Source organism: Urocitellus parryii, chromosome 5 (genome assembly GCF_045843805.1).
Source record: "Urocitellus parryii isolate mUroPar1 chromosome 5, mUroPar1.hap1, whole genome shotgun sequence".
Lineage (NCBI taxonomy): Eukaryota > Metazoa > Chordata > Mammalia > Rodentia > Sciuridae > Urocitellus > Urocitellus parryii.
Window position 1 is genome coordinate 127,287,468 of NC_135535.1, and position 71,331 is coordinate 127,358,798.

The 71,331-nt window shown below is 43.1% G+C and overlaps 3 protein-coding genes across 5 annotated transcripts; 2 read left to right on the top strand and 1 right to left on the bottom strand.

Moving 5' to 3' along the window:
• The first annotated feature begins 4,245 nt into the window (after window positions 1–4,245).
• Rassf4 (Ras association domain family member 4) lies at window positions 4,246–44,123 on the top strand. The gene is made up of 11 exons (XM_026399513.2): window positions 4,246–4,347; window positions 13,946–14,036; window positions 15,967–16,042; window positions 27,253–27,395; window positions 28,823–28,914; window positions 29,593–29,750; window positions 34,977–35,078; window positions 35,416–35,467; window positions 36,616–36,737; window positions 37,555–37,652; window positions 38,836–44,123. The coding sequence occupies exons 2-11, from the start codon at window positions 13,975–13,977 to the stop codon at window positions 38,894–38,896; spliced, it is 966 nt and encodes a 321-aa protein (XP_026255298.1). The 5' UTR covers window positions 4,246–4,347; window positions 13,946–13,974; the 3' UTR covers window positions 38,897–44,123.
• On the bottom strand, window positions 21,706–23,218 carry Depp1 (DEPP autophagy regulator 1). Its single transcript, XM_026399518.2, has 2 exons — window positions 23,010–23,218; window positions 21,706–22,401 (listed from the first exon to the last, which is right to left on the bottom strand). The coding sequence occupies exon 2, from the start codon at window positions 22,372–22,374 to the stop codon at window positions 21,736–21,738; it is 639 nt and encodes a 212-aa protein (XP_026255303.2). The 5' UTR covers window positions 22,375–22,401; window positions 23,010–23,218; the 3' UTR covers window positions 21,706–21,735.
• Window positions 44,124–45,934: 1,811 nt separating the features above from the next.
• Window positions 45,935–50,195, top strand: Znf22 (zinc finger protein 22). Of its 3 annotated transcripts, none has more exons than XM_026399514.2 (2): window positions 45,935–46,007; window positions 48,302–50,195. In XM_026399514.2, the coding sequence occupies exon 2, from the start codon at window positions 48,389–48,391 to the stop codon at window positions 49,103–49,105; it is 717 nt and encodes a 238-aa protein (XP_026255299.1). In that variant the 5' UTR covers window positions 45,935–46,007; window positions 48,302–48,388; the 3' UTR covers window positions 49,106–50,195. The 3 variants fall into 3 exon arrangements, with proteins under 3 accessions (XP_026255299.1, XP_026255300.1, XP_026255302.1); XM_026399515.2 differs by lacking the exon at window positions 45,935–46,007 and adding an exon at window positions 46,017–46,665; XM_026399517.2 differs by lacking the exon at window positions 45,935–46,007 and adding an exon at window positions 46,676–46,813.
• The last annotated feature ends 21,136 nt before the right edge of the window (window positions 50,196–71,331 follow it).

The following is a 71,331-nucleotide window of genomic DNA, read 5'->3' on the forward strand; positions in this document are numbered from 1 at the left end:
GATGAAAAGCTGACTAACACAGTTGGAGACAGTGAAGGGAAAGAATCATATAAAGTCATCCATAAAAGGCCTCCGGCAAGCAATCGTGCATTTTAATTCAAAACTCTACTTACTGTTTTCAGGGATTACACTTGAAAAATGACTCTCCTTATTAATTCTATTTACATTAAAGTATATGAGCTTATATTCAAAACCCACAAATCTAAAGTACAATCTTAACACTGTGTTAACCCAGGTGTTTTCATGACTTTTTCCTGGAAACACTAGAGGGAGGAAGTAATTTCTCAGTCACCCTGAGCAGCACCTTGCTGCCCAGACGCAAACCAGAGCAAAGAAGCCCGCCTCCAGGGTGGTCTCACATGGCAGTCCCTGTGGCTTCTTTAAGCTCTCCTACTTGCAAATCAAGCCTAAATTCATTCTTTGTGGCTCATTAGCAAAACATTGGATAGTGGGTGTTTCCATTTGGCTTTTTATGGATCTTACAAAGTCAGTCTGAACTGTTCACAAAGCAATGCCATTTTCTAAAGACTTCTGATGTCAGAATGCTATAAAGAATAAGACAGCCCGAGATCAACATGATACCCCTGTCCCTTAGTGGATTCCCAAAAGCCTCCTTTATTGGGGTAACACCGTAGAGTAAGGAGTCCTGCGGAAACTTCTGTGCCACCTCAGGGCTCCTGAGTATCCATGACAGGTAGATGGTGTCCTACTCTCATTCCTGGTGGCACAAATACAACCACACCACATAGGGTCACCAGGATGCAAACCCCGCTCTACCACGTTACTTGCTTGTCACTTTGGATGAAGTATGGAGCCTCCCTGAGTCTGTTTTCTTTCCTGACCCTGGCAACAAGGCGGGAAAAAAATCAATCACATAACAAATATTGATGAAATACTATGTAGTCTAGGCAGTCAGTGTTTAAGAAAACAGTGCCCTCCCTCCAAAGAGCTTTCAACTAAGAAGCATATAGAGAGGGGTATGTGTGGGTCAGGAAATGGGCATGTTAGGGAGGGGGCTAGGAATACCTCAAAGAGAAGGTGATTTGTGAGTCAAGACCAGAAGGAGCTGAGGAATTCAGTCTTGCAGACATCTGGGGCAATCGCCTTCCATGGTGAAGGAACAGCAAATGCAAAGTCCCTGCAGCAGGAGCAGTCCTGGTATGTGGGAGGAACAGCATGACTAGGGCAGAAAGGAGAGAAGTAAAAGGAGATGAGATCACAGAAGCCATAAAGAACACAAGATCATCTAGGCAAGAAGTTGACCAACTATGGCTCATGTGTCACATGTGTTATGCCATCTGTTTTTGTAAACATTTTTTCTTAAGGTGTGGTGCAGATGTTCTATAATGTTAATACAAACCCAAATCTTTTTATCTTTATAAGCCACCAACCTCAGGACGTGGACGACGTGTTGTCTCATGATCTCAAAATGATTGCCAATGTTCCAAACGTTACACATTGTATTTGTGTTTGAGACAGAAAAGCAGGGCAGGTAACATCTGTTCTTCTACCAGGAAAGCAAAAGATGTCTTCATCTACTGCCCCTGGCCAGCACAGGCAGCTAAACTAAAGGATATTCGAGTGAATTTCCTAAGGTATCAAATAAAACAAAGACACCCAATTTACCTTTAATTCAAGCCCTGGGTCAGCTCCTCTGCCCTCAGCCTCAAGCTCCCCAAACAGGAGGGCGAGAAAATGTCACGAGAGGCTGGAGAGAGCGAGCTAGCATGTTCAGGAGTGGTCTTCTATTGGGGGGACTCTGATTCTTAAAAATTTCCATCCAAAAAAGGTCAAGAAGGGCAGGGTTACAAGGTAAAGTAACTTAATCCCTGGGGATGTAGGAAGACACGCCCACGCATGAAGACACATTTGGCAACATTTTTAGGACTCTCAAGATCAGGGCCACCATCTTCAGCCACTTTGATGAGGCCAGACCACTGGAAGTGAAGACAGAGCCTCAACCAATCAGGAGAGGAAAATGCTGGTCACATGACATGGGGGCCTCCCACATTCATCCTCCATTAAATCCTCTCTCTCCCGCATAATCCCCCCCCCCACCCTTAGCCCAGAAGTAGATGTTGTGGCACTGCTAGCTTCAAAGGAAGCTGATTGACTGAGATGGATTTTTTCATTCTTTTGACTGTGATACACAGTGAGAAACACATTTTATGTCACAGCCTAATACACACAATTGAAACACAAGTAACACAAGCCAAGTTTTAGGAAACACAGCTTACAATGCGTGCTGCATACTGATATTTTCTCATCTACTCTTTTAAGTATGAGTCTCAACATCCACTTGATTAATCTCATGACCCATTATCGGGTTGTATGTATAGTATAAAAAACGCAAGCAATCTTGATCCCTTGCTAGGGCCTGGCATGTTGCTGCTCCCAACAAAGTGACTTCTCTCCTTTCTTTCTCTTTTTTTTCCTTCCCTTTTATTTTCCTTCCTTCCTTTTTTTTTTCATTTTTTCTTTTCCAAAGGAGAAGAGAATGATGAAGAGTACTCACAGTATCTATAGCATTCATCATAAGTGAGGGGAGTGGCAGAGAAGGTTCTATGGAATACTGAAAAGCAAGGTGACCCCTCCTTCTGAAAGAATAGAGGATCCTGCTATGGATCATGTGAAATGCAAGTAGAAACACCCACTGCCTGGCAGACTCACAGAATTGCAAGATCCCTGATATGAAGCACTAACACAGTGTCTGACATATAATGGGTGCACAGGACACATGGGTTTGCTTCCCAAGCTAAATCACCACTCCAGGCTAGAAGAGCATTCACTGTGACAATGAATAATGCTCAAGTGCTGGGAAACCTTAGGGAAACCAAATATCTCCTGGATGTTCTCTTTACTTTTCCTATTGGAAATTAATTAATTTGGGGGATCTAATGCTCAGAGGTTGAGAGGTTGAATTTTATGCATTGGTTTTAAAAACCTTTAAGAAGCATCTAAATATTGTTCCCAGCTTTAATGTGTCTGACTTCTGGGTTGTAGAAGGACAAATGTCAGCAACCACAGGGAACCCTGGACCTGGTAGAGGATGGGTCATTCTTCAAGAATACAAGCAAAGTAGAGATGGGGGAACTCCTCAATTGATCATCTTTAGTGCCTTCACATTTTTTATGTAAGAAAACAGGCCCAGAAGGGTTGCAACATGGGCAGGATCACGGAGGGAGGCAGTAGATGGCATAATCTCTTTGCTCCCAATCCAGCAATCCTAACAACCATTAACATAGTCCCACTGAACTGAGGTCCTGGAACCCATTGACCCAAATCCCAAGTTGAATGTGACACCTGCATTTTTTAGAAGATCTCTATCAGATTTTAAAATGGTCCTGTGACCCTGGAAAAATTAGGAAACACAGACTGAGCAAAACTAAAATGACTTATGTTGAGGCTGAGGCCAAAAAGTTCGGAGGTCAGGACTTGGAATGATGAGATAAAACAGAAACTGCTAAATGTTACCATAAGATCCGCTCCCAATCCTGCCAACTCTCACCACAGAAACAGTGAATTCTTCCACTTTCCCTGAATGGCCTGTGGTTTTTCTGTCCTTTCTGCTTCAATGCCCCTAAAGATTAACTTTTTCCTTTCTTTTCCTTTCCTTTCTTCTTTTCATAGAATGAAAGTTATTACATGATACAAAAGTTATTGAACAGGCCATACCCAGCAAATCGTCAGACGGCACACAGGTGTCCCTTGCACAATAAATAACAAAGGCTCGAGTGTTTATTGATAAGTCCCCCCTCCACTCCCCGCCCCACACTATCCCAAGAAGCAAAAGTAATAGCGGCGCCTGCGCGGCGGCCTTTGTTGTAAACCAAAGGGTCCACATCATCCAAGGGTCCTCGTTATGTAAGGGTCCCTAGACGCCGTCAGCAGACCCGGTTCTTTGGGGCCAGGTCGAGCTGCTTTTCTTCGCGCATCCTGGAACGCCCCCGGGGACCACAGATTCGGGTCTCGCGGCGCGCCAACCGGTAGTCTGAGGACACCCGGCAATCAGTACGCAGACGTCCCAAACCTTCCCCATTCACCCTCCGGCACCGCCCGGCGCCGGGTCTCCCGGGGTGCCCAGGGCGGAGCGGGGCGGTGCACAAGCACGGTCCCATCGTCCAGTGAGAGGTAAGGGGCTAGTCCAGGACGGGAGGGGAGGGAAGGATGGGGAGGTGCCATTGGCTGGATAGGGGTAAGGGCGGGGCGAGGGGCGGGCCGGGTCCCAGCGCAGCAGAGCCGGTGGACCGCAGGCGCTGCGGGCTCAGCTCCCATGCGGGCGCAGCTCTGGTTGGACGCTAGGACACAGCTCTGGCAGTGGCTTCTGGATGGAGCGATGACTGGACGGTGAGTGATGCCCGGGCAGGAGTGTTAGTGGGCGTCCATGGAGCACCACACCCCCGAGCCCCGGGCTGTCACCCGGCAGATGCGCTGGAGCCTGGGCACTTGTGCCCTTTGACCGCTGCGCGCGGAGTCTCCTCCCACTGCCAGCCTGGCGCATTGCGGGCTTCGGGCCCAAAGCTTTCAATGGGCACTGTGCCTGGCACCTCCTTCAAGAGGAAGTCACTTTAGGAGCTAAGATATTAGCGTGATAGGTGAGTGCGGTCTCAGGCTTCACCTGTGCCCACCTCAACCCTCACCTCAGCCAGTCTCCTAGAAGAATAGATCCTAGAGTTGGGAAGAGAGCTTCAGAGCACTTTTGCACAACTCTCTGATTTCACAGATGGAAAACCGAGACCAAAATATAGGCAGAGAGAGGGGCTTGTCTCACAATCGCTATTTGTGGAGGGTTCGCCTTCTACTAGACTCTGTGCTAAGGGTTTCAATACAATATACCACACACTCTGCCGCACTGTGAGATTGACACTTTCATTATCCCCATTTTCAGATGAAAAACTGAGGCTTAAAGAATTACAGAAGTGTCTACCCTTACTCAGAAGAGCCAGTGGTAGAGCAGGAATTTAAACCCGGGGCTGGCTGTGCCTTCAGGCCTCCTTCACCCCACCCTCTGGCTTTGAAGCTTATACAACCTGCTTCCCTGCTCTTCCTGTGCTGTGTGCTTACATTGCTGAAGGATACCTTAATGTTATCATGAGTCTGGCATAACCCTGACAAGGGAGGCCTCCTCTCATTCCAGGCCAGTGCCAGGCCAGCCAGCACTTTATTAAAACTCAGTAAGCAGAGATTTAGAAACCCCATTTCACATGGAAATTAAATGAGGTCATGCAGCAAATAAGGCCTGGGATTCTGGAATTCAAACCCAAACAGGTTAGACTCCAAAGTTTGCCACCACAGTGGCAGAAGGGACCCTCACTATCTTCACTATACTTAGCTGTGCCAATCAAAATCTGTTGTCAGAAATGATAAAAATAAAAACAAAACAAAAGCTGAAAGTGAATACTGTAACCAACAGGTAAATGCAAGTCTGCAGACCTCCTGATCCTTTGTGTGGTTCCTGGGCTACTGTCACTGGGACTGGAAGTTGTAGGGAAAAGAAAGGAGTATGCAGAGGAGAGAGGGAGAGAAGAGAAGATGAAATGCATTGCAATTCTGTAAAAAAGTTGCTGGCTAGAAGTTGTAATGGGGTGCATTTCACCACTTTGTCAGTGTATGATCAGTTTGTCTTTATTAGTTCTAGTCATAATTCTGTGTGTATTGTGGTGTTTCCAGACTTGTCATTGAAAGTAAGGTTGATGCACAGATTAAAGTGTCCATCTGAACCCCAGGAGCCTCTAGTGGTGGGGGGACCTGGAGGTAGAGAACAGAATTAAGGTTCAGCATCACCTTGGGTCAGGGCCACCTGGATCATGGCAGATAAAAAGCATGAACAGAACTTGGGTGTGTGTCATTCTATTAATGCAAAGCCTCAGGTGGCCTGTGTGAGGCCATCCAGGCTGCAGCCCTGGGGATCTGATTCTGGTTTCAGGAGTAAACTCAGTCTATTTCCTCACTCATAGTCACTTCTGCAGGAAGATAACTCTCATCCTCTTTGAATTTCACATTCCCATTTCCAGATCCTTACTGTTTCTCTGGAGCCTCTAGAACTCCTGACTCCCAATGTCAACAGTGATGTTAATGGTAGCTTCTATTTATTATAGATGAGTCCATATTATGCCCATCTGAAAGGTCTCATTTGCCTTCATAAAATTCATCTAGAATTATAATTATTTGATAAATGAGAAACCAGAGAGGTTCAGAGGGGGAAGGGAACTTGCCAGGGGTCATACAGCCAGAGAAACACAGAACAGAGCTTTGAGCTCAGCGTATTACAAAGGTTGAGAGGTTATCTTCTCACAGAGTACACTGAAGAAAATATTTTGAAATTGTTTTAAAGTAAATTAACATCAAGTAGGAAGTGGGTGCACTTCCCAAAATTTCTGTAGTTTTCTCATTTCTGCCAAAGGGGAACTTCGAGTTTCCTAGGTCTCCTTTTCTGTGTCCAGCCTCCTTTCCCAGTATGTACAACAGATGGAAATCTCTTAAACTCCCTCTCCTTGACTTGCCTGGCCTTGGAGAACACAGATGGGATGTCACAGAGCCCAGGAATGCACTGCTGGGAAGAGTCCTGAAGATGTTCTAGTCCAGCTACCCCTAAGATCCAGGCCCCAGAGATGCACTGCCTACTGAGGTCATATACCAAGTCAATGCCACTGCAAAACATACCCATCTCTCTGATGCTCCTCTGCCTCCTCTTTTTTTTTTTTTTTTTTTTTTTTTTTTGCTGTGACACATTTCAGTACAGATTCTCAGCCTGGGATCTAGGGATTCTAGGGATACATGAAAGCAGTCTCCCTGACCCTTCTTCAATAGTATGCAAGTTTAGTGTATATGTGTGCACACATACATACGTGCAGTTTTTTGAGGAGAGTGTGATAAGTTTTCAAGAGACTCATAAGGACTCCATGAGCCAAAAAATTCTGAGATCCACTGTGCCTCCCAGGGAACCATTCCCAGCAGCTTCCTGTGGTACACAGCCTGGGGCAGAGGTAGCAGGGGTAGGACAGCTATGGAGATTGCCCAGGGCAGCCAGGCTGCAAGCACTTGTTGGCAAGAGCTTAGAGGGTCTGCCCTTCTGCTCTGCACCCCTGGCCCCAGACAGTTGGGATGTTGTCTAGCTACCATACTAAGCAACTGGTTAACCCAAAAGCTATTTCTTGGGAGGATCTTTCTTTCCAACAAATCCCCTGTTCTACAGACAGGAGATAAACCTTATTTGTGGTGGGGGACACAGAGCCAGGGAGTTTGGGTATAAAGTATTAAGAAGGGACAGTAAGATTGGAAATGGCTTTCTTATTCCAGGTTGCTGTGACTTGCAAACAAGGGCAGAAAACAGAACCCAGCCCTGGGAGTCTGGGGGAGGGCCACCAGGAAGCACTAGGAGATGGCCAGTCTGCTGCATGCATGGGGGACAAAAATCAGGCTCTTCAGAGAAAGGGGAGGTCCAGGAATCTGAATGGGCTCAGGGAAACCCTTCAGGGGAAGCCCAGAACTGTGGAGGGTTAGGGATCCAGTAGAAAAGAGCTGGTTTGATCAGCCCAGAGTTAGGCAGGGAGTGGAGGGAGCAATGGCTGCATCTGCCTCTCCTGCACTTCCCAGGCTTCTGTCACTTCCATGGACTGTGTGCTGCATCCTCTAGTGCTTCCAAGCTGGCGCAACGGGAGCTGGGTCAGGAGGCTGAACCAGAGGTGGGTGATGGTAGGGGTGGAGAGGGAGGGAGGGGGGACATTGAAACTGAACAGCAGGAGAGAACAGCAGCTGCACAGTCACTGCCCGATGTCCACACTTGAACAGCTGACTTTTTTAGCAAAATCGTGTTGCTAAGGGGCAGCCTGCTGTCCAGCCAGACCCCCTTAGAGGCAGCTGGCTTCTTCCTGTGGCCAACCTCCCGCCATTTGCTGGCTAACAGGTGCAGGGAGGACCCTTTTAAAGATCCATTGTTTTCAGAGCCTCCCTGCTGCCCTGGATGATGTTTGGAAGTTGTGGCCAGGGCTGCAGAGGAGCAGAGGACTTAGGCTTCCCAGGAATGCAGGGTAGAACAGCCTGCACCCAGTTGTGCCCCACCATCTGGCCTCCTTTCCTGTGCTTCCCAGGTCACTTTCTTTATTACCTGTTTGATTTCAATCATGCTCAAGTGAGAAAATAAGAGCCGTGATGTCATAAAATGTTAGAACAGAGGTAACCAAGATTTAAACAGGTAATCAAGAGGCAATCCACTTAGATTTCACTGGTGCTAGCTTTGAATCTTTTAATTTGGATGTATTATCCATATTGCCAAGAGAGGACCCCAACACCTATGCAAAGAAGACAGTACCTAATCTTACTGCAAGAGGCTTTCAAGGGCACACAGTTTAGTTTCCTGAAAATCCTACTTCATTGGGCTCCTTTTTCTCCTTTTACAATTGACCTGTAGAAATTGGGCCCCAGTGTTTCCCTGAAGAATCACAGAGTCACCTTCTTCTGTAATAACTAGCCCCAAGACTGCAAAAAAAGAAAAGAGGGCCCAGGCTGGGTAGTTGTAAAGGCCTCCCTGGCCTTTGTCCCTCCATAGCAGGCTGTCTCTGCACGGCTGGCAGAGCAGCCGCTGAAGTGGAAAGTGAAAACAACTCACTGCTTGTTCACTGAGGACAGGTAGCCTGGCTGGCACACCCGTGCCCCTGGGGGCCTCTCCTCTGAGGAGCCTGGGAAGAAAGCTTGGAGGCCGGAGTTGTGTGCCCTGGGGCCTGGGGCCAGGGAGCAAGCCAGGACAAAGAAGGCTGCTGGGGGGAGGGGAGGCGCCCTCAGGCAGGCCAACTAGGCCTGTCCAGCTGCATCTGTCACTCTGTGTTTTGCAGACTGTGCCTGGGTGGCAGGCCAGCCTTAGCCTCATCCTTTCTGGGCTCAGGCTTCTGCTTGCACCTAAGCATCCTCTCTTGAATCAACTTGTGCTTTCATTGGGCTTCTGCCTTTTCAAGATTGTGCTGTTATAGAGATTGAAAAAACAGTTTTTCAGAGATATTCAGAGGCCTTGCCCAGGGAACAAGGAGATTCAATGCATGGAAAGCAGTCTAAGGAAAATGTTCCAAATGGAGATACATCCCCCTTCCTCTCCTACTGGGTGTTACCTTCTTTTCCACAGTTCTCATTCAATGTCATTTCTTGACATTTCTTGACTGTGTCTTAGATACTGTTTGAAACTCACCCAGACCCAGAGTGAGAGAATGAATGAAAATCAGCTCCACCCTCGATCTGGTAAAGCAGCAGACACAGTGTTTTCATTTGAGTAGAATTCTGCCAGCCATTCCAGAGAGAGAGACTCAGGAGCTCAGGGAGATAGGTTTGTGTTGCCTGCTTGGGATGGAGGCATGTGAGAGTCAGAGAGACCAAGTGACTCACGTAAAGGCCATGCAACTGATTAAAGTCAGAGGATACAAATGCATGTATGGTTCTCTTAAAAGAGAGACTCATTTTCTGTGGGACTAGAATTCCTGTCCCATAAGGTGCATGGCCCAGTCCAGCAAACAGAAAGAGCCCTCTTACTAAAGTGGGCCCCGTCACACCTCCCAGCCTTGTTCACTATCCTCTCTGCCCTCCCATGGGATGGTGTCCCATCCTCCATCCCTGCCAAGCTTGCCTGCTTATCCTATAAGCCCATCTTTCCCTTTCTCCCCTCACTTTGCTATCTGCAGTCTAGGGCCCTCTTTAACTTTCCTCCTGATTCTTTCTCTATGCAGTGGATGTCACCCCACCTCAGCTAGAGACTGAGCACACTGGCCATGTCCTTACATAAACAGGCCCTCAGAGGCAAAGTACTCCTAAATGCTAGCCAGGGAGGCCAGTGCTTTCCAAAAAGGAAATCTTGGTGCTCTATTGGATGGGGTTACATGACACACACCTTACTGTCAACCAAAGCAGCTCCTTTTAGTATGATTTGCATAAATTTTTCATTTGAACAAAAAAATCTACAATTAAGAATATGTCAAACATATTGGAGGTCAATATTCTTTATGGTACAGATGGGAAAATTAAGTCTCTGAAGAAAAAGCAGGCATATAGGTCCTAGCAGCTCCCAGCCCAAAGCTTTTTAGGAAATAACTTCTATTAATAAGAAACCACCATCTGACTTATAGGGAAATTTTACTTTTGGATGTTTCTACTACATACAACAAAATGCTGTGGGAAAATCAAAGTATTGTAGAGTTTTATCATGAGTTAGAAGACGAAAAACTAGAGCCTCACTAAATGCATCTGTCTCAAAAGTGTGTTAGGTCTGACTATATTCCTTTTGAAATATATTTAAATATAAAATATTAAGTTAAATGTATATACCATTTTAAATTTACTGCATTAGTAAGGCTAGGGTGGGTTATGGTGCAATAACAAATCTCTGAAATACCAGTGGCCTATCCCAGAGATTTATTTCTCTTTCCCATTGTATATCTGATGTGGATCAGCAGAAGGCTGTGATTCAGAGTCACTCAGGGACAAGGGCTTACTATTGAGTAACTGTGCCAATTAGAACAAGTGGCTTTCTCAGTAATCACGTTAGGAGACAGGTGTTGGTTCTTAAATGCATTGGCCTGGAAGTACCATAACACTTCTGTTTGTAGCCTGTGGGCCAGAGTTCATCACATGACCCAACTGAATTGCAGGGTCTGGGGAAGGTTAGCAATCACATGGTCCTTTCAAGAGCAGTAAATACCTATAATCACTTGACTTTAAACAGTGGAATATAATCCTAACAATCCAGATTTCTGGCTTCCTATCAAACCACATGATCTATACCTTTGAAGGAGTAATATGTCCCCAATTTTCCACAGATTCTGTGTTTCTCAACTAAGTCACCTCCTTAGTCCCCAGATACTGTTATATTTTGTTATCCTGCTATGTGTGCCCAACTCTGGAGGAGCTGACTTAAGGGGGAGTCTATGGATCTTCTTGTAGTAATTCAGTCATTCAACAACCATTCAGCCTCTGTTGATGTGCCAGGCTATGCTTGGGGCTGGAAACCAGTAGTAATGTAGAAAAGCATTGCTACCACCTCACTATGCTCCTGTGCTTCTGTGAGTTTTGGAACAAGAGGTATGGACCTTCAGGGCCCAGCAGGGTGGGAAGTCAAGAGGTGGTACCTGGGTAAAGAGGTGCTGCACCTATCCTGACAGAGGGCTGTTTGGGCAAGGGTTTCTTAGAGAGCTAGCATCAGAATATTGGAGGAGCAGCAGGCTATGTTCTGATTAGAAACTGTAAATGTACTAAAGGAGGAAAAAGCGTGGCACCCACTGTGAGCTGTGATCAACTCAGCAAACCTGAGGCTCAGAATAGGAAGTGGGATTGAGGCTGGATATAGAGGGAGACAAGACAAAAACCCACCTGCAGTTGTTTCTTTGTAAATCCAGCCCTTCCTACAATAAGCTTTCTTAAAAATATGGCTGGACCTTGTACCCACAGAAAGTGTCAACCCAGAAGCCCAGACTCAGGGCAGCTCCTGCCCCACAAGTGTTTGAGGAACTACCCAAACATGCAGCTGGCACATCACTTTTTCCACAGGCGAGCTGAGGAGCTGAGGAACTGAAACCCTATTTTGAAACCTCTGCTGCCTGACCAAGAAGAAGGCAGCAGGGTGTCCCCAGCTCCAGGTCTCAGTGGTGCCATAGCACTGTGTCCTTGTGTAGGTGGGGGGTCTTCTTACTTTAGAGCAAGGCAAAGGGAGTGTTAACTGGATGATGCCGAGGTCACTGGCAAGCTCACCTCCCTCAGATCATTTCCCTTCTCCATGCTAATTGTATTTTCTCTGCTTCTGCAATCAAATATTCATTCCCAACACAGAGGATGGGTTCATGATATTTGTGAGAGCAAGGAGGAAGAGAACTTGCTGGACGGTCAATATCAGTGTCAGAGGGGACAGAATATTCTGCAGTGACAGGCCCTGAAATCATTAATAAATATAACAGAAGTTGGGTCTGACCTTGAGCTCCCAGTGACATTTGCACACACACACAGCTCAGCTTGATAGGCTGTGATGGATTCATCTCAACAAATGTTGGGGGTTTGTGAATAAGCTGATCTCTGTGGTGGAAGGACATAGAATGCACTCTGGCTGTGTTACCTTCCAGTGTCACTCTACCCCTTTAACCCTAAATGCAACTGGGAAAGTATGAAGAGAGAAAAACTTTTTTTTTTTTTTAAGAGAGAGAGAGAGAATTCTTTAATATTCATTTTTTAGTTCTTGGCGGACACAACATCTTTGTTTGTATGTGGTGCTGAGGATTGAACCCAGGCCACACGCATGCCAGGCAAGCGCGCTACCGCTTGAGCCACATCCCCAGCCCAAGAGGGAACAACTTTAGCTCATTCCCCATCATGTAGGAAGCCTTGATAAGAGAGGATCCTCAGCCAGAATGTAATCCTCATCTGTAGTTTTGTTTTCTGTGATTTTTGTTACCCAGGGTCAATCTTAGTTGAAAATACTGTGGAAAAAAAATGCAAAAAGGAAGCAACACTATTCTGAGTAGCATGATTAAATCTCATCATCCCACTTCTTCCCACACAGACATGAGCCATCCCTTTGTCCAGTCTATCCACACTGTGTATACTACCTGACCATTAGTCACTTAGTAGTTGTCTCTGTTTTCAGATCAGCTGTCATGGAATCACAGTGATTGTGTTAAGTGACCTTCATTTTATTTTATTGCATGGTCCCCAAATGCAAGAGTAGTGATAATGGCAATTCAGATATGCTAAAGAAAATCCTTATAGTACTTTCTTTAAATGAAAAAAGTTCTTGACTTGATAAGGAATAAAAATAATACTATACAATGTTGCAAGGATCTATAGTAAGAATGTATCTTCTCTTCATGAAATTGTGGAGAAGGGAGAAGAAATTCATCTGGCTTTTTTTTTTCCTTTTTTTTTGTTATTACACCTAAAACCATATAAGTTAGGCCACAGCCTTGACTAAGTGCTTAGTCAAGCTGGAAAAGGGATTAGATTATAGTATTCAATACTATCACAGGTTTCAGGAATCCCCTGGGGATTTTGGAATGTATCCTGTATATGTAAAAGGGGTGTGTGTTATTATAAGGGGAGATAGAGAAGTAGGAATCTGGGCAACATACCAGCAAGATAGAGAAGACTCTCCTGATTTACCTTCCATGAGAGAAAACCACGCTGGGCTTGAGAAGCCCTTTAAACCTTTTACAGTATGGAGAGGCACACAGATAGCTTCACATGATAATCCACTACTCATCCTGAAGGCTAGATATGAGCCCACTGCACAAAGGAGAAAAGGAAGCTGATGGTGGTGGGGGAATGCTAAATCCCTGCCCAAAAGCAATATAGAGAAGAGGTTAAGAGACAAGAATCGGAGGTCCAAATGCTTGTGCTCAGTAGTGACTTTGCTTCTTGTTTGCCAGGTGATCTTAGGCAGCCTGCTTCACCTCGGTCCCTGCTTTCTTATCTATAAAATGGGAATATGTGATCCCTACTTCATAATGTTGTTGTAGGACCAGGTGATTCCTAGAAAATGCTCAACAGTGTCCAGCATGCTGTGAGCACTGTACTGAGTAACCCTGGACTTGGAGAACAGGCCCAGGGGAACTGACTCCCAAGGCAGTGCTAGGGCCACTCTCCAAGCTTAGTGGGAAGGGAAGAGAGATCCAGGGTGGCTTTGAGGACTTGGGGCTCCAGACAAGACAGATGCCATCATTCAGGGTGTTGCCGCCAAGGAAAGAGAGCCACATGGCCTGAAATGGTGAGAAAACTGTTCCAAATTCCTAAAGATCATGGAGTTTTTCAGAGTGGGGGACTCCATCCTCTGGGCCTGATTCTTTCAACTATAGTCACCCTACACTTGAACAGGTCTGAAGCCAAGGTTACAGGCCTCTGTGCTGGGGCCCCAGGTGCTAGAATATACTAGGTAGAACTCTTCCTGGCTCACTTGTCTGTGAACCCTCCCTCATCTTTCCACCAGGTAACTTCCAGGTCTGCAGACAAGAAAAGATGAAGGAAGAGTGTCCATCCAGCTCTCACGTGCCCATCAGTGACAGCAAGTCTATCCTTAAGTAAGCTTTGGTGTGTGGTAAAGGAGATTTTGCATCTCCATTTGGCACGTCCCTGCATGGCAGCCATGTGGAGGGATGGGGGACTTTTTCAGAGATAGAATATGTACCCTAGGGACAATGGTGGGTGCTGTGTTTTGAGGCCTGTTTCTTTGGAGATCAGTGTACCCTTCAGAGTGTGGGTTTGAGCCCAACCTCCTAGAATTCACAAAACCAGGAAGGCAGAATGGTACCCACTGGGGTTCCACGAGGACTACATTTAATTTATTTACAAACTAGAATGATACTAACACCTTCTCGAAGTTGAATGGTTAAAAAACTCAAAACTGGTTTTGAGTTTTTAGTAAAAAAAAAAAAATGAGTTCTTAGTTACAAAGTATTTTATTGATGTATTTTTAACTTTGCTGATTTCTATTTACTTTCATAAAAATATTGGGGATATTTTCTCAATCCATTTCTGAACTGAAGAAAAGTATCTTTTTCATTTTGTCTTGCATTTTGAGTCCTGAGTCCAAATATTTTCTAATATTTTCACCCTGCCAACTTGAAGGTGAGCCAACATCCTTGAAATGATTAGCTTTTGCTGAGGACCCTCCCCCAGGGGTCCTCCGAGGAACAATCCAAGAAACACACATTGTTATATCACATCATTGCTTCTCTTCGCATTATTTTTTATTTAAATTTTGTAATAAGAGCAATGTAACAATATAATCTGAAAAGTCATAAAAACCTTCATCATGATTAAGTTCATGTAAATACGTATTTTCTAATAATTTTATGCTCAGCATTTATCTCCTACACAATGGAGATGTGACACTGAATCCTGCCTTCTTAATACCGTAAGTTTATACATCGCTTCCCCTATGAGTTCCCATCATGTCCACGTCATGTACAGACCACAGACTCAGGCCCTAGAGCGGGTTCTGCTGTCCTCATTTTGTGTTGCTTGCATGAGGCGGGAGGCACTGCCTGAAAAGGAGCCAGAACCTTGGGCTCCTGCAGGGGAACCTTACACCTCATAAAACTGGCTGGGCAGGTATGGTTCCTAGACCCTCCATAGGGAAAGCACTTTGGCAAAATAAAAAGAATGTATCGGCTTTCACCAATAAATTTTGAACTGATTCTGCTGATAGTATAACAATTCAGATGTTCTGGGTTCAATAAATGTGTTATCGCTACTAATTTTACCTGTTTTGTTTTCCCTTTCAATGTGACTACTAGAAGATTTAAAATTGTCTGTGTAGCTGCATCTTGTGTAGATTGTCCTGTGCTGCCTTGCATAGCCTCTTCAGGTGTGGAAGCTATCCTGGTCTTCTCTGTCCAGCACATCTGTCAGGGCACTGTCACTTTTCCTTTTTAGTGGGAGAAGTATATGGGTGAAGTGGGCCATCAGGATCTGACTCTCAGCCTGTTATCTTCATGCTTTGATTGTTCCTCTGGAAAGTCAAGATGGGCAAGAGGCAGGCATCCCTCCTGTTCTCTCTGCAGAAGCCACACAGGGCCTTTATAGGAATCAATACCAGGAAAAAGCACGAATCTTTGAAATGCCAATAATCCAAGCCCGGGGAATTCCTCTGAGGAAGTGACAAGAGGCAGAGCACAGGGAAGCTGTCAGGGACACTGATCTGTGATACTGAAAGTACATGTACCCTAGATGTCCTTGGGAGGTTGGGGCCTACCTGCAAGTTTTGCTTCTTTCTGAGCTCCCTCGCCTAGAACATTCCTCTTTCCATAAGGGTCCCTATGCTGGACCTTCTGGAAAATGAAAGGATTGGTTTCATGGTGACACCGTCAGGGCTCTCTACTGATCATATGCAATTGGCAAAATGTGTGTAATCATGACCATTTTATGAAGGAAGAAACTGAGGCTAGTGAAGCCAAATGTCTTGTCTGGGTCCCCTCCATGCCCCAAGTGTGTGTCTTTACCTTTCAGGTCGGAGCTCTTGAGCCTGCTGAAAACCTACAACTGCTACCATGAGGGCAGAAGCTTCCAGCTGAGGCACCGAGAGGTGAGGCCGGGAGGTCTTTTTGTTCACAGGGTCACAGCATTCATGCTGGCTTGCCGAAGACAGCCTTGGCCCACACCTGTTTTTTCCAGGGTGATTATGGTGACTATTCCCTTTACTCTGAATGTCCCAGTTTGGATAATAAATTATATGATGAATATGTCACTTCCTGGTCAGGGACCAGGTTACCAGCCAGCAAAATAAAGTTGGAACATTCCCTGTAAGAGTTCAGAGAAGATAGGAATCACTTTCGGTATCTTTTCCCTCCACCTTTGTCCAGGTAAATTGATGGGACAGTGGTGTCTGAAGTCTCAGAGACTGCCTGGCCTATCACAATGCTCAGTGGAGGAGACCAGGGAAGAGTCAGTCCCTCTGCTCTTCCCTACCAACCCAGCCCAGTATCCCTGCCCTTCTAACCTATGTCCTCAGTGCTCCCATTTGTAAAGTAAGGTATTTGGGCCACTCAGGGTTATAAGTTCACATGGTTGCAGGGCCTTACAGGCTACCCACGGGGAGTAGGTCCAAACTGAGGTTAGCAGCTACCCATCAGATCCAGCCCATGGCTGCCTTACAAGAATTTGGGCCTCATTCAGCCAAACCTCTTCTATTTTTCAAAAGCAACTCGATGTCTGGAACTTCAGCAAGAATTTCCCAAATCTTAAAACATCATAAAGGCTTAAGAAAATATGTCCAAGGTCAAATGCAGCCTCAGACACCAGTTGTACTCCAGGGTTTGTCCTGCAGGACCCAGGCTCAGTAGCCATTTGAGGGAAGATGAAGCAGAGCCTGGTCTTCCACCAGAATCTTCAGACATTTTACACAGGAGTCACAGCTTTGTACTCCTATCTGGGTCTAATTTAGTGCATTGTATAGCTTAATGGTGAGTCTTACCATATTAAGATTTTATTTGGGGAGTTTCCATGTTGAGATCCTGTTGGCCACCTGTATATTCTCCATCTATCGGTGACTGACAAGGGCCTGTGAATGTCAAGACGCCTTTCTGCTGTCAAACACGGAATGGGAAACTCACAAGAGACTTCATCAGAGTGGAGGCCCCTGACTCACTAATTCCCCCTCATATTAATTATTCATCAGGCCACTTTAGGCAGCAAATGAGAGTGAGCCAGATACACAGTTAGACACCTGAGGCACTCTACAGACCATGCTAGAGGTCACTCTCTTTAGCCTCTAGTTATATAGGCTGTATGGCTGGGGAGCTTTAGGCTCCTGAATCAGGAAGGCTGGGTGGCTGATGACACACTCCACATTCCTTTGATGTGCCCTCCTGACTTGGTGCTTTGGCACTGGCCCCAACACTTGTCCCCCTCTCTATGTGCACCTCATCCTCTTTCCTCTTCCAGGAACTCTCTCTCCAACACCTCTCTTACCTGATCTGCTCCCAGACTACCCCGTCCACACCCAGCTCCTTACTGCCACTGGCAGGGCTCTAAACCCACCACCTTGCTAGAGTAGGTTCTGCTGGCTCTTTTCTTACCTGAGCAGTGAGCCCCTTGGAGCTGGGTCTGAGCCTCACTTGGTTCTGGCCTTGGTTCCCCAAGCCACTGGTCCAGTGTGTACCTGTGTGTGCATAGCTGTTGGGTGACCAGCCACAGATACAGGCCTGGAGTGGGTTGGAATGAGAACAGAGTCCTGAGCTCCAGTGTGCTGGGCAGTGGGGAGGAACAGGGGGAGAAGGGTGCGGCCAATGGGGTCAGAGGGCTGGTTCCCACTTCAGATTTCTGATAGATAATGTTAAGATTATCTACCTTCGGGGCTTCCACTTTTCAATGCAGAGCCTTTCAGGAATTGATCCAAGATCCTGGTTGTTCTCCTTGTGAGGTTCCTGTACCAGCAGTTTCAGCATCACCTGGAAACTGGTTAAAAACACATTCTTACCACCCCCTCCCCCAGGCCTGCTGGATGAGAAACCCTTGGTCCTCCCAGCTGGAAGGGTTTTAACAAGCCCATCAGTGCATTCTGATGAAAGGTCAAGTTTGAGAGACGTCAGGAAGAACTTGGTTTTGGCACCTGGGATTCCCCAAGATAATCCCCTCTGTAGGAACAGCCATGTGGGGGGCAGGACTGTGAAGTACTCCTCTATTGGTCTTACCCTGTGTGTGCGGGACAGTCCAAGTGGAAAAGCGGGGGACTCCTCAGCCCCAAGGAGCATTTCTGACAGCCTGCAGTGGTAGGAAGTTAACTCACAGCAGGGGGTTTTCAGGTCCCTAACCCCAAAGAGGATGTGAAGATCTAACCTGATCTCCATAGAGCCAGAAGTACCTTACAGGAACTTTCTGCAGGCCTGACAGACATGGGGGTGCCAGTGTGAGTGAGTGTCTTTTTAGGGTAACAACCCCATAAAGATAAGGCCGAGGGCTGGGATTGTGGCTCAGTGGTATAGCACTTGCCTAGCATGGGTGAGGCACTGGGTTCGATTCTCAGCACCACCTATAAACAAATAAATAAATGAAAGTCCACCAATAACTACTAAAAATATTTAAGAAAAAAAAGGCATGGCTGAAGGTTTGGGGCTCAGCATTATTATACTGATAAGGATGCCAGGTTCTAGGGCATCATGCCTCTTAGGGTCTCTCTGAGTCTTTGTGATATCTCCACCAACCATCTCAAAGATTGAAGATCTGATACTTCCTGGGCCTCTGGGATCTCCCAGTCTCAGGCACTTGCTGTAGGGCCATCCCAGGCTGACATTTCCTTGAGCAAAACCTCGAAGACTATAATATAAGAGTTTCATCCCATGGGAATGACTATTTTTCTTGCAAAGAAATTCCATCTCTCAGAGATTGTCTTTAGTCCAAAGTCACTTTGAAGCAAATAAAAGATGTCAGCAAGGTTCTGAAGTCTGAGCAAAGTTGTTTATAATATAGCAATTCCATTTCTGACCCTAAGGTTCAGAGGTCTTTAGAGGTCACTCCTGAGTATCACGGAACAGATCCTGGGAATACAGTGCTGTTTGTAGCCCTTGATCCCCAAGCTAAGGTGCCTTTGGGCTGCAAAAGGGCTTGCCACCCAGGTGTGCCCTCCTAAAGCCAGACAGTGTACTGAAAGAGACCTCCTGCATATTGTCACTGGGCCTCCCTGGTAGCACTTGCAGCCTGGGTGCTACACTTAGGAGGCACTGTCTTCTTCACAGTCACATCCTGTGTCTGCAGAAGTTGGAGAGACGAGGTGCTTCTGTGGGCAGGGACCATACTCTGGGGCAAATGTTTCCTTGTGACCCTTTTCCAGCTTCCTTAGGGTGAAGGCATAGATTCCTTTCTCTGGAGGCTAAGAAACCAATGAGCTTTGCCTTTGGGATGATTTTGTTTGTATTGCAATGAAAAGTATAAGCTGCTGAGAGAAATCTGTGCCTTTTGAAGATGGCAGTTTTAAGTAGACTGGCTGGTGTCTCAGAAGAAAAGCTGACTACCTGGAAATACCTGTATGTAAACCTATCACTCTAGACTTAACAGATTAAGAGGCAGGTTAACTCTCTCCGAACTGTTGCCTGGTACGCAAGCCTTACTCTCAGTTCTCAATGGGCTCACAGGCTCCCCCTGATGGGCATGAGCATTTACTACACCCTATCTAACTTGGGACTTCACAGGCCTTGAGCAAGGTAACAGAAAGAGCTTCTCTATCTACTGTGCTGAAAGACAGGAGCCTTTCCTAGGAAGGTTGCCCCATTCCCTCTCCTAAGCACTGGAAGACCACTGAACCCTGAAATGAGCAGTTGGCCCCTTGGACAGCTGTTCCTCGGGAGCTACAAAGGGCCTTCCCAGCCTGCTCCTTAGGGAGAATCTTGAGTCCCAAGCCCCCTGGTTACTCCAAAAGCCAGGAATCTGGAGAATGTGATGGCTCAACAGAGGCTCCCACCAGGAGTACTTAGCATAAAAGGAATTCTGGGATGTTCTGCCTTCAACAGCTTGGGGCACTGCCAGAAATCCCTCTTCCAGCTTTTTAATTCAACTGCTGGTTGGAGAGCACTTTTTGAAGGTGCCATTAACTTCTTTCACATCAAGGATTATTTGAAGAGTCAGAGTCCAGGCATCCACTCACTCCATTTGACCATCCCCCCACCATGACCCCTTGCAACACTGTGGTTTCTGACCATAAAGAGGTTATGAAGTTCCACCAGAATGTTGTACTAGTGGCCAGTTACCCACAGTGGCCCAGTTTTCATGCTGCCTTGCAGAAGGGGCTTCAATGAGGGTGGCCCAGCAAACCTGGCTTATCTAGTCCCTAACTAGGAACCCACTGGATAGGACATCCCTGCCCATCACTCCTGAGGACATTATAGCTAAAGAACACCCTACGTATATTTATAGCAGGTCAGGGACCCACAGGTTGGAAGTTATGGAGGAGACACAGCAGGCTGTGATAGATGCAGACATGTGTAGTTGGTGCTTATCATTCCACCTCCAAGTTCATTGGTCTAGTTTCCCAGCCCCTGTAAGGACAGATGATGGGGTCCCCCACTGTACAGATAAGGAAATTGATGAAATTACTTGTGTGGAACTTTTTCTTTTTGGTATGTGGTTTATATTCTGCCTTCCCAGAAAACCCACAAACAAGGAGAGATAAACATTTAACAAATCCAAAGCAATTAAACTAGACATACAAACACAAATGAAGAAAGAAAGAAAACAGATTGACAGTTCACCAAGCAAGATGACAGAGGAGACTCTAGCTTGGCTTGAGCTTGGCTGTGGGCCCCCGCTCCTTTTCTCCTTTCTCTCTGCCACTCCATCTTGACCAGGGTCACGCAGCACAAGAGAACACAGTGATAGGTCTTTAGTCATGATTCTTTTCAGTTATCTGAAGCCATATCTACCTCTCTGAGGACGGAAACCCACCCCCATTCCCTGTCCTTTTCCTCATGCTCGCTAGATACCTCCATCAACTGGGGTTCTCCAGGGTGTGGGAACCCAAAGCTGACCTGTGTTGGTCAGAGTCTTAGGACATATGAACTGGCTGGAGATGATGTGGGTAGGGGTAGGGACCAGGCCAATAGGTCCAAGCATTTGGCACCCTGCGGGTTGAATGGGACAGAGTCTGTCTTGGCATGGGGACCTTCCCAATGCCACAACAGGACTTATGTATTGGAGCCATCAGGGTTCCCCCAGGGTGCCCAATGACAATTCCCCCTGGAACACAGTGGTGCATTTGTTAAAATTCCATGTTTTATGTTGGTCCACATGAAACAAGGGCTCTGAGGGTAGGGACCAAGAGTCTGGCTTGGGTATGTCCAGGGCCTTGCTCTGAAGTCTCTTGGGAGCTGAAAGCCCCATCGCCAAGCCCTGCCCCTAATTTCCTCATCTGTGACTGCAATAGCTACCCAGAGTACGGGCTCATATTTGTTTACTCATCGGAACGGCCTGAAGGCAGGTTCCATCAGTTATGCTCCTGTTACCCATGAGAAAAACAAAGAACAGAGACACAAGTCACTTGCCCAAGGTAACAGTCCAGTAGGGAGTAGAGCAAATGGCATCCGTCATGTCTCCTCATGTGAGACAGGCTGTCATCACTCTTCAGAGGAGGGGGGCTTCTCACTGTGAATTGCTAGAACAAGAAGCTCTTGCATGAAAGCATTTCCCTCCCAAAGACCTGCCAGGGACAGTGTCCACCGTAAGGGAGGGAGGGTGGGGAGGCAATGTGGACCCAGCACACTCTTTACAGAAGCCTTTATTGGGGAGGGGTCAGAGTTCATGGATCACAGGGAGGTGCAAGTAAAGACTTCTGAGAATACTCCTTGGGCGGGGGTTGCAGGGGGAGGCTGTGGCCCGACCTGGCTGCCCAGAAGCCCAGTTATGCAGGTTGGAGCTCTGGTGCACATCCTGTGATGGTCTTGTCAGAGAGTGTCCAAATGCCCTGGCTTCAAAGAGCCTCCTTCTGGGGGACCCACTGGGCTTGCCACTGTTGGCCTCTCTGTGTGCACGCCAGTGTCCTGCAGAGGGGCCAGTTCTTCTGAGCAGGTCCCTCCTGTTCGTCTCGTTTTTCTGAGACTCCCCAAAGATCCAGTCCAGAGGATCAGTAGTGCCAGCAGAGGGCAGTGTGGACTGCTGACCACTGAAGCTGACAGGGTTGTCCTGTAGGGATGCTGCAGAGTGACTTTTCTCACTGGACCGGGGTGACCTGTGGGGTCTGCTGGGTCGGCTTCTGGCTGTGACCTTGTCAAGCAAAGAGGTGGGCTGTGCCAGTTGACAGATAGACCTCACATAGTCATCCAGGCTGGGAGAGGCTGGGGGATCCTGCCCAGTCCCCCCCGGCAGGATCTCCTCTGAAGTCTCTCGAATTGTGGGCAGGTGGGCCACAGAAAGTAGAAGGCGGGACCTCATTGCTTCTAGCAAAACAGAGGGATTGACCTGTTGGGCCATAGAGAACAAGTGGTGAAGACCCACCATGCCATCCCGACACCCCCCCCTTTTGTATCCCCTCCATTATCTGAGGTTGTCTGAAGGAATCAGGTGCCCTGAGAGCAATGTGGAATTTGCAGACCAGGAATCAGACTCCTGGGCTCATCCTTCCCGCCAACATTAAAACTCCATGTGCTAAAGACTTTATTACTGTGGTTTAAGATTGTGCACAGAAAAAAGAACCCAAATGCACAAATGTGGGATCAGAAGAAACTTGGGCTTAAAGTCAGCATCTGCCATTTACTGACTTGGAGACCTTTGGCAAGATCACCTTTCTAAGCCTCCACTTACTTATTCATAAAACAGGGTTATAAATCTAACCCTGGCAGGGGGGCTGTGGGAAGCACATGAGATAACACCTCTTGTGTGACAGCTCTTTGTAAAATCAAAGCCTTCTGCAGATGTGGCACTTAGCCCCCTGCAGACTGCCATTAGCAGCACCATCCTAGTCTCTATCCTATAGAGAGACTGTACAAGTCAAGGCTAACAATTGCTCTCAAAAATAAACAAAACCCTTGTGTTTTATCTCAAACCAGAGAGCATTTACTCTCTCTTACCTGGAGCTCAAAGGTCTAGGAGTGGCAGGGAGGCTGGATGACCCAGGACAATCCTATCCAAAGGGAAGCCCCGGAAAGCTCCAGGGTGGAGAGGTGGGAGTCCGGCAGCTGGAGCCCTGTGTCCAGTGTTGGGTCACGGGGAAGTGGACGGTAAGGGCGAAGTGCTGTGGGTTGATATCCAATGTCCGCAGTGGAAGCTTCTCCCTGTGCTGTCTGGCAAGCTTTGAAGCCTGCTGGCCGCTTTTATACCTTTCCTCCAGTCATCAATTACTGTCACCAGGGCCAAAAATAGCAGTGCTCAGGAAGGCACTCGGAGGAAAACAGTGTGACGGGCGGGCGGGGCCTGGCCCAGCTGCCAGCCTGGAGCCTGTGTTTGTGCCTGTGGGAGGGTGGAGGGTGTGTACACTGGAGGGTGGGGGCGGGGTGGCCTTCACTCCTGGACACCTCTGTGTACTTGGAGAGTCAGGGGGCTCCACGGATTCCCATAGCCAGACCCAGGGGCCCAGAGTCTGCCACCTGCTCTTATATTATATCAGTAGCCTGTGACCCTCCTGGTGTTGTGGTCATCCTTGCTGAGTGCTGGGTCTACCTCTGTGAGGTGGGGCTGGCCAGGTCCTCAGGCATCAGCCATGCAGAGCCCCAGCCTGGAGGCTTCCTGGGCCTACCCCAAGATGAGGTATATCCACCTTGGACTGGGACCCAGGGCAGCCTGCTGGAAGTCTGATCCTCATCTTACAACATCCCAGATGAGGTATTTTTAAAAGTGAATGTGTTTATTTACTTGTTCACTAAATACATAGTGTTACTGTGTGCAAGAGACTGCTTTAAGTTCAGTAAACATAGCAATGGACAGTCATGCCCCCCTGGAGCTTATATTCCAGGAACAGAGACAATTAGGTCATCTGTCAACAGATGTTGTGACTTCAGGTATCCATGAGAGCTGCAAAGAAAAGTACAGCAGTGACATGGGACAGGGTGGCAGACTACGCTGTAAGTAGAGCAGTCAGGAGTATCTTCCCTAAGAAACGACATTGATGTAGAGACTTGAAAAATGTGGCAGCATGGGCAAAGACCCTGTGATATGAGTGTGCTCGACATGTTCAAGGGACATGATGCCTGCCCCTCTGGGAGGTCATAGGATCTTAGCCTGGACACTGGGTTTCCCACAGAGGCTGATGGAAGGACAATGCAGGGTTTGAACAGGGTCCTACAGTTGGACTTGTGCTCTGGCTACTGTGTCCGGATTATAGGGGGTGGCTACTCGGAAGGCCAGGGAGCACCTGGGCAGCATTGGGAAGTTAGTGGGGGCTTCCAGGACAGGAAGTGGCTGAGGACAAGGTGGGCAGGCCCTGGGAAAGGTCTTGGTAAAGAATCAGCACTATGCCAGCTCAGACAGGCCCCTAGGTTCTCCACCCCAGCCTGAGCCCACCTGGAACACCCCTGTCCTCAGTTGGGAGAGGAAGAGGAGTCATAGAAGGGAGAGGGCTCCCCAGTCCTGAGATCTTGGTCTCGAGTTCTTGCTTCCAAGTGGGCAAAGGTGTGAGGCACCTGTGAACGGCGAGCAGGATTTCAATGCAGCGGGGCAGTTACCCCCTTGGCAGTTCTTATATCTGAAGGTTTCCATCCTTTGTCTGTTTCTCTGGCACTTCGTTGGATTTATTAGTAATTAGCTAATTAGTCAAGAGAATGAACTGAGGAGGAAAGAGTTGACTGGGACACAGATTTAGAGGGCCACAATAACTTTCTGGTATGTGAAATTTGAGGCCTTTCTAAGGTTGGTCTTACCATCAGAATCTGGAGACACATCTCCTGCCTCTGCCTGCCGGCACTTCTACTAGCAGATTAACCTAGTAGAATCTGCTCTGGCCTTAGTTTTTCATTGATGTTATCAGAGATAGCTTTAGGCTAATTAGGATGGATCTAGAAAGAGGGGAGGGTATATCCATGGTGGGTGAGCATGTTGGGAGCACAGGACACACATGGGTAGGGACATCCAGCATGGTCCCATCCAGTCAATCCATACCTGGCCTCCTCCTTCATTGCAAGATCCCCAGATTGTCCTCCCTCAAGGACCAGACTTGGCTGTCCAGCCCCACTGCCTGTCCGAGCTGTGCCTTTTCCTCTTCCTAGAGTGGGGTAGACATTCCTTCCTCATTGAGATGCTGACTAAACTCACTCCTCTCCCCTCCAGCAACCTCCAGGACCTCTTCTGGTCTTGGGCAGTGGGGAGCACCTCCCCGGGAGTGCCCAGCTTCCTATCTTTTTCAGCTGTCTTGGGCTTTCTTCAGGCTGACCAAGCTGTTCCTCGCCTCTCACTGCCTTTGTCCAGGCAGGTCCTACTGTCTGGAATACCTGCTCCCCCATCCTCTCCATCCACCTTCAACCATTTCCAAGGACCAGTGCACAGGCACCTTCTCCAAGAGCCTCCCTCAGCTCTCCTTCTGCACCCAGGCGTGAGTCCCTTGTGGCTGGAACCACGTCTGCTTCATTTCCCTCTGAGGGTAATCCCACAAGCTGAGATGTCACAGGTAGGGCAGGGTCTTGTGATAGAAGTACCTGAGGCCAAGGCAGAAGAGCTGAATCTTACCTTGGCTTTTCTTTTTTTCCCCAGATACCTTTAACTCCATAGCTCAAATGGCCTTTATAGGGAGTTTGGTTTTACATCTGAGCCTGCATATCATCAGTGGGTATCAAAATGGCTCTGATATTTTCTTGTTTGTTTTCTTTTTTCAGCAAACAGGACAAGGTCATATCATAGAGTTATGTGTATGTTCAATAACTTTAGAGGAGATCATTTTATCAGACTGTTTGAACTAGAAATGATTGCTAACTGTAATTCCAAACCCTGCAAGGCACCTCTGTAAACACTGCCAGAGATATGAAGAAATTTCTACAGTGCCCTGTTCTCCTAGGGCTTTCACTGCCCATGAGGAGAGAGAAATGAAATTTGTGAATCTAAATGTTGTTCAAAAATAACTGCAGGATTCCACCCACTTAAGTGAGAAGTCTAAAATAAACTCACAGACGCCTAGAGAAGAACCGTGGTTACCAGGGACAGTGGGGGAGGGTGGGTGAAATGGGGATCGGTGTTCAATGAGTATAAAGTTACAGTCATGCAAGATGAATAAGTTTAAGAGATCTGCCGGACAACACAGTGCTTAGAGTGAACAATACTGCATTGTGCTCCTAAACATTCATTAAGGGAGCAGGTCTTGTGTTGTATGTTCTTACAACAAAAACAAATAAGTAAATAAAGAACTACAATATTGGATGAGATTGTAATGGGAGAATGATGTTTAAGTTCTCTGGCTCAGTGGGGAGGGTGTTCAAGGAAGCCTGGTCAAGCCCACTTATGGGGTCATCCAAATGGGTGCAGAGAATCTGAGATGGTCACTGAGAGACTGAGGCCATAACATAGGTCAGAGACAAAGAATTAAGGACACAAGGGGTGTGTGAGCCAGAGCCAACCAAGGTGCTTGTGGAGCCGAGGGTTCTGTGGATTAGGATTTCAGGTTGAGTGGCAGGGAAGGAGCTGTTCTATCTGCAGAACTAAGGGAACCAAGACTGGTTGGGGACACAGGATGAAAGCGGTTTTACAGAAATATTGGAGGGGTATTTGGGACTGGCAATGTCCTAGAAGTAGTGAGAAAGGCAAGATCAGCTATCAGGAAAAAAGCCAGTTGGAATTCTGGTTGTAGAATGAGTCCCAACAAATGGGAACTGCTGCCATCAGAAGTGTGGGGAGAAGGACAGGGCTGAGACCCATCTGGAGGAGGAAGTCCTTTGTCCTGGCACACATGAGATCCAGCAGGATCTGGGGAAATAGGAACCTTGCCCAGGCACAGGGTAGGCAAAGCAGTGTCTTGTGTGTACAGGTGGTCATACTGTGCTGCTCTGGAACACACTTCCTCACTGCAGTGTGGACGTGCCTGCTAGACAGCTGTGGGTTCCTGTGGGACACCTGACTCAGTCCTCTGTTCTGACCCTGGCTGTGCCTCTGGCCAGGCCAGAGCTGGACAGTGGAAAGCACGCCTCAGGCTTCCTCCCACAGGGCCCTGGCCTCCTGTCCTGAAGCACGTAGAGTCTTGCAGCTCTTCCTTGGCGGATGAGGAAACGCCAAGGAGAAGGAGTGTGTTTGGGGGCTCTCCTGAGTGTCCTGTCCCTGCGTGGGTTTGGGAAGAATGGGCAGTGACTCTGAGGGTGGCTGCTCTGGGTGGACGTTTGATGTGTGTGGGCCCCACAGGAGGAAGGGGCTCTGATCATCGAGGGACTCCTCAACATCGCCTGGGGACTCAAACGGCCCATCCGACTCCAGATGCAAGATGACCGGGAGCGAGTGCACCTCCCCTCAGCTTCGTGGACACCTGGACAGCCCAGCTGCCCACTGTGAGTGCCCAGAGGGCAGAGTGGGGTCAGGGGGCCTCATGACACCTTTCAACCCTAGCATTACTGTTTAGGGTGTTTGTGGGATAGGCTCAGCCTCAGAGTGGACAACCCACTCTGGACAGGTTCTGGCATGGGAGCATAGCCCAGCCTGGCCTCCATTGTCCTGTGACTACCTCAGTCCTTCCTCACTTTATGTGCACAAAATGCAGCCTTACTCAGGGTGACCTTGCTAGATAACAACCACATTGTCTCCCTCACAGAACATTCCTAGGCTTCCATCACCTCCATTTTACATTGCTGGAGGGGGATCCCAGGGCCAAGCACCCTACCACTGAGCTGCATTCCAAGTCCATTCAAACCTTATCTGCAGGGGGAGGGGGACTGAGAAATCACACAAATTTAGCTTCCTACCACTCTATTTTATTTTAATGTCAGATTTTATTTTTGTAAATATGTTAGAGTTTAAGATCAGACTTATTTTCGGGAGAATGTTTTGATCAAAAGGACAAAGTTTTCTTACCAATCCTACTGTTTCATGGACGTTTACCTCCTCCCACACTCCTACCTCTTAAAAGGGCACTTTGCTTGTTTCTGCATGGTATGCCTCTTTTTAAGAGGCAAGCATTCAGAGCTGTGCCCCCTACAAACCTGGAGGTAAAACAGATGCTCTGGGATGACTCACCGTGTTGACACATAAGCATATCCCCATATGCTCCGAGGACAGGTCTGAAGTGCCTAAAGACCTTCTGGCCTCCATGAGACAGCATATCCCCATGTGTCCCTCATCACTTGTAGCAAATTTTGAGCCACACAGACTTAAAGCATAAAGAAAGACTGGAGAGCTATGGGTTCCTGTAAAGCAGTAGTGTGACCCATGTTCCTTTCCTGAGATAAATCTGGTCCCAGATGCTATCAGCAATTGCAGACAGCAGCCCACGTATTCCCCTGGACCCTCCTGTCTGATTCTTCCTGGTAACGCTTTATTGCAGGCGGTATCCCATTGTGCCTGTTCTTTCTCCATCCTGGCATAGACTATATGGGCATGGGGTCAGTCCTACAAGAAATGTGGAGGATGGCCCTTTGAGGTTGCCTCTGCCTGACTCTCTACCAGGCCCTTGGAAAACTCAATTTTCAAAATTGTTCAGGGCCCTGAAGCTGAGCCCACTGGGTCCATAGCTGCATAGGGATGCACGGCACTGGCCCTGTGCATGTGTCTAAATCTTGCAGCCTAGCATGGCCACTAGGGTCTATGGGGCTAGACATTTGCTCTTCCCAGAGATGCCTATGGGAAAATTTTGCATTTCTTTGGTTTTTTGCATTCACTTGTCTCAGCTTGCCCCATTTCTGTCCTGTATCCTGCCCCCAGAGGCAGCCAGCTTCATCTCTTTGGCCTAAGCCACCTGAGCATTGTGATTGTCTCTTTTCAGAAAGGAACCACCTCCCCAGGACAGCAAAATCACTGCTGAGGAACCAAGCACTCAGGCTGTGCCCAAAGCTGAGAGTTCCAGAGATGGCTCAGGTGAGTGGAGCCCAGGAGCTGTCAGGACCCTGTTTCATCCAGGGAACGAGGGGATTCGTGCACAACCACAGTCTCCAAAGTGCAGGCTTGTGGAATAGCCCCAAGTGGCTTCATTTATCTTAGGAGTGACCCGTTCTAATAGAAAGTACTTTGCTTACAACCTCATTTACTCCCCTTTATGGAAAAGGAAGCAGAGACTTGCAGAAGGGTCACAGTGTGTCAGTGCCTTGAGTCCCCTGCACTGTGTCACGCTATACAAAGAAGGAACATCAGCAGAAGGCGCCGTGCCCTCCTGGCCCTAGGACTCTGGGGGCTTCATTCATAATAGCTCACCTGTCCTCTTTGTGCCTCTTCCCTTAGCACTCAGTGAAGGAGTGGGTGCACAGAGGACAGGTCTGAATTGCCTAAAGACCTTGCTGGGCTCCATGAGACAAACAGGGAGGCTTATGGTCACGTGATGTGACACAAGTTACACATTCCTGTCTGCAAGCTGTCTGCAAATTGTCCAAGCTCTGCCCCTGCCTCTAACACTAATGCCATTGTGCACTGCAGTGTGGTTTGACCACAGGATTCTTGGGAGCCTCACAAATCCCAAAGGTGGCCTGGTGGCTAGACCCATGGCAGTTTCTCTGCCGCCGCCCTCCACTCTGCCACCATCTGTTCCATTTCTCTCCGTAGGGTCCCTGGAGGAAGAGGAGGAAGTACCACAATTGATGAGGACCAAGAGTGATGCCAGCTGTATGATCCAGAGGAGGCCCAAGTGCCGTGCACCTGGCGAGGCCCAGCGGATCCGGCGACACCGATTCTCCATCAATGGGCACTTTTATAATCACAAGGTGATAGTCCCCCCCCTGGTATCTTCCAGTGCCCTGAAGCTGAGAGCACAGGAGCCATGCCTAAGCACAGGCACGGCAGCCCTATGATCCTTGTCACCTCCCCCCCATCCTAAAGGCTCAGGAGGAAAAGAATCTTGCCCAAAGACCCATTGGCATGACAACTCATTCATGATCTGTGCTTTCTCTGCCACACACTCACTGTCTTTCCATTCTCCAAGTGGCGTGGATTTTTGGCAAGCTCAAGGCAGACAGTAATGCCAATTTATCTTTAGTGAGGCGATGTTCTATAAAGTTTCCCTCCAAGTTCAATTGATCATTCCATGGGAACAGCATGTATCCAGCCACCACTCTCACTTGTTAAATTAAGCCTGCTGGCAGAGGTGTGGCTAGGAGCAAGTGTGCTTGTTCCCAGAGAACCTGAACAACTCCTGATTCCCAGCACCCGCCTTTTGTCCGAGTATGTATTGTACTGAACTTAGGAAAAGATCACCTTCCCCAAATTACATCATTCCACAAACAAACTGTAAAAGGAGAAGTTAATTGTTACTATAAATGGAATGAGTGGCAGTTTGGGTGAGGCCCTGGTTGGAGTGTCCTGTGATAGGCCATATCCTGCTGCCCTGGGAAATGAAAGCCAAGGTTTCCAGTTTGAGCAGCTGCCTTCCTTGACAGAGCATGACTCATGGAGATGGAGGAACCTGGGAGGTCCTAGGGTTCAGGTCTGAAGGAACAAGTAGGTCAGGTCTTCTAGAGGTTATTCAGGCTGCCCTTGGGGCACCCTGGATTTTGGGATAAAGATTTCAACTCTGCAAGCTGAAGGGAAAACTTCTTTAATCTCATTACCTCCCTTCCGTGCCTTGCTAAGTTTGCAGTCAGTGTTTACAAATGACAGGGTTTTATTTGTTAAGTCCAGAAGAATCCAGTGTGAAAATCAAGTCTCCTGAGAAAGCACAGGGATAGCCAGGGTTGAAGTTCAATGGAGATTAAGAATAGTATATAGACTAACAATAAGACCATATTATAATTTGGGTATCCTATAAATCTTGTTTCAAAAAAGGTTTAATCTGTAAAGGGTTAAGCTCCAATTGTTAGTATTTGAATAAATATTGACAGGCTATTTTAAGAAATTTTCAAAAATTGTCAATGAATTTGTATATGAGGCCAGGTGTGGAGGGACACACCTGTAATCCCACTGGTTTAGGAGACTGAGGCAAGAGGATACAAATTCAAAGCTAGCCTCAGCAATTTAAAGAGACTCTGAATAACTTCAGTCAGTCTTTCCCCAAACATGATCTGATTCACAGTGAAGTTGATTTTATTTCCAGACTGGGTAAAACTTTTTAGCTGTTCTCACTGCTTTGTCCTGGCCTATTGGATTTGAATGTGGTCTATTAGAGAGAAACATTTTGTGGTTAATGATGAGAAAGCAGCCCTAAGGCTTTTGTTCTCACTTGGAATTGGTTTGTTTCATCTTGAGTTTTATTTTTTGTTTGTTTGTTTGTTTTTTAAGGGGGGTGGTTTCTGGGGATTGAACTCAGGGGCACTTGACCCTGTCTCAAAATAAAAATTAAAACAGGCTAGGGATGTGGCTTGGTGGTTTAATACTCCTTGTTTCAATCCCTGGTACCAAAAAAAAAAAAAATAGAATATGTACATAAGTTTAGGTTGTTTTCTAATTCTGTGCTCCTAACAAACAAAGAAGAATATTTTGCCCCATGGTTCAAGGTAAAAAATAGTGGGGTTTAACTCCAGTACATTGACTTCTCTAGTGTCTCTAAGAAATATGTCTGGAACATTGAACCTTATTTTAGTCATTGCAAATATCTCAGGAACATGATGTTTGGAGCACTCTGTGAGCTTAAAAGAAAGGAACAGTGAGGTTTCTCATCACAGCCACAGCCTTATTTCCATTTGAACCACCCTCCTAAGAGAGGCTGCTCAGCCAGCCACACACTCAGGCCTTGGACTATTACACCCCCCCCCCACCGCCACCACCCCCCAGGAACAGACTTACCTGGAGACTATGCATGCATTTTTCCTGACAGATGTCCTACTTTCCAGAACACAGACATTTTGGACAGTTGGATCATATCTCCTGGGTGAGAAAGGAGCTTCAAAATAGAAACCCTATGTGAAAGCCTCATTCTTACCTGCTCTACATCCATACCCAGTTAGTATTCTTAGAAATTAGGGTACAAATTCCTTGAGTCACAAGCAACAGTTGAAGGGCCGGGGAAAGAATAGTAGCACTGACTTCTGGTGGGAGTTGTTCCAGGGTTTATTTCTTAGAACTGTGTACTTGTACTTCACTCAATCATTTCCAGAAACTGTTTTGATTCACAGTGAGACTGGTTTTGTTTCCAAACTGGGTAAAATATTTTAGCTGTTCCTATACTGCTTTGTCCTGGCCTATTGTATTTGAATGTGGTCTATTAGAGAGAAACCTTTTTGTGGTTAGAGTTGAGAAAGCAGCCCTAAGACTTTTGTTCCCACTTGGAATTGGTTGGCTTCATCTTGAATATCTGTTTTTTTTTGGGGGGGGGGTGGATGGTTTCTAAGAGTTGAATTCAGGGGCGCTTGAACACTGAGCCATAACCCCAGCCCTATTTTGTTTTATTTAGAGACAGGGTCTCACTGAGTTGCTTAGCACCTCACTTTTGCTAAGACTGGCTTTGAACTCAGGATCCTGCCTCAGCCTCCTGAGCTGCTGGGATTATAGGCATGTGCCATGTGCCTGGCTCATCTTGAGTTTCTCAATGCTTTGTGCAGAAGAAACACCAACAGTCTCTTGTAAATAAGACAACAGTCTCTTGTAAATAAGACCTTTCAACTCCTTGAAATGGCTTAACCGCTCTTTTCCATGTTTCTTGGGAACCGATGTCTTTCTGAGTAACATACAACCCAGAGTCAGTCTAGTTCTCACCTATGGAAGAAGCACATTGGGCTTTGAGGCTGCCTCTGGATCTTATCAGAATAGAGACCAGCTGGGGTTACTGAGAAAGTCCCTTAAGCACCCTGAGTCTCAAATACTCTCTTGAGAAAGCATACCAGAGAGGAGGAATATGTGAATTTGAACTCAGAAAGGAAAGAGAACTGACTACTTGCAGAGTAGTCCGTTTCTTCAGGAGGCACCTGAACCCAGAGTTAATGAGTGGCTTTAAGCATTGCAGAATCCTTATGTGGCAAAGTTCTTTCTAGATAGGTGACCCTGAGCAGCTGTTTAACCTCCTATAATCCTATGTTTTCTAAGAAAAAGGGAACGCATTATAGGCACTTAAAATGGTTGTTATGAGGATTAAACCAAAGATTTGATGTAAAATATTTAGCAGGTTCACTACATGGTTAGTATTTACTGAGGACTTATTAAGTATCAGGCAATGTCCTAGGTGATTTCATATTCAGATATTCCTCCACTTGTGTTTTAGTCACTTTTTTCACTGCTGTGACTAAAGGACGAAACCAGAACAATTGTAGAGGAGGAAAATTTTATTTGAGGGCTCACAATTGCAGAGTTTTCGGTTCATATACAGCTAGCTTCATTTCTCAAGGCTCAAGGTGAGGCTGAAGATCATGGCAGAAGAGTGTGGCAGAGGGAATTAGTTCATATGAAGACTAGGAAGCACATAGAGTCTCCACTCACCAGATACAAAATATATACCCCAAAGCCATGCCTCTAATGCCCATCTTCTCCAGCCATACCCCACCGGCCTTCAGTTACCATTCAATTAATCCCATCAGATGATTGATTCTCTGATTGAATTAAGTCTCTCAGAACCTAATCAATCATCTCTTCTTTGAACCTTCTTGCATTGTTTCACATGTGAGCTTTGGGGGGATGCCTCACATCCAAACTATAACAAATTGTGATGAGATTGTGTCCCAATAAACCCATCATATATTGAAAATATCAATGATGAAAATGTATCTAGTACACCTGACCGACCAAACATCATTGCTTAGCAACACAACATTCTGTAGAGAGATGGTGGTTTTTCCTTGTGATCCCATGACAGTCTGGGAGCTGTGGCTCACTGCCCTGTCCAGCACTGAGAGAGAAGATAGGATCACATTATCAGTAGCCCAGAAAAAGATCCAAATTCAAAATTCAAAGTACAGTTTCTATTGAATGTGTATTGCTTCTGCCCCATTGCAAAGTTGAAAAATTGTGAGTCAAACCACCATAAGTTGGTGTCTCATAGGCACAAGCAAGACACGTGCAAGATTATAATGTCTCCATCTTCTGAGGAAAAAGCAAAACTGTGAAGAAGCCCACGTGGCTGGAACACAGGGTGCTTGTGAGTGGGTCTTAGTATCATAGATGCATAACAATTAGAGGAGCTGTGGATGGTGTTGCATAGGCTGTGGGAAGTCTTCAGATCTTTTTAATTAGAACCATGCTTTTTATTTTAATTTTATTTTTTACTTTTTTTGTTATAGTTGGACACAATATCTTTATTTAATTTATTTATTTATATGTGGTACTGAGGATCGAACCCAGGGCTTCGCACCTGCTAGGCGAGCGCTCTACCGCTGAGCCACAACCCCAGCACCCCCCAAATGCTTTTTATAAACTTCTCTCTGATAAATTGTACTCTACAGATAGCATGGCCTGGCATTCCTTCCAACTGCAGATTCTAAGTCAGGAGTTCTGATTGGGGTTAGGAGAAGTGGGAGGGCCGAGGTGGGACTTTAGACTGTAAAGCAGACCAGACCACACACTACATTTCAGGGTTCTTTAAAAGGTGGCACACATATTTGGGCAGCAATTTGGAGACTGGTTTGGAGGGGCTGAGATGAAGGGAACATGTTGGGAACTGCTATAGCGTGACTTGAGGACCTCTGCTCAGGCACCACTAAGAGAATGTAGAATAAATAAATTTGGGACATTTAAGTCTTAGAATCAGCAAACACTTGGTGATTCAACTGACAAAAAGACTGAAGGGAAAACTTGCTTCCCCTTCCTCAGTGAATGACTTCCAGGACCCTGGTGCTTAGGATCCAGAGGTCTTTCCCTGGTGGTATGCAGGGAGTGAGGTTATCTTCCTTAGGGATCTCTGTAAGACAGGAACCATTACAATTTCCCTGAGTGTCTCTAGGTCTGGGAACAGTTTGCACATAGATCTGCATGAACGGACAGGTGCCGGTGTTCCTAGAGCCCGGCCTCTGTTGCTTGAGTGTGCTCAGCACTGTGATGCCAGCCCTGAGCTGTCTTCCCACCCCACACAGACCTCTGTGTTCACTCCTGCCTATGGATCCGTGACCAACGTGAGGGTCAACAGCACCATGACCACTCTGCAGGTGCTCACCCTGCTGCTGAACAAGTTCAGAGTAAGTCTGGGCACAATGGAGCAGCGTTTCCCTGGGATGATGATGCTTTGCTATTTTGCTGGGAGGAAAGCTGGAGAGGCTGGGGAGGGCTGCACATAACTCCTGGGTAGACTAGCAAGGCTTCTACTGCTGAACTGATACCTCTGGTATTTTCAGTAAAGAAGGAAGTAAATCTCTGGGATTTTTGTTGGGGGATCTCATGGGTGTCAGGAGGGGCTCAGGCTGAAAAATCATGTAATTTTGGTGCCTTGTGTATGTGGCTTTGTGGCTGTGGTTACTTTGTTTCATTTTGTCTCAAAAAGTTGCTAAGACTGACTTTCTGTGACTTCCTGTGCAGGTGGAAGATGGTCCTGGTGAGTTTGCACTCTACATCGTCCATGAGTCTGGGGGTAAGTGTCAGCTTCTGCTTCCAGATTATAAAAGCAAGAAGATTCTGCTCCTATGGCAAGCTTGCCAACTGTACTTCTTCCTTGAGGGCTCTGGGCTGGTCTTCCTGGCAGTAGGCAGCCCTCCTATACTGGCATATACTGCACTTAAACCACACACCTTCTTCCCCAACCCCAACCCAGGCACACTTGCCATCACTCTCAGAATCCCACCAAAATTGTGCACAAAGCCACCGTCACCAACCTCTTCAAATAAAACGGACTTTTCTAAAGCTCTTTGTGATTCAGTCAGGAGAGGTGGGGAGTGTAGGCCAGAAGCTGTGACACAGAGCTGCTGCCACAGAGCCTGCATGCCTCTCTCTGCAGCACTGGCGTAGCAATGTCCTGTGACTGAGCTGGCCTGCACCTCCCCATTTCTTTTCCCCCTCCTGTCCACTCAGCTCCTGTTTCTTTCCTGGCTGGATTTTGTTGAATGACACTATAGGAGAAGGAAAAAAATATTCTCCCTCTACCCTCCTTTTTTGTAAATAAGATTGGGAAGAGAAAAACAAAAGGGGGTTTGTGAACAGGTGCATGGTGTATACCTATGGGAGCTCTCAGGAATGAGTGACTCAAAGGGGCGGTCAGAAATTGGGCTTTCAAAGCACTTCAGCAGAAGAATAAGTTTTTAGAAAAGTGACCAAACAAAGAAGGGATTTGAGTTTCCAGGGAGGCAAATAGTGTGAAGGTCAAGATATCAGGGAATTAATGGAAGATGAGGACTAGTTTCAATATTAACTATGTAGATTCCTCTGATGCTAGTTCTGAGATGACAAGGGTCTAGAGCTGTCTCTGGTAATTAACTTCTGTCCTTTATGGTAGAGGGGGAAAGGGACACATTGATGAATTTATTTTCTGCTTTTGGGCAAATAGGAGCAGGACACAGAGCTTTTCCTGTATTAATTCTTTCTCAGTTGCCTTTAGCTCAACATAATCCTGTGCCAAAGTGGCAGATTGGGGTTGGCTGGTCCTGCAGCCTTTCCACATGAAGTGAGGTCTGAAGAGGGTTCCCTGAGCTCCCTGAACATGCATTCCCTACAATGTTCCTGTCCTGGTACAAAGAGGGACATTTCTAACCTCTTATGGATTTTATAAATTTCCTTTTGTTTCAGAGAGGACAAAATTAAAAGACAGCGAGTATCCACTGATTTCCAGAATCCTGCATGGACCCTGTGAGAAGATCGTCAAGATCTTCCTGATGGAAGCTGACTTGGGCGAGGAAGTCCCCCACGATGTGAGTAGGGGGTAGATGGGGGCCTGCTTCCTTGGGAGGGTCTAGGAGGAAACGTGGATTCCAGAGGGTTCTAAAGATGACCTTGGCCATAATCCTCTCAGGTGATGTCTCCTAGGACCACACCGCTGTCCTGAAAGGGCTCCAACTCCCCTTCTTCATAGTGACCACCAGCTTCTTCAGCTGGCTTAGAAGAAAGAAATCGAGTCCTAGAAAACTGGGGCCCTGTGCTTTTACTCTCACACTAGTGAACCCTCTTCCTTCTTTGGAGTGTACCTTTATTGTTATTACATTCAATACCCACACAAGAGCTCCTTGACTAGGGCCTATGCAAGGGAAGAAGATGGCTAAGTCCTACCAACAGTCTGACCAGACAATGAACACATGTTCAAACTCCTGTGCACAGAAAAAGCCCTAAAGGTTTGGACCCCAAGGAGACAGTCTAGTAGCCCAGTCTCCCTCAGCCTCTTCCCAGAGCTGGTACTGTTTCATTCCATTGTTAAAAACAATGCTGTTCTCACCAGCCTCCCCACACCTATAGAGAACACCCAGTGTGACAATGCTGCAGTATTGAGTGCTCTTCCTAATATTCAACTCAATATTTCCTCCCGGGGATAATAGTTGCCTTCGAGATAAGAATGGTTCCCATTCTCCCATCCTACACAGCAGGGCAGTGTTGGGGGTAGGGTGGGAAGAAGGGCAGCTACTTCTGTGGACGCAGGATGTTGGCTGGATGGGCCACTAGGGAAGCCACGAGAAAAAGAAAATACATTTTGGGCTTCTCATTTAAAGCACATTAAAATGTTCTTGGATTTTCTAGGTCGCTCAGTACATTAAGTTTGAAATGCCGGTGCTGGACAGTTTTGTTGAAAAATTAAAAGAAGAGGAGGAAAGAGAAATAATCAAACTAACCACGAAGTAAGCAGCACTTAATCAGCCAGTCGTGGGTTCTGATCATCAGGGCCTGTCTGCAGGGCACGCCTGTGCTGGGTACCTGGTGCCCTTGCAGTTTGAGGAAGCCTGCTTGTCCTGGCTCCTAGCATCACCCTCTGGTCTCTCAGTACTGCCAGCATACTGGGCTGACAGCTTGCCAAAACGGAGGGAACCCAATCTAGACTGCCCAGCCAGCCTTGGCATTCTCACAATCCTGGAATAAAACTGCAGAAAACTGGGAGGGAAAGGCAGAGGCAAGAGCAAGGGTGGGCACTGGATCTAGTGATCTAACTCTGGAAAAGCAACCAGAGAGAGGGCCGGCTAGGTGCAGCTTCTGTCTGGTCTGAGACCTTTTGTACTAGCAGGAATACTAATCCTGCTGGAAGGTGGCCATTGTTGGAACTCAAGCACCAGCTGCTATTGCATCAAGGATGAGTTCAATAGAAAGGGGAACATGGCCTGGCTGTGTGAGATTAGCCAGACTGCAGGTCCCCATGACCTATCTCTCCTTCAGCCACATGGAGCAGAACATGTGGAAACATTCCCAGGGCCTGAGGAAGGAAAGGCAGGCTACTCACTGTAGAACCTTGGGTTGGTAACTGGTTTGGGTTCTGGTGTCTGACTGAATGACTCTTGGAAAACCTCATCCCCCCAACAGCTTCCAACGGTGCATTTGGGCCCCACAGAGGGAGTCTGTGGAGATCCCAGAGTGAAGGATCTCTTGTGCCATTGATCATGCCACTGTAGGGTTTTAGAGCAGGAAGGGACCTGGGGATCACTTGATCAGTCTACTCAGTGTGCAGGGAGGAAATTGAGGCCCAAAATGAGGAAGGACGTAGCACAGGTTATCTGTAGAGCCTGGGCTAGAACACAGGCTTCCTGACCCCTGACATGTTGCCCCGTGCATTCCAGTATGCTCCTGCCTATGCTGGAGAGTTTTTGGAATGGAATTGTAACAATCTCTACGTGGTAAAGAGCCTTACTGGTGCTCCTCACAGGAGCAGGCTGGACTCTTCTCTTTGCTTCATAGAGGAGAGGTAGTGACTGCCAATCATCCACTCAAGAGCAGTGATCTGGGTCAGATATCTTTGTGCTCCCTCTCTTCTTCTACTCCTATCTTACTGCCCCTCCAGCCTCAGTGAGTCCCCTTGTCTTTGTCTCCCTCCAGGTTCCAAGCCCTGCGTCTGACAATGCTGCAACGCCTAGAGCAGCTGGTAGAGGCCAAATAGCAAGCCAGCACATGTCTTTTCTAATGCCCACAGCAGCAAGTGCACATGGAGTCCCAGCGGCCAGGCCTTGACTGGTCACACTCATTAATGGCTGCCTAAGGAATCTAGTGCCTGTGTTTTTAACCTGTCTGAAGTCTAAGCATTGTGAGTCCTGCATTCCTATCCTTGGCTCCATAGTGAGCACCCACAGGAAGCAGACCCAGGCCCCCGGAGCCAGGAACTTGCCAATTGTGTTCTGCTTGGCAGGCTAGCCTTGACGTGATTGGCATTGAAACTGTTCCAATGGCTGTGTCTCCTGCTCAGGAGAATAGTATCTGACTAGCCCGTGGGGTGTAGGCTTCATCCATTGGCCTAGTACCTGGCTTAGAGTTCCAGTAGGGCCACCAAGCACTCACTGTCCTCATTCTCCATGTGCACCACGAGATCCCTGTCGATCCCATATCATACTGCTACTTGGTTACTCTACTGGGGAAAGCAGGTGCTGCCAGAAGTTATGGGATGTACCCTGTTTCCAGCTATCACTTTATCACAATATCCCAGGCCTCTAAACCTCTTTGCACAGCCCAGCACCTCTACTGCAGAGCCTAGATCAGGAATAAAACCATGGGGAATCCAACTGCTTTCTGCAGAGATCATTCTTCTCAACAAAGCCCAAAGGAATTATTAAAATAAGCTTGCTGAAAGAAATTCACCAATTTAATCACGTTGGGGAGGTGGCTTCTATGGTATTGAATGGACACTGCTGGCAGTGGCTTAAGAAGGCAGTGCTTGGCCCTCATCACCACTGTCCCGCGGACACCTATCTGCCTCGTGCCTTCTCTGGACATGTGTACTTCCTATTTAGTGGACAGGGGACAACTGTAAACACTTCCCTGTGTGGTAATGAGGAGAAAGGTCTGTTTGGGGAGAAAGGGCTTTAAATTCCCTGGGGCCAGATACTGAGAAATTTGTGTTTGTGGACTATTGGAGAATTTTTGGAGTGAATGAGAAATCCTTTGCAAAAACTGTAACAGTTTACATCAGCCATGTTGGTCTAAAACAGAAAACAGAAGATCAAATTCTTCTGCTGGGGTCTGTGAATGGCAGATTTAAAAGGAAGAACCATAAAGACTTGCAAAGATAGGAGAAATTTTATCATCTAGGCACTTAGAAGCTCCTTATGGGGTCCCCAAAAGAGCAGATCATGGAAACAATCAGGCAGTGTGGAGTCACTTGTCAGGGTAGACTTCATACCAGATTGCCCTCACCCAGATCTGTCACCATAGAGACTCAGAGATTCCAGGGGAGGTCTGACAGCAGTTCTCTTGTCTTTTCTTTTGATTGGCAGTATATTTTCTTAGGTGCTCAATAAAGGTGTGCTGTATTAAACTGAAGAAGTGAAGACCAAGCTTTTCTTTTCTTTTTCTTTCTGCATATCCATATTGACCTCTTCTTCTAATCTCTAAATCTCTTAGAGAGCTTGGCAGGAGAGTCACAACCCAATTCGACAGGACTCCTGGGTTTTTCAGGCCCAGCCTGGGGATTGGTGTGGGGTCTGAGGTGAGACTGCTGTAGGACATGAAGGAAGAGTCACGGTGACAGCCTCTGAGTGATCTGAGCAATATGGTCATCCTGCATCAAAGAATCTTAGCATCAGAAAGGCCTCAGTAATCTTCCAGGCAGTGGCTCAGTAAAGGGTAAAAAGCAGAAATTTTCAGGTAATTTTATTTGCTCACCAGTCCATATTTATAACCTCAGGTCTGACAACTGCCCGTCTATTGTTCAGGAGTAACTAAGTGACTGCCTTATGCCAGACCTGTGCCCAGCCTGGAAGAACAAGATGGAGTGACCATCTGTCACTGTGTTCAGGGATCATCTGTGTTCAGGGATCTCTTTGTCAGAAGCAGGCCATCTGGGAATGTCAGGAGACCAGTTCAGCAAGCCAGCTAATCTCCCAGGAAGGAGGCCTGAGGCTGAGCTGCGAATGGCCAAGATAGTGCATGTGTTTTTGCAGGCCAGGAGACCCATGCCAGTGAGAAGCAGGACAGGGGCCCGATGCTTTGGAAGCCACTGCAGCAGAAAACTCCATAAGTTCCAACTTGGTTGTTTAGTTTTTACAGATGCTAAAATACTATTTAAGGCCTTTTTAGCTAAGTGTCACTTTCAAAATAGACATTATCAAAACTGATTCCTGAATATCATAGCTAGGAAAAGTCTGTACCAAGTTGTATAGAAAAGGATATGCCCTCTCCTGGAATCCTCTCAGGGCTCACAAATCTTTCTTTCAATACCACGTTTGTTTTCCTGAGGCAATCAGAAAAGGATTCATCCAGGTCACCCCAACACCAAGATTTCATATTTTAGACTTTGTGATTTCTTATTGATTTTGGGCGAGCATCAGCTTCATATAGTTTACAGTATTTCTCTTATGAGATAGTAAAAGTATCTGAAGATAAAGATCCCTGCAAGAATGTGCTGTCTTCCTAGGCCAGCCCTCAGGGACCAGCGAGTATAATAAACAACTCAGGATAAATCAACATGATTGCAAAAGGACTGGAATCTGGAAAAACAGGGTTGTTTGTCCAGAACAAATGAGCAGAAGGGATCAAAAAAAACAGCTTGTTTTTCTGCCATGATAACCATGTGCTACCTGCTTGGAGTGTTTACCAGAAAGTGGATTAAAGGCCTTCTCACTGTCAAATAAATCCATCTACCCAGGATACATCTGGCCCCTAAATTCTAGAGAAACAAGGCCCAAGGTTTATGCAGTCTGACCAGGTGATTTGTAGAGGAATCAAGAATGCCCAATGTGCCCATATGTGTAGAGCACAGGCACCCCGCAGCTGTACAGGAAACAGTGAGATATCTTTGTCAGGTGCAGGGGTGAGCTACAGCCCCCCTGACCCTCAGTTCCTCAGCAGTGTTCAGGCAGGAAGCTCAGTTGGTCAGATCCAAGCAGCTCCAAGTGTAAAAACAGCCAGATGCACACACTATATTTGGAACTCATAAGCTGTGATTGGGAGTGAGCCAGCTGTAGACGTGCTAGAGATGCACAGCATGCAGGGTGGGGCACTAAACCCTCCTTGTGGGGCTTTAACAGAGATATTTTCTGCAGGCACAGGAATGGGAATTCCCAGGGTTTCCTTTCCCAAAGAGCTGAGAGGAAACTATCTCAGCTTAGTAGACAGAAACATTGTTCAGGGACCTTGTGCTGAGGGGTCTGCTTTGTGGGAAATGTACCACTCCGGCCCCTTCATTCCTGCCACACTTGACTGGCTTGTTGCACTAGGGTTGTGGCTCCATGTTGCCAAATGCAGCTCTCCCTGTTGAGACAGTGCTTGTGACTGTGAGCGTGTGTGTTTGCATGCAAACACGTGTTCTCACACAAGGGAACAAGGAGCTCAAGGGAAAAAGCCAAAGGAAAAGGAAGCTGTCTTTCCAGGATGTTTCTCAGCTCAGAAAACCCTTCTTCCTAAAAAGAGCCCTTCAAACACTGCCACACTCCTCAACACAGAGCCTCTGCTTTCCGAGAGAAGTCCCAGCCGCGAAGGGGCTGACCCTCTTTTGGCTCAGGTTCCCCAGAAAGATGCAAAGTTAGATGCCTAGGCTGTGCATGCCTCCTCCCTCTTCCCCCTTCTTTGTATTTTGAAAGTATAGTGTGTGAACCCTAAACTGACATAAAAACAACCTGGAATTCCAGACTTCCTGGCTTCAGAGTCTGACCGTGTCACATATAAATGTGTGACTTTGGGTGTTTGGGGAAAATTAGGTCCTAGTGTTTGAGAATTGGCCACCAAAGGCAGAAATTGTCATGAGATTGAAGAAAGGCAGATAGATCCATGATTGTGCAAAGTGAATTCATTAGTGACTTGCAGACTGAAGTGTGTCTTGGGTGGCAGCAAAATATGGATCTCTGCACACCAAGGCAGAAAGAAAGGATTTATATGTTAAGCTAGACAAAGGTACATTTGTATCAGAATGTACCTGGTTTAAAAAAAAAGACTATTAAATAAACATATCCAACATCAATTAAGAAACAATCTGGGTATCAGTGACCAGAGCACCATACTTAGCTGACTATCTTAACGGATTTGTCCTATAAAGTTTGGGATATGTGCCAGGGTCAGCTGGTAAGCAAAATGGTGGTTATAATAAAGACAGATGTAGTCATGTCAAGCTGGATCCTACATTGGGCAAGTTACTTGCCTCAGTTTTCCTATCAGAAAAATGGGTAACAATTACTCTCTCAAGGTTGGTAAAAGGTATATTAGCTTTTAGGGCACTAACAAATGACATCAAGAATCTCAGCCTACAAGAACATTTATTTCTCTCACATGTTCCATGGGATTGTACTGACTACAGGTGCTCCATTGTATCTTTCCATCCTGGGTCCTAGGCTGAAGGAGCAGCCCCTCTTTGGGACATTCTATTCTTGAGGCAGAGAGAAAGAGCAGAGTGCTGGGGCAGAAGCACAGTGACTCAAAGCTGCTGCTGGGCTGGGGTGTGTCTCCCATCCACTCATGTGCAAGTCACGTGGTAAAGTCTACATTGGTGGGATGGGCATATTGTTCACTAGGAGGCACGTAGAGTCACATGGCAATGGCCAATAATGGAAAATCAGAGAAGGGTGTCACAAATGCACAGGTATAATCATACCATGGGAATATTAATAAGGTACTGCAAGTGCTTTAAACAGTGGCTGGCACAAAATAAGCCTTCAGCAAATGTTAACTGTTTTGAAACTAATAAATAAATTACGAGCATAAAATCACGCCTAAATATTTTCAGTTCTTTTTTCTTTTCCCCTTAATTACTCATGTCCTTTTCCATGTTCTTTCTTCATCCTTACCTCTTACTCCATCCACTCTTGGCCATTTGCCTCTTCATATTTCATCTTCCTTTTAAAATTCATAATTCATTACCCAGTTCTATAATCTGCATACCCCTGGGACTTCTGTGGCTGGCTCAGTTGTTTTCAGGGTAGGAAAAGGAAAATACACCTTTAAATGGGACATGGCAAGACTTAGTTTTTAAATTTATGGCTGTCTTACAAAACGTTTTTGAAAAATTTTACTATTTTCACATACATAGAACAAATAGTCCTAGCAGATAATCTTTGCTCTTAAAACTTCCTAAGCCATCCCTGGCATCTCTTGTTATTATTGCCTTTCATCCCCAGCACCTCCAACCACCAAATCAATAGCTGGTAATAATAATTTAAAAATAAAAGTAATAACAATGGCTTACATTTCTTATGTGTTATGTATTGTGTTAAGTGTCTTACATTATTTTACCTAATCCTTTCAACAGTACAGATATTATCTGGATTACTGGATTTTATCTTCATGATCTAGACCTCTTTCAGTTTTATGCTTTAACATTTGCAGAGGGAGCTCCTTGAATAACACAAAGTTCCAGTTTTGGAGTATGAAAGAGAAACATGCCTCTTACTTATCTGCCAGGCAGATGTGATGGTCCCTAATATATGAGACTATAGTAAAGATGAATGACCAGAACATACTTGTAAAAGCAGTTTGTAAGCTGGGCATGGTGGCTCAGGAAGCTGAGGCAGGAGGATTGTGAGTCCAAAGTCAACCTCAGCAAAAGTAAGGCGCTAAGCAACTCAGTGAGACCTGTCTTTAAATAAAATACAAAAAAGGGCTGGGGATGTGGCTCAGTGACTGAGTGCCCCTGAGTTCAATCCCCAGAACCAAATAATTAAATAAATAGAAAGAAAGAAAGAAGAAAGAAACCACTTTGTAAACAATTAAGCATCTTATATATTCATTCTTGCAACAAATATTTATTGAGTGGCTTCTTCCTGCTGAGCACTGTTCTTCTCACTATAGTCATAATAAAGAACAAAAAAGATACATCATGGTTGACACATTTATGGTTGTTGGGTTTTGCTCTAATGAGATAGGAAGCTTTTAAAGGGTTCTGAACACATGAATAACACGGTTTCACTTGGGTTTTAAGAGGATTATCTGGCTGTGAGAAGAGAATAAAATCCATTCAGGAAGCCAATGCAATAATCCAGCCAGGAGGTGATGAGTGGCCAGGTGGAGATTACAGCAGCAGAGACATTGAAAGCAGCTTGATTCTCTATATATTTTGGATATAAACCCAAAATATATAGAGAATTTGTTGGTGGATTGGATGTGAGTTTGGGATGAAAATAGGAAGAGATAACAATGACATCCAAGTTTTTGGCTTGAGTAGCTGAAAACAATCGAGTTGCCATCAATTGCTGGGATGAAGACCATTGAGGAACAAGTGAAATGGGTATCAGGAGTTCATTTTGAGGTATATTAAGTTTGAGATATCTATTACACATACAAATGGAATTCCTGAGTTGCTGATTGGATGTATGAGTCTGGAGTTCAATAATATTTGCCTTCCAGGATCAGTCTGGAGTTAACAATGAGGGAATCCTCAGCACATATGATGGTATTTGAAGACTTTGGACTAGAGAGGATTCCCACAAAATGCTGCACCAGCCAGGCTGGCTGAGGAGCAGCCTGTAAAAGAGCAGAAGCAAGAGTGTTCATTACTAAAGAGAAACAAGAGGGGTATATGGAAAATCAGAAGGCTTTGAGAGGAAAAGGGCTATTTCAAAATTGGGTAGTTCACTTACTGTGTGAACTTGTGCAAACTTCTTCTCTAAGCCTTGGTTTCTTTCCTGTAAATCCAGTGTGATCATTCCCACCTTGGGGAAGCCTTCTGGTGGACTGACGAAAAACATCAGGAGCAGTTTAGGCTCTGCAAAGGGATCTCTCTATACCAGACACTCAATATTTGAATTAAAAATACAGTTTCGAGGCTGGCAGGCTGGTTTCAAACGCCGTGACACAGGCTACGGTTTCTATCGACTATTCAGGACACTCCTCGACCACAAAGGGAGGCAACCGTAGGTCTTGTGGTCCTGGGGTCGCCGCATGCCTTCCGAGAAGTGGGAGAGTTTAACAAAGCAAACACTGGAAGAAACCAACGAAACGGTCGGGTGGGTCCGGGATCATAGAGGGTCGCTCCGCCACACTCCTAGAGCGGCCGCGCGGCGCCAGCGAAGGGCTCGCACTTCCGGCGGCGGGAGAGGCGCGGGGCGAGCGAGGGCGGCGGCCGGCGCGGCGCGGTGAGTGGGCTGAGGGCGCAGGGAGCCGCGGCGGGTGCCTAGGAGCCCTTGGGCGCTGGCTGGCTGCCGCGAGGGAGGCGCCGGCCGGGCTAGCGGCGTGGCGGGCGCCTCGGGCCTCCGGGCCGGGCCTGGCCCCAGGCACCGCAGGGAGGCCGCGCGTGTCCCGTGCTGACCACGGCCAATGGGGCGGGTCCGTGCGGAGCGGCCCAGGGATGCCTCAGGAGAGGAGAGAAGTTAACTGGGATACCCAACCAGTTGGGGCCAGAAAAGGACGGAAACGAGTCTGTGAGCCTCGGGCCTTCCTTCTTCCGTTGCTCAAGGCGAGATTAAAGATCAAATCTATTGTACAAAAGCGTGAACAGCTCACGGTTGTTCTGAGCGATTTATAGTGACTCATTTTTAACTTCTTATTCCCTGATGAAATGCCATTTTTCTTGTCATCCTCTCGGTTCTATGGATGAGGAAACTGAGGCTTATTCCTGTTAGTTTTGCAGGAGAGGAGCTCCTATGGATCAAGTTCACCTGAGTACCCATACCTGCCGGAGAGTGTGTGGTCTCAGTGCTGAACTTGTTTTTGAAAGAGGTGACAGACGCATCGGTACTGCCCCTAAGAACACAGGCTCTGGAGTCAGGCTGCTAAGAATTGGGAACCATGCTGGTGTGTTAACTACCATTGTGCCTGCATTTTCTTAGCTCACAATGGAGATAATTGCATATAGCTGCTATGAGAACTAGAGACCTAGCCCAGAATTAAATAAGCTCAGTGGCTGGCACATAGGCTTCCTGTTAGTATGATGTTTTCAACGGTGGGTATATTTGATAATCTCAAGAGTTTCTGACCTCTTTAATATCAAAGTAGACACGTGGTTTTTTTAAAAGCATAATTATCATTGTAGCTGTTTTTTGAATGCTGTGCACCTAATACAATGTCTCCTAGATGGTCTGTAAATGTTTGAGAAAGTTAAGAAATGGGTAGTGCTCGCTCTAATTTTGTTTTCTGCAATTTGCACTTTCTGATACCATAATTATAGCATATATTGAAAATCCCCACCCGAAAAAGTCCCAGGCACTATTAGGCCTCGAGTCTCTATTATATCCTAAAATGAAAAAAAGGCAAAAAAGAAAAAAAGAAAAGATGTTATTTATGTTTTCATTTACTTGGTTTATATGCTTTTATATAGGGAAACTCAGGATAGTTATTCCTGTTTTAAAGTCTACTTCCTGACAAGATACAGAGAATAATTTCCATAATTTTATTATTTTTGTAGTCCTTGCTTCACCCACATCTCACCCATTTGGAATTTGTGGAGTTTTCTCTGTTGTTTTGATTATTTTAAATAACGCTGAGGCAACTCTATAAGTAAATAAAAGTATTTACTTGAAAATTTTAATTTTATAGCATTTGGCTATTTTTAAAATGCCATCCTATTTTTACATGAAAATTATTTTCTTCCCTTTCTCCTTTTCACATGTTCTACCTACCATGCTTTTTCTACTCAGTTTTAAACTTTCTGCTACCTTATAAACTTTCTGTTGAAGTTTCTCTTGGAAACTTTGAATTCTTGGATTATTCAATCTAAAAAAAGTTATAATAAAACATCTATTATTTGAGATTTTACTCTTCTAGTATTTAAGGATAAAACTCCTTTAGAACTCCTTACAGAGTAGCTTTTACTTTCAAAACAGTGTATGCTACATAGACCTAGGTTGTTACCTGTAGATGTAAAAGTGGAATCGCCAAATAAATAAGAATAAAGAGGAATATATCATAAAGTAGTATGATTTGTCATTTCCTTCAGATTTGGACGCTTTAGATAGTCACTATTAAATAAAAAGTTTAACAAGAGAGTACAGATTAAAACATAATGGGATGTTGGGGATGTAGCTCAGTTAGTACAGTGCCTGCCTTGCATATACAAGGCCTTGGGTTCAATCCCCAGCTCGGCCAAAAAACAAAACAAAACAAAAAAACCCATAAAGATATTCTGTTACACAAATATAGATTGTCTTTTGAAGTTATTTCTTCCCATTAACTGTTTATTTTCTCTCCATATTTTAGTCCATCAAAATAGTGTACTCATTTGATAGTACCTACAAAAATTATATTGTCCTTTATCAGGTTATCCTCTAGAATTATTATGCAAATATTTTTCCCTTCAGAATTATTTTTTCATTTGTATTGAATATGTTTTTAATTTAAAAATGAATGTAATTTCAATGGCTTGTAAAGGCATTAAAGTTGAATAACTAATAGTTCATTAGTAATTTGTTTTTATTTTTCATTCTACCCACAGAAAACTGAGCTTTGTAGCGCTAGGAAATGAAGCCTTAGTTCAGAAGAAGACAGTAGACTCTCTAACGAATACTCTTGGCTATTCACCATGAGGTTAGGAAAACCTAAAGGGGGTATTTCTCGAAGCTCAAACCAAGGAAAAGCCTATGAAAACAAGCGTAAAACAGTTCGGCAGCGGCAGAAATGGGGAATGACTGTTCGTTTTGATTCAGGCTTGAGTAGACTGAGAAGAAGCTTGGATGAAAAACCCTATAAATGCACAGAATGTGAGAAGTGTTTCAGTCAGAGTTCAACTCTTTTTCAACATCAGAAGATCCATACTGGAAAGAAATCCCATAAATGTGCTGATTGTGGGAAAAGTTTCTTTCAAAGTTCTAATCTCATTCAGCATCGACGGATCCATACTGGGGAAAAGCCCTATAAATGTGATGAGTGTGGAGAAAGGTTTAAGCAAAGTTCAAACCTCATTCAGCACCAGAGAATTCATACTGGAGAAAAACCCTATCAGTGTGATGAATGTGGCAGATGTTTCAGCCAGAGTTCCCACCTTATTCAGCATCAGAGAACCCATACTGGGGAGAAACCCTACCAGTGCAGTGAATGTGGCAAGTGCTTCAGCCAGAGCTCTCATCTGAGGCAGCACATGAAGGTGCACAAAGAAGAGAAGCCACGAAAAGCCCGGGGTAAAAACATCAGGGCAAAAACTCACTTAGTATCCTCTTGGAAAGCTGGTACAGGAAGGAAGTCAGTGGCTGGTCTCCGCCAAGTTAAGGGCAGTGCTTCAGCCCTCTTTAAAAAAAAGTAAAGTGTAAAGACATAGGCTATCTCTTAGAATTTGGGATACTATAGTAGAGCACTTAGATACTGGATTCTTCTTTAGCATGGAGACATTGAAAGTTTAATGACATTATAGGGCTGAAATAAAGACCAGTTGACCTTATTTTTATGTAACATGGAGCACAAAAAATGAAAATATAAGATCCTTGATCTCACTTGAAATTGCTTCCTGCATTGTTTTGAGGAGCATCATGTTTTCATGACATTTGTGAAAGTGCAGGCATGCCAATGATTACTCAGTTTTAAGACTTCTGTGGAAGGAATGAAAAGAAAGGGAGAAGGAATTAGTTTCATTAGCTTTGAAGTTATCTGACATTAGGAGAGTTTATGTTTGTAAAAGTTTGTAGTATATTAACCATTGGTTTATAAGTGTGACTCAACTAAATAAGATGTATTCAAGTTCACAGACTTTTTAATCAACAAGGCCCATCTATGTTAGTTTTGTTTTTATTCTCTTCTACTTATGTCCCTGTTTTTCATCATATTCTAAGGAATCCAAAGTGAGAACTGAATTAAACCACAAGTCTCCTATTTCTACTAATACTGATCTTTGTGTTGGTATTACTGCTGTATCGCTGGTTTTCTTGAAGTTGGGATGGATTTATATTGATTGATGTCCATGGCCTCTTTTGGTACATGTTTGACAAATTAAGCCAGCCTTCTAGACTACATGAATAAACATCATATTCTATCAACAAAATTTCAGCTTCTGGCAAAAAAAAAAAACCAAATCAAAACAGGAATTTATAGGCCTTCCTGCCAGCAAGACTTCTGAGCTTTTAATTATCCTGGTTTTCTTAGACAAATATTTGTTGACAGCAAAATTCATTTAATGTGTAAGTACATTGGAGCTCCTTTAAAATTTTGACTTTTTATACTATAGGAATTATTTAATAAGGTTAACATTGTTTCTTAATGTCCATCAGAAAGGTGCCAGGTGTTACACATCTCTGATCAGCCTTTAGCTCAGGTTTTATTTCTACTAAACTCTTAACATTCTTCTGATTTTTTTTTGGTATCTTTTATAATCCTATCAGTTCCTGCTGTATTAATGACCAATTATCCACAAAAATAAAGAATGAAATATTTTGCGTAATACTACCTTCTGTGTTTCCTTTGGGATATTGTTTTAATGATTTAGGGAGTGGATCTAAAAATCACAACTTAAAAGAATTGTTTGTTATACCAGTTTTGATTTCCTCAAACCTGAACTTTGCCTATATTCTGGCCTTGCACTGGGTTCAGGGCCATAGATTTTAGCCTTATTGACAACACTTTCATCCAAAAGGATATCCAGAAAATATTTTCTAAGTATTAGGCGATTATAGTTATCTTTTACAAAACACTCGATCTTTTACTTCCTGTTATTTATAGCCAAGTCACTTTGTAGCAGTGCATGACTGTAGGGCCCTTTTAAGAATCTACTGTCAAGTTATTCATTTTGTGTCTGGAACAGCTTCTGACTAGAACCAACCCCATTTTTTAAGTTTGTCCATTTTGAGAGCAACCACAGGGTCTTGCAAAAGACAAAACCTCTGTATTGCTGGAATTTATAGTTTACATTTTTATTTTTGATAGATTTGTATTCTCTATAAAAGTAAAGCAAGTACTCTTCAGATTTTAGTGTAATCCCAGTTTGACTTAGTTTGCATTTCTTAGAGTCCCAAAGCTGAGAAAAAATAGATTAGTAGCATGGTAACTTTCTGAGGTAGTTAGTGGACATTGAATAATGTACATCTGGTAGGTAGTGCATCAGAGTACAGTCTCATTGATGAAAATATGCTAGCTGCTCCTCTCCCAACTCTGAATTTCCAGCATTATTCAGGTGCTTACCAAACATTAAATCCTTTTATTCTGTGGCAGACCATCCCCACTCTTTATGCCTGAGGTACTGTGGATTGAACCCAAGGACTTTGCAAGTGTTCTGCCACTGAGCTATATCCCCAGAGGACTCATTTTTAAATATAGCATTTGTTATATTTTAAATCTTGTATTTGGGGAAAATAAATCTCCAAGGTTATTTTTCTTAAGTATTGCTGAAATTTCTTCTGCCCTACACCAGTGAGCCAAATGTGTTGTTAAAAGTCACCTGATTGGGGCTGGGGTGGTGGCTCAGTGGTAGAACCCTTGCCTAGAATGTGTGAGGCACTGGGTTCTATTCTCAGCACCACATATAAATAAAATAGAGCTCCATTGAAAACTAAAAAATATTTTTTAAAAAGTCATCTGATTTTCATACTCTTATTTATTCATTCAATCATTTAATATATGTGGCAGAAATAAAACATTAAATAAGAGAGCGTCAAGGAACTTAGGTTAAGTAGTAAAGCAAGCACAAGAGGCTGTGGGAGCACGTAGAGACATCTACTTCAGTGATTCTCAATTTCAACGTGCATCACAATCACCTGGAGAGCTTGTTAAACCAGATTGGTGGATCTATCCCCAGAGTTGCTTATTTAGTAGGTCTGGGCCTTAGCCAATTTGCATTTCTAGTAAGAGCTGCTGATTTGCTCCTTGAGCACACATTTTGAGGACCACTGCAGTAACTCATTACTTTTGCTTGTATAAAATGGTGTCTAAGTCATACATAATATTAACTAGATGAGAATTTAACAGTGAATTTATTTGGAGTCAGTTGTAGGTTTGTATCTTAGTTAGCTGTTAATGGACAATTTGAATTTTTGCTCTGAACTATAAATTGGAGAAGATACCAATGATTGAGTTGTATGAATAAGGAACTCAGCATAGAATCTGAGAATGTTTAAAATGTTTTAGTTGTTTACTTTTTAGATCACCAGAAGCAGAGAAGCTATTGAATCAAATCTGAAATAGTCAATGGCAAAAGTTTTTGCTTCCATAAATTTAAAGGTGAGTTCTATTTTATTTTGGCTGAGCCAAGACTGTTGGAGAGAAGAGTAACTCATAAAGGCAAGAATCATTTAAGATTTTAAAGGAAAATAAAAGGTATGATGCCATGGGAATAAACTCTTCAATATGGAAAGACATAGCCACTAACATAGTATTCATTCCCCATATTAGGGAAAGGTATGCAAGAATTCTGCATGATAGTTTATGTAGTGACTCTGCTTAGGGCCAGATGGCAGTGCAGGGAGAGAGGTAGATAATGGAATGGAAGCTGCTTAGCACAGTAGAATCTGCCCAGGGAACAGCTCTTTTAACAATCTAGTTTTATACAGGAGTTGTGGGAGATAAGGCTGAAACGATCCTCCAGGAGAATCTTAAATATACTTAAAAGTGAAATATCTTTGCTGGAGAGGTGGTGCACTGTTATTATCTCAGTAATTCATGAGGCTGAGGCTGGAGAATTACAAATTCAAGGCCGGCTTTAGCAACTTTGCAAGGTCCTAAGCACCTTAGGGTGCTTAAAATTAAAAAAAAAAAATTAAAAGGGCTAAGGATGTAGCTCAGTGGTAAATATCTAGTGGGTTAATTCTTAGTAAACAAAAGCAAAACAATACAAAAAACCCCACATTTTGACAGGATGGGATGCACAAAAAATTTTGTAGCATGGCTTAGAAGGTGATGATCCAATGGGAAATAACCTAGGAGAAAGACTTCCCCAGCAGAGACCTTGCTAGAGAATTGGAACTACAAGGGCTTCACCTGTTCCCTTGGGCTCAAAGTCTTATCTTCTTTCATGACCTGCCCCAAATTAAATGGCAGCAACTCTAAACAATTGCATCTTTGCTTATTCAGCTTTGATCAACACCTGTTCTGAGAGCCTTCTAGGAAGTTAGCCTTCATATCTTAGATACATTTCATCCAAATTGAAATGTACTGATGCATGTTTTGATTTCTCTCAATTTCCCTTTTTCCTATTAGACTGAACTGCTTGCTTATAGGTCATTCAATTTAAAGTTTCTATGAAGAAAAACCAAGTACAAAAAGAAGGGTGAAAAAAGAGGTAAGAAGTTAATTTGGGAAAGTTCCCAGCCTGACCACTGGCTATTACAGTCCTATCTAGAACCCAAACACCTAGCCCTTTTGCTTCAGTATTCTATTCTGTGAGAGCTCCTAGTTCATTGCATTATTCATTATTTAGCCTTGCAAATGTTACCCACTTATATTTGTTGAGTGAATTAATGAATAAATGAAGAAATGTATAAAATGACATCAATGATTCTCATAGTCTTAAGTGATCCAGAAAACCATTTACCTTATCCTCTTCAAAACTTGATGTCTATTTTTAAATTATCTGGATTCCTAATTTATGCCCTTGGAATCATATACACATATACATATAGACTCTAACATAGTTATAGAAAACTAATATCACTTACTTTTAAAGTAAGAATACTTCTCTACTTCCTTTAAAATCAGATATGAAGCATAAGAGAGACTTTGCAGACTTTAACATAACACACATACTTTTAAAATATTGATTTGGTAACCAAACAGTTCCAGATGCTATAAAACTGGGAAGCCATTGTAAGTTTTGGAAGATATTTTTAGGTGATAATTTGGAGAGAGGATTCCTCAATGGTTTGAAAGATAGACACTTTGGTCAAGGAGACTTATTTGCGTCAGGGGGGTCAAGAGATCTCTTAAAATAAACCAAGAGGAAGAAATGTTTGCAGTAGGGCTTGGAGAGGAAGAGCAGAAGTAAGGGATACATAGGGTGACAGAATAAACAGACCTGGAGATGTGTAAGATTAAAGGTGCAAACAAGAAGAAACACGATGATGGAGATTTCCAGTGAGGTGACCGGAAGAGTCATGTTTGGAGGAGAAGATGAAACATTTGTTTTAGAGATTGTTTACCTTGAGACACTTGTGGAACTATCTGATTGGAAAAGAGTAATAGATATTGGAATATGTGTGTCTTAATTGTGGAAGATGCTGAGGAAAGAAATTAATATTTGGACTATTATATGCTAGGTGCTTTAATGTCATTGGATGATTTGATGGTTTGATTTCGTTGCCATCAATTAACATACACACACACACACACACACAGACTGGGTGGCTTAAACAATAGAAATTTGTTTTCTTACAATTCTGGAGACCAGAAACCCAACCAGCAGGGTTGGTTTCTGATGAGGTCTTGCTTCCTGAGTTGCAGGAGGCCACCCTCTCACTTTACCTTCAAATGGCCTTTTCTCTGCATGCATGGAGAAGGAAAACAATTGTGTATTTCTGTTTTAGACACCAGTCATATTGGGTCAAGGCTCCACCTTTATGACCTCACTTAACCTTAGTTCTCATCTTGAAAACTTTCTCCAAGTACAGATTAGGGTTTGAACATATGGACAGGGTGGGGGACACAATATAGTACATAACATATTATTCTGGATCTTTTTTGGATATGAAAAGAGATCAAGTGACTTACTGAAGGTCAAACAGGACAAATATCAGTGGCTTTTGGATGCTTTTTTAAAAAAAGTCTTATTACTCCATATTATACTATGTGAGATAAATCTGCCTTTGTAGCTGTCAAAAATGAAAATAACCTTGACCTCTCTAATCTCAAAAGTAAAAGGCAAGAATTAGATATGGTAGCAATAAGGGTTAGATTTATACACAGCCTAAAGCTCTCCTGGTTCCTGGCTTAAATAGCCATCCACAAGTCTGGATTTATTTGTCCCTTAAAAACCAAAGGTATTGCGGGTGCAGTTGTGCATGCTTGTAGTACCGGTGGCTCGGAAGGCTGAGGCAGAAGGATTTCAAGTTCAAAGCTAGCCTCAGCAAAGTCAAAGTGCCAAGCAACTCAGTGAGACCCTGTTTCTAAATAAAATACAAAACAGGGCTGGGGATGTGGCTCAGTGGCTGAGTGCCCCTGAGTTCAATCCCAAATATACCCTGCCACCAAAACAAAAAAAACAAAGGGATCAAAAGCTGGGTGCTTTGTTTGGGATACAATAGGAAAGCATCAGACACTGAGAAGTTTATAAATGACACAAATATATTTCTCACAGTTCTCAAGGTTGGATGTCTAAGATCATAATTGTTCTGGTGTGGTCCCTCTTCCTAGGTTCCAATATGTCTGCTTATTATCTCTTCACATGACAGAGAATGAGATAGTTTTATGGCCTTTTCTTATATCTTATTCATAGGGGCTGTATCCATGTTCTAACCATCTCCCAAACGCTCCTTATACTGTCATCTCAGGAAAGGGTTTCAACATATGAATTTGGGGGTGGGGAAGCATATTCTATTTTATATAGTAATCTTAGTTTTTCATTCTGTCCTCCAAGGACAGTCTTACAAGTCTTGATGTAAGGTTTCTCCTAGAGTCTCAATAAAATGCCTGTAGCTGTAGGGATTTGCAGAGGGTGTCCTCTAACTTCTGACAGTTATGGAAATGGTGGTGAAGTATTCTGTTGGCTACATTTTTCCAGAACTGAAAAGCTGTTTTGTGTTAATAAGGTCTGAAATTTGGCAGTAGAAGCAGTGCTAGATCCTTAAGGAGCTGAGCATAAAATGAGATATAGCTGCTGCCCCCTGTTGACCAGGTCTCTCCTTGAACCAGCAGCAGACAGACTTATCCAGAGCTCCAAGAGCAACAGGGGCACAAGGTTTTTATGCATACTGATCTTCTTTCCTCATTTTATACAGTGAACCCACCCTTAGTTTCTTTTGTATTGAAATCCTAGAGGTTATTAGTGTGGAAGGTAAAGCCTATATGCCACGGTAAGTTTTCCAAAAGGAAAGGGCAACACAGTGTGGGAGAATTACAAGAAGCTTTCAAACAAGCATTTCTGGCTCTGTGAAGAACCTGGTTAGATAAGAAGACAATAGTAATTGTTTTTGTGTGTTTCATGTGGCAAAACAAAGATCTCCATTAATGCCCATCTCACTTTGAGTTGTCTACAAAAGGCCAGAGGGGTAAGTACAGCTGCATCAAGGCAGAAAATTCTAATCTAGTAAATCTAGTTGTTAACATTTTGGAATATTTTCATGCTTGTTGTCAATTGGTCATTGCTTTTAGTAACCCAAGTACTAACTTCACCACCACAACCCACCAGCATTACCACATTCCTGGTTACTTCCTTACCCATTCTGGCTCCTTCCCAAAATGCCTTCAGTGACTAAAACCACAGGCATCTACCTTGTGACTAGATAGGACCTTTGCCATATTGTCTGTTAATTACTTTGACTATCACTTCTGTAGTAAATATTTCCAGTTCAGACATTTTAGAGAAAAGAGAGTATTTGAGGATTAAACAATGAGGAATAGTTACAATTGTGGAATCAAGTTTGTAATAGAGAAGCAATCAGAAGAGTCAAGAATCTTGACAGTACAATGGTTCAGATACATTTCAGGAAGGAAATGAGGAAAGAAATGAGGGGGTGGTTGGCACTTCCTCTTAACTCACCACTCATTGAGCTGATAAACATTAAGTCACTGTACCAATGCTGCAGATGTATAAGAAAGCATGTTCTTGCATTCAAGGAACATATAGTTAAATTGAGGAGAAGACGGAATGGAAAGAAATATTAAGGAGTATGAGGAACATGGATTATTAAGAGTAATAAAGAGCACAGAGCAGAAGTGGTTATAGCAAAAGCTGTCTAACTATGAGATCTGAATCAGGAGTTGGCTGATTTTTCTGAAAAGTTGTACATAGAGCAAAATTACAAATTATGATTAATTGTGATAAAAATATTGTTTTAACTTAAGCATAGAAGTATATATTCATTCACTTTCATGTTGTAGAGTCAAAGGCTGAACAAAGAAACACTTCCACCCTCAAGGAGGTATCTGTCTTCCCTTTAGGAAACTAGGATTGCCACAGAGAGGGGTCTCTGGGCATTTTTCATTCTTCCCTACTGGGCACAACAATGCATTACCCTTTTCCTCTGCCATGTCTGGAGACACAGATAGAATCTTTTTTTTTTATTTGTTATAATTTAATTAATTATTATATATATAATAATTATATTATATAAATTAATTATACATAACAGCAGAATGTATTTTGATTCATTGTACACAAATGGAACACAACTTTTCATTTCTCTGTTTGCACATGTTGTAGAGTCACACCACATGTGCAGTCATACATGTACCTAGGGTAATGATGTTCATCTCATTCCACCATCTTTCCTGACCCCATAGCCCCTCCTCTCCAGTCCTCCCATTTGCCCCCCAAAAATTTCTCCATCCACCCCACCCCCATTATGCATCAGCATCCACTTATCAGAGAGAACATTTGGCCTTTGATTTTTTGGGGGGATTGGCTTACATGAATTTAGCATGGTATTCTCCAACTCCACCCATTTTCCTGCAAATCCCATAATTTTGTTCTCTTTTAATGCTGAGTAATATTCCATTCTGTATAGATATCACAATTTCTTTATCCATTCATTTATTGAAAAACATCTAGGTTGGTTCCACAGTTTAGCTATTCTGAATTGAGCTACTATGAACATTGATGTGGCTGCTTCTCTATAGTATACTGACTTTAAGTCCTTTGGGTATAGACCAAGGAGTGGGATAGCTGGGCCAAATGGTGGTTTCATTCCTAGTTTTTTGAGGAATCTCCATACTGCTTTCCATAGTGGTTATACCAATTCACAGTCTACCAGCAATGTATGAGTGTTCCTTTTCCCCTACATCCTCACCAACACTTATTATTGCTTGTATTCTTGATGATTGCCATTCTGACTGGAGTGAGAGAAATGCAAATCCAAACTACGCTGAGAGACAGAATCTTTTTGGTTGGCAAGGCTCTAGATTCATGGGAGTCAGAGACAGGCCTGATCTGGAGATAACCCAGAGATCTTGGATTTTCAGGTTGTGGAGATAATTGTATGAGATTTGGGGCTGTCTTCCTAGGGGAGAAGGTGAGTGTGTTCTATGGGGAAGAAGTGGGAGAGAAGGGGATATTTGCCAATCAAATACCCAAGTATTTCCCCACATTTCCCAGCACTTTTGCTGTTGATTGAGAAATAGTTCTGGCCATTGTACTGAATGATGATTTTAACATTGATTGGGTTATTCTCCATGCTCCTGTGTGCCAGGCTATAGCAGAGGAGATGTTCCAGAACTATGCCATTAGTTCAGGATATGCCTGAGCCCCTTGCCAACATGCTTGGGACATAGAATGAGAGTGACAAACTCTATTGGGTTAAGTCATGGAGACTTCCTGGTGGACTTTGTACCACAATATTACCCAGCCTTTCCCAACTGATACACATGTACTGCTTTTGTTTTTGTGTCTTCAGTGACTACCCAGTCTCAAAATCTGTTCCTTCAGTGACCTAAAGAGGAAAAAACCTTCTTTGTTAGGATCAGTAGAGAAACACCAACTCCCCCATCTTCCTTCCTATTTCTACCAGGATGCCTCTAGTGGCAAGAAATAAAACTTGGTCTTTATTCCTTTCTGGGCCTTAATGGCAGCATTAAGAGTGAGAGGATGGTGAGTAGGTGCCAAGAAGACTCTCCTATAAGAGCAAGAACTTTCACTGCCAAAGGCACAGTTCTGTTTTTCCACCTTGATATCAAATAGATGGGCCAGCTTGGACAAACTAGCATTCAGTTGCAGTGTGATGATGATGAACTGAAGACCAAAGGATATCCCTCCAATTTCCAGGTACCACATGAGGACCTAGAATGTCATGTAACTCTCGAGATGCCATAGGGATATTAAAATAGGATTGAAGTTAGAATTTTCACCATCCTAGTGACTTGAGGATGTTTGTTAGGGAAAAATATAATGGGCTATTTCTTAAATTCAGGATTCTGTAGTAAAACACATAATCCAGAGGGTTTTTTTTTTCAATCATTTACAGATAAAGCACTGTGACTTTATCTAGTAAAATAACTACTTTTTTGTTTTTCTGGAGTTGTTGAGAAAAAGTGAAAAATAATTCATTCCATTAGACAATGATAAATGTTGCTGCTTAACAATGAGAAGAGATGAAAACTATAGAAACACGGTTCATACTTGCATTTCTTTTTAAATTTATTTTTATTGATTTAAAAAAAATAAATGACAGCAGAATGCATTACAATTCTTATAACGTGTATAGCACAATTTTTTATATCTCTGGTTGTATATAAAGTATGTTGACACCAATTTGTGTCTTCATACATGTACTTTGGATGATGATGTCTATCACATTCCACCATCCTTGCTTCATACTTGCATTTCTTATAATAACACCAAGTATAAATAAACCCACTACTGCTTAGATTGTTGCATTTCTTAAAAGCTAAATCTTCCATAGTTATTTCATGAGTTGATTACTTCTTGTCTATTGGCTAATTGCTAATATATCCAAATAATTTCTGCAATGTAGTTGTACTAAGTAATTGCATTTTTATTATTTTAGTGTTATATCTGACAGTATTATATTTAGATATTTTCCATCCACCAATATACAGGGATTGACTTAGTTGTAAATTTATTTTGTGTGTGTGTTATCTTTGTTATACATGTTGATATTGATTACATATTAGAGCATTTCATTCAGAAATTGGTTCAAGATTATAGTATCAAATGGCTTGATTAATGATTAATTAATCATTAATCAATTAATTAATGATTAATGTGTCTCTCCGCTTCTTATTTGTCAAGAGACCTCTCAGACATGGATATTTTAAAATTTAGGACTTTGGGACAGGTGTCCTGACTTGAATGAAGATTCTGAGATGAATAACCTCCTCAGATCCCAGAGAGCCTATGGTCATATCTTTATGCTAATGTCAATCTAAGTGGATTCCCTAGGATATGATAATTTTTTCTATTAGTGAGATTTAAAAGAGATTCATCAGAGTTTGAGAAGGTGAGTTAGAGATTGGGAAATCTGATGATTCAAGGGGCAAAGAGTTATGATGAGAAGTTATGGTTTGGATTAGAAGTTAAGGGAAACCAAAACCACTGTATATATATAAAAATGGATAGTTCTTTTTTGGTTGTTGTTTTTGTTATGGTGGTGAGGCTGGGAATTGAACCCAGAGTTTTATGTGTGCAATGCAAGATCTCTACTACCAAGCCACCCCCCACCCCAAATGAAGAGTTTTAATATAGCTAATTAGACTTATTGTCTTTCAGTTATCTCCATGTTTCCTGTTTGCCTTATTAAATTTAATGATTCCTGTTTAATATATTAACTGTATTCAGTTTTCTCTGTTAATATACTTCCTCTGGTTTCTCTTTCCAGGAGTGAACCTTAACTGAAACAACAATACTAAGAGAAATAAACTATACCATTTCTTATATAGCAGATGAAATATGTAGTACTTAATCTATTGGTGAGGCTTTGGAGAAACAAAAAACTCATTTATTGATGGTGGGATATACAATGTTCTACTGGGGAGGGATAATGTGTGTATGAGCATTTACTCTTTGATGAAAAAATTATGCTTCTAGAAGTTGTTTATAAGACACAGTACCAGAAATATGAAATAACATACATGCTTTTTATAGAGGCATTCACTTCTCACTATATGACATTTGACTGTAATGCAAATATATTTGTTTTATGATGGGTTCATTTTTCATGGTGCCCTCAAGACTGCTTGTGCTGTAGTTGGATCACAATTCTCATTTTCAGGGATGAGTCCAGAAACATGTTAGTAAGTGCTCTTGAGTAGGTTGAGTGTCACCACTAATGCAAACCTGCAAATTAAATTCCTAGGCTCAATAGGAAACACTTCCAACCCAGTGAGGTCTCTGTAAGGCACTTATGCTTTCTACACTTTACATTACCTCAAATTGTCACTAGGTGGCAGCAAAGGAGATATAATGGAAACTGTTCTGTAGTTTATCTGCATTCAACTTGTTTTTTTCCATTGATATTACCATACTCAAAACATTGAAAACTTTGAGAATACTGTTTACATTTGAGACTCAGAAAAATATTTTTGAAGATACAAGCATAATTTAAAAAGTCAAGCAAATGTTAATCAAATTACCTGAGTGCCATTTCCATTTCCACTGTTGAATAACTTATGGGACACAGAGTGATGGGTAAGTCCTTTTCTTATTCTGGTAGAAGAAGAAAAGAAATGATCTATAATGTTCTCTAAACAAAGCATGGCTATTTTATCAGCTTCTGTCTGCTCTCCTCTATAATCATTTGTTTAAGATTTGTCTACATTTATCTTCCAAATTTCCTCACCTGGCCTTCTCCCCTCAATTCATTCCCATCAAGTTTTTATCTACCTCTTTACTTAGAAACATGCTTTCCCAAATTCTGCATGGAAATTTATAAAGAGGAGTGTACAGAAGAAGAAAGAACAGTTAGAGCTCAAGGCCAAAGCCCTTGGGGACTCTTGAGAAATGGAATGCAATTGCTGGGACTGATGCAGGGGCTTTAGAGTAGGGAGAAGAGTTTATTTTCAGAGTTATAAGCTGCTTGAACTTATTATGTATATGCACAATACTTACAACTAAAATATAAATTCTAAGTAAATTATATTCCAGTAGCAAAGGGTTGATTGGGAACTGCCTGGGCAAATAGGAGGGTGAGGGGAGTCCCAAAGCAATGCTTCAGTGCTTTATCTACTTAGTCTGGTGGAAGAGAAATTTGCATAGCATTGCATTTTATAAGCGTACCATCTCATCCAGAACCTATTATTTTAAGCATTTTCCTTTCTTCCAAAAGTCTGAATCATATTACAGAGTCTGTGCCTATGAATGTATTAGTGCAGATCTGTCATGGGGATCTAGAATGTAAGAGGCAGTGTGATTTAAGAGAAAAATGTTTGAATTAGAATAATCAGTCCTGGATTCTAGATCTAGTTCTGCTGTAAAATATTTATGTGTCCTTAGGCAAATAGTTTTTCCTTTCTGATTCTAAGTCTTCTTTATGTATCTAATTAAACAATATTTGGCAATTAAACTAGTTATTTCAGTTATGACTATGGCTGAAAGCTGCTGAAACAAACTAACTCAAGTAAAATAAAGAGAAAGATGATTGAAGAAAGAATTAAACCATCAGAGTTTAGGATAGAGGGAGTCAGGACAGCCTATGGTATCTCAAAATTATGGGTGGACTCCTTAGGCGACTACCATTAGAAGTTCTCAGATCTAACTACCTCAGACTGATGGCTTTTATGAAAGGGCTCCTTCCTGTCTTCAATGTGTGTGTTTGCAGTGTGTAGGAATGCCATTTCCACCAACAATAAAGAAGGAAAGAAAGGGTGGGAGGGAAGAAAATAAAAATAAAAACAATAAACAAATGGAATTTATACTCCTGAAACTATAAATTAGCTCCAAAGGCAATTTTCAAAATTTCAAATTGGTGATCTAACAATATTTTGAGTAAGGCTAGCATTACAAAATAATTTTTTTCTTTGTTTTTGCACTCCCATGTTTATTATAGTACTATTGTCATTATCCAAGAAATGGAAACAACCTAAGTGTACACCAACTGATAATTAAGAAAATGGGGCAAATATACACAGAGGAATATTATTCATCCACAAAGTGGAGAAAAATCCTGTAGTTTGCTACCAAACAGATGGAACTGGAGGTGATTATGTTAAGTAAACATGCAAAGAATGACAACTTTCCCATGATCTCACTCATACGTGGAGTATAAGAAAGTCAATCTCATAGAAATTAAGAGTAAAATAGTTGTTACCTGAAGTTGGGAAGAATGGGAGAGGGAGGGATGGGGAAAAGTTAGCCAACAAGTAATAAGTTATTGCTGTATAGAAAAATTAAGCTATGATTCTCCATCTTTTAAAATTTGCTTTTGTAGGGTTTTGTCAAATTTCATTTTTATCTGAAAATATATCAATTTTAGTCTTTTTCTATAATATTATTACTGAGTATTAAAAGTAACTTTTCATGTTAAAATATTCTCTTCCAACATGTTTTTTATTTGTTCGAATTAGCTTACATGATAGCAGAATGCATTTTCATTCATTGTACACAAATGGAGAACAACTTTTCATTTTTCTGATTGTACACATGTAAGAGTCACACCATTCATGCAATCATACATGTACCTAGGGAATGATGTCTGTCTCATTCTACCACCTCCACTCAACCCATTTGCCCAGGCCAAAGTTCCTCCATTCTTCCCATGAATCAGCATCTACTTATCAGAGAAAACATCTGGCTTTTGGTTTTGGGGGATTGCTTACATCACTTAGCATGATATTCTCCAACTCAGTTCATATTCTCCAACTCAGTTCATTTAGTTGCAAACTCCATAATTTTATTCTTTTATAATGCTGAGTAATATTCCATCCTCCCCCCCCCCCCTCGACATATATATATCTCAGTTTTTTTCTTTCTCTCTCTATATATCCAGTTTCTTTAATCATTCATCTGGTGAAGGGCACCTAGATTGGTTTCACAGTTTAGCTATTGTGAATTGAGCTGCTATAAATATTGATGTGGCTGTGTCACTATAGTGTGCTGATTTTAAGTCCTCTGGGTATAGACCGAGGAGTGGGGTAGGTGGGTCAAATGGTGGTTTCATTTCAACTTTTCTAAGGAATCTCCATACTGCTTTCAATAATGGTTGCACCAATTTGCAGTCCCACCAGCAATGTATGAATGTGCTTTCCCCCCACATCCTCACCAACACTTACTGTTGCTTTTACTCTTAATAACTGCCATTCTGACTGGAGTGAGATGAAATCTTACACTAGTTTTGATTTGCATTTCTATAATTGCTAGAGATGTTGAACATTTTTTCATATATTTGTTAATTGATTATGTATCTTCTTCTGAGAAATGTCTGTTCAGTTCCTGGCCCATTTATTGATTGGATTTTTTGGGTTTTTTGGTGTTAAGTTTTTTGAGTGCTGGAAATTAGTGCTCTGTCTTCTGTGTGTGTGCTAAAGACTTTCTACCATTCTGTAGGCTCTCCTTTCTCATTATTGTTTATTTTGCTGAGAAACAGCTTTTTAGTTTAAATCTATCCCATTTGTTGATTCTTGATTTTATTTCTCGGGCTTTAAGTGTTTTGTTAAGCAAGTCAGTTCCTAATCCAACGTGGTGAGATTTGGGCCCACTTTTTCTTCTAATAGGTGTAGGGTCTTTGGTCTAATTCCTAGGTCCTTCATCCACTTTGAGTTGAGTTTTGTGCATGGTGACAGATAGGGGTTTAGTTTCATTTTGCTGCATATGGATTTCCAGTTTTTCCAGCACCATTTGTTCTATTTAAACACAGTATTATTTTGCTTTTCGATCCTCACTAATGGGACCTTCCCGCAGTCCGCAGTCCAGCTGGGCCAAATAACCGGGAGGTGACAAGCAACTTTAAGGTTGAAATGGAAACTACTTTATTTCGAGTGAATTCAGCGGGAACTGAGCGAGAAACTCAAAGTAGCGGGCACCCAAGGTAGCAGGAGCCGCTTCTCTGCAGGACAGCAGAGGTACATATACCCAACTAATTACACACAGCTTAACTCAGTTAACATCATCTAGATACAGCAGTCAGCCAATAAGGAATCCTCATCATCTTAATGGCTTGCTGGCATTGCTTCACAAACCACTCCTCCTGGCAAACTGCCAGGCGCCATCTTGACTTGATTTGCATCCCCAACAGGACCCCTTCCCCTCAACATCGTGAAAGCATTCTAATTTTCTGTTACTTGTAAGTCCAGATGCACTGTGACTTGGCCTGAGCTACAGAATCAGCTGTCTTCCAAAGGTCCTGGTTGATTTTCCTGAAAAATAATATTGGGGAAACAAATCTGGTTACTGTGTGTGGGCAAGAGAGTCACAAAGCTGGAGGAGGCATGCATTTTGAGACTTTGTGTTCACACTGCTTTTTTTTTCCCTTTTCAGTTAAAGTTAGGTAGTCATGTTTTATTTAACACATAAGATGCAATTTGATCTACCTTTGATTTTCTACTGTATAAACACCAAAGTGCTCTTCTCTGATGGGACTTTGGAAGGGCATTCAGCATTCTACTATGTATCTTTTAATCAAAGGCATTCATGAGCACTGGACCATACTGCCAGTATGGGGCTTTTAATGAGCCATATGCCCTGCTAACAAAGCTCCACCAATTATAGAAAAGTCAACTATGAAACAAAATCTAAAATGGAGCTATATAAAAAATAAAGACCTGCAATTGCTCTGGCAGGGCACTAAAGTTTGAGAAGGCCACCTCAATTTGGGTAGTGAGTGTTGCTGAGTGTTTATGCATGAGGAGATGAGGATGAGGAGGTAGTGAAAAGATAGGTCATGGAGGATCTTACTTGATTAGCTAAGAAGTATAGACTGAATTCCCGAGGACTGTGTGATACCACCACCAGAGGGATTTACGTAAGGGCAATGTAGGATCAAATTTGGATTTCTGATGATTTTTTTTCTGGCAGCCATGTTTAATTCTTAAGAATATAGCCTATTGTACATTTCACAGATTACTTTGATTTTTTCTACTGGAATTTTTTCTACTAGGCTGAGGGTATGCTATTCCAAATGATCCCACTTGATACAAATACAATATTTTATTTCTGAAATCAATAGAACAGTTTCTTATGGAGATTTACCCTGTTTTATGCCTTTTCTAGAGCTACTTTTAAGCCCCTAAAGATGTATAGCCAAGCTGAAGTTGATGTATGAATTGAAGAATTTACTTATTTCTATCATGTCTACTATCTTAATAATTGATGCTTCACATTGTTCTAGGAAAATTTATAATAGGTTTCAAAAACTTAAAACAGGCACAATAGTCAGAATAGTAATGCTGCATGGTTAATTTTATTTGTCAATTTCATTGGGTTAAGTGATGCCTAGGTATCTGGTAAAACATTATTTGGGGGTATGTGGAAAACTGTTCCCCAAAGAGATAAGCAGTTGAATTTGTAAACTGGATAAAGCAGAACTGTCTTTACCAATATGGATCAAGCAGGAAAAAAAATGGAAAAGGTGAATTCACTCTCTTCTGGAGCTGAGATACCTATCTTCTCCTGCCCTTGGATATTAATTTTCTTTGTTCTTGGGCATTCAGACTCTGGGACTTATACCAGCAGACCCTAGCTTCTCAAGCATTTGAGTTCTTTGAGTTCACCATAACACAGAAGGCCTTTTCACTTGTCTTAATTTTACCATCAGCTTTCCTGGCTCTTAAACTTGCAAATGGTGGATCATGGAAGTTCTTGACCTCCATAATCATGTTAGTCAATTCCCATAATAAATATTTTTTTGTCTGTTTGTCAACTTATCTATCTAATCTATCTACTCATCCTTGCATCTTTCCCATTGGTCCTGTTTCTTTGGATAACCCTGAAATAGAGCAGTCTCTTATGGAGATTTACCCTGAAATCTTTATGAACACACAAGTAATAATACAAGCTCATAATCTCACTGAATCCTCAAAACAATAAGACAACCCATTAGCAGATAAGACAATTAAGCAATATAATTCAGGCTTTGTTGTATGGTGTATTCAAGCTTTAGTTGATGAAATAAGAACCATGTATAAAAGTAGGAAGATAGGGGTCCTATGTTAGTTTCCTAGGAATGCCAAAGCAAAGTAATATAAACTAGGTAGCTTTTGACAAAAGAAATATATTATCTCACAGGTCTGGGCCTAGAATTTGAAATTAAGGAATGTATTTTCTCATGATTTCTCTCTGTGAATCTTGGTGTCTGTCTCTTTTTCAGAGATGCTAATCATAATGGATTAAAGGTCCACTGTACCCCATTATGACTTTATTTTAACTTAACTAATTACATTTGTAACTATCCTGTTTCCAAATAAATTCTCAATCTGAGGCTCAAGAAGCACATGGATTTTGGAGGAGACACCATCCAATCCATACACTTGGCCAGCTTCTGTAACTCATAAGCAGTGAGGAACCCAGGTACCAAAAATTAAGTGATGTGAACAATAGAGTGCTGTCAGTTAAATTTGGGTGGGCTCAACTAGGTTTTCTGCTTAGGGTCTAATTAAATTATGATGTCATCCAGACTGGGATTTTTACCTGGAGGCTCTGGGCAAGAACTTGCTGTCAAGTCACTTAGCTTGTATGCAAATATTACAAAATAATAGAAAGGGAATGAGTACACTTATATCTTGGGCTGGGGTTGTGGCTCAGAGAGCTGGTAGAGTGCTCACCTAGCATGCATGAGGCACTGGGATTGATCCTCAGTACCACATAAAAATGTAAAATAAAGATTTTGTGTCCACCTAAAGCTTAAGAAGAAATATTTTTAAAAAAATGAGTATACTTATCTTGACTTGGTATAATAAAAGAAACAGAGACTAAGCAAGGATGTATATATAGGTAATTTATATGGGAGACAATCTGAGAATAGAAGGGAGGTCCTTATGAGAGAGAGATAAGGAAGAAAGACTGAGAGCAATGGGAAGTCAATCTCTTCAGGAATTTTAAAAGAGCATATGGAACATCTATCACAGTTTTTTCCCCTAGGAGAAGCAAGTAGAAAATCTGTCCATTGCACTGTGAGTTAGGACATTAAGTCTCTACCATACTTCCAGATTGTGATGACAATCTTGTATGCTTGACAATGGTCTGCAGTCCATAATGGCTAGGACACCCAAAATACAAAGTAAAAGATTTAAAGAGCATAGATGGGTCAAGATGCTTTTGGTGTGAGGTCAGTCAAAGCCCATTTGGAGTCGTCATTTGCCTCAGTCCCAGATGGAATCAGAAAAGAGAGCAAGAGGATGGGAGCTCAGCACCAGGGCTGATGAAATTCTTATTAAAATCATTATTGAAATTCATGAAAATGCTTCTTATCTTCACAAGTGTGAAAGAAACCCAAGTCCAGAAAGCAAAAAGACAAAATGAGATGAATAAGTAAACAGGTGCACTAGGGAAGATTTTAGGACTCTAATATTGAAATTCAGGCAATTGAAATCTACACTGAAAGCAACAGAGCCTAATACAGATATTTTGGATAATAGAGTATTGTAAAAGAAAGCTCAAGATACACTTTCAGTAGATAGAAGTTGTATTAGTCAGGGTCCTCTAGAGGAACAGAATCAATAGAAAGCATGATTATAAAAAGGGGATTTATTAGGTTGGCTTGCTCACCAGAAGCTGGATAGTCCCCAATGACCATTTGCAGGCTGGAGAGCTGGTAGAACAAGTAACTGCACAGCCAAGAGGCTGAAGCCCCAGAACAAGAGGGATCAATGATGCTACCCTAGTCGGAGACTTCTGGAAAATCCCTAGAGAATCACTGGCAGAGTCTGCTTTGGAAGAGTGAAGAAGTGAAAGCCCAATATCCTCAGATGATTGCAGCAGCAATCAAAAACCCATTCAAGACTAATAGTTGCATGTGCTGCTGCTTTCTTCCCAACTTTTATTCCATTCAAGTCCCCATCCTATTGGAAAATATTGTATAGCTAGGAAAGAGCTCTACTTCAGTTGGCTAACTCACATGCCAGTCATTCCTATACACACCCTCCTTGACACACCCAGAAGCCTCTTAATCATTGGCATCTCTTAATCCAATCAAGTCGACAATTCAAATTAAATATTACAGAAGGGGGAAAAAAGGGAAAGAATACAGTTAAGAATTAATGTGGACTCAACTCATAGGTGTCTTGTTACCTTGATGGTTTTTAAAAAGGAACATAATGTCTTAGAATGAGAGGAAAAAATGAATATCCTGTCAAAATTACCAGGAGTTCTGAATTCAAGGGCTGTTAATATCCCATACTGCATACCAGATCACTAAAACCTTAGCAGATTATCACAGAACACATTTTTTTTTTAACCTCACAGTTTCTGTGGGTAAAGAGTTCAGGCCTAGCATACCAAGGTCCTCTGCTTTACAGTCTCCCACCAAGCTATAATCAAGATGTCTTATCTTAAGACTCAAAATATTATGTAGTTATTGGCAGAATTCAGCTTCCTGTGGGTTTTTTGACTAGGAGTCTAATTTCTCATTGACAGTTGACTAGAAGACTCCCTTAGGTCCTGGTTGTCTGGACTTCTATGTAGCAACATAGAATTTTGCTCCATGAAACCAGCAAGGGATAGTCTGCTTAAAGACAGAAATTACAAATCTCATGTAATAATCTAGAAATGATATCCCATCATCTCTGCCACATTCTGTTTGTTACAATAAACTCACAGACCCCTTCTATAAGTTAAAAGAGGGGACCACACAAGTAAGTGTGTACATCAGGAGCCAGGGATGACTAGGGACTATATTAAGCTCATATGGCACATGAAGAGAAGAATGGTATTCCAGAAAGAGCAGTTTGTACAAAGCAATAAAAACTTGGGATAACATGGACTTAGGGACTTGCCAAAGATTAGCACAGTTGGAGAATAGCATACAAAATAGGGATTAGCAAGAACTCACAAGCAGGGATCACATTATTGTGATTTGTTTTGTTTTGTGATATGTCAGGCTATAGATAATGATATTGCCACAAGTAGGAAGGAAAGTTTTATATTAAGAGGAACTGGGATAGAGGCATTCCATTAGTTTGAAATGACACAGAAGGTAGAAAGCTGATAAAATAAACACCTGACTTCATTTTCCTCCTACCCTCCAATCTCTGCCAGGATACCCCAAATGGAAGCCAGAAAACAAAAGAACTACCACTGATGTAGTCCTTCATGGTAAGGGACCAGAGAATTATATACATGCATTTAGCTAAATAATAATAACAATAATAATAATCTCTTATTGTCTTTTTATTCTCTTATCTGTTTAATTTCTGCCATATTTACAGTCATAGCCCTTTTTTCATTCTTGTTATTGGTAATTTTTACTTTATCAGTCTTGCAAAGATGTATCATTTATATTAACCTATCACAAAAGCCTTGTTTTTTGCATTTGTTGAGTTTTTCTGTTTGCATTTTTTTAATTTCTTAGAATAATATTATTTTATATATTCTTTTTTTTAAATCCCTTTTAAAGGTTTGTTACGTTGTTCTTCGTCTAGCTTATTTGGATAAAAGTTAAAATATATAATTTTCAGATGTATTTATTTTTCTTTTCTTTTTTTCTTTCTTTCTTTTTGGTACCAGGGATTAAACCTAGGGGCACTTAACCACTGAGCTACATCCCCAGACCTTTTGTGTTTTTATTTTGAGACAGGATCTTGCTAAGTTGCTTAGGGCCTTGCTAAATTGCTGAGGCTTGGTTTGAACTTACAATACTCCTGCCTCAGCTTCCTGAGCCACTGGGATTACAGACATGAGCCACAGTGCCCGGTATGTCCATCTTTTAATATGCACTTAAGGCCATAAATTTTCCTCTATGAACTGTGGTTAAAGAATGCACTGTGAATAACTTCAATCATTTTGTGTTAGAACTTGCTTTAAGCCTAAAACATAGCCAGTTTGGATTAATTTTTCTATGTATACTTGGAAGATTTTATATTTTGTTGTTGTATAAACATCAACTGGATTATATCTGTTAAAAAATTTCATAATCTTACTATGTATCTTTTTTTTAGATTATAGTACTGATTATTGATAATGGTGTATTGTGGTCTCTCACTTGAATTGTGAATTAGCTGATTTCCACTTTTGTCAATTTTAGTTTTATGTCTTTACAAGCTATATTATTTGGTATATATAGTTTGGGAATTTCTATATCATCTTGGTAAATTAATTGCTTTATCATTATGAAATATTCTTTTCCTCTAGTGATTCTTTTTTTCTTTAAATCTACTTTGATTTAATTTTCTGTACCAGTTTTTTCCCAATGTTTTTATACTATACTTTTCCCACCATTTTGCATTCAAACTTTGTATCCTTAACAAGTGTTCACTTGTGAGAAACATACAGTTTGAGGTTTGACTGGTTTTCTACTTTCCTTATTCAGTTTGGTTGTCTTATTTTTTAATTGGAGTAATTATTTTATTAATTAATTATTTCTTATTTTTTATTTTTTGTATAATGGGGATTGAACTCAGGGGCACTTGATCACTGAGCCACATCCCCAACCCTATTTTGTATTTTATTTAGGACAGGGTCTCACTAAGTTGCTTTGCACCTTGCTGTTGCTGAGACTGGCTTTGTACTTGCAATTCTCCTGTCTCAGCCTCTAGCTGCTGGGATTACAGGTGTGAGCCACTGTACGTGGCTTTATTTATATTTAACATAGGTTAGATATATATTTATGTTTATGCTTATCATCTTATGAATTTTTTCATTTGATATGTTTCTTTTCCTTTATTTTTTCTTTTGTGAAGGGATTAATTTTCCATATATGTAAATATCCACTGTATAATATTTAATTATATAAGTGTTTAATGTAGATGTGTATGCAAATCATTTTGTTAGATATACAATATTTTACCTTTTCAGTTGGC

Bases quoted from the DNA above. Each gene is read 5' to 3' on its own strand.
- Znf22 (XM_026399514.2), top strand. From the start codon at position 48,389: ATGAGGTTAGGAAAACCTAAAGGGGGTATTTCTCGAAGCTCAAACCAA.
- Depp1 (XM_026399518.2), bottom strand. From the start codon at position 22,374: ATGAGGTCCCGCCTTCTACTTTCTGTGGCCCACCTGCCCACAATTCGA.
- Rassf4 (XM_026399513.2), top strand. From the start codon at position 13,975: ATGAAGGAAGAGTGTCCATCCAGCTCTCACGTGCCCATCAGTGACAGC. The intron at 35,079-35,415 runs GTAAGTCTGGGC...CTTCCTGTGCAG, and splicing joins TGCTGCTGAACAAGTTCAGA to GTGGAAGATGGTCCTGGTGA. The intron at 36,738-37,554 runs GTGAGTAGGGGG...TGGATTTTCTAG, and splicing joins GCGAGGAAGTCCCCCACGAT to GTCGCTCAGTACATTAAGTT.